Here is a 72,089-nt window from a genome sequence, read left to right as displayed (position 1 = left end):
GACAAGATGATCAGGGCAGACCTCCTCATTGACTTTGGCAGGGTGCCCAAGGAAAGACACTCATTGAATACCTCAGTCAAGAGGGGAACCAAGGCATCCTTATGTTGTTATATGCAACAGTTGTGGACTTCTTTGTTTGTGTGAAGGAGGATTTTATGCTGATCTGACAGTAGATGGCGATGTTGTGTAAAGTTTCCTTGTTTACTGTATTGTAAAAGAAAAAAAAGTCTCTCTTGTATTTTCTGTTTTGTTCTTACTTCCTGGTGCAGTACTGTGTGACTGTGAGTTTTTTCCTTTACCTCATGTTCTGAGAAGTAAAAGCTTGTTGTCCCATGTAATCTGCTCTGTGAAGTTTCTACCGCAACTGTGGGTATCCAGAAGCTGTTCAACACCTCAAAGATCTTATAGAATTCAGATGTTAAGCCATCTGGACCGGGAGATTTCTTTAGGGCAATCCCTTCAATCACCAATTTAACTTCCTCTTCCCTGATCATCTCTGTCAAAAAGCTAAGAGTGGGGTCTACCCCTGGTTCGGGGATGGCAAAGCCGACATCTCATCCAAATCCAGGTCCCTTTTCTCCAAGAGGTGTGAGTAGAAGCATCAGACGACCTCCAGGATCCCTGATCTGGATCTTTTCAGGGACCCGGCAGTGTCAACCAGTTCTGTAACAACTTTACTATTCACTGACATCTTGCCATAAGGGTCAGGCGAGCGGTACATCCCATAATCCCTCTAAAAAACCAAAGATGCGTGTCTATCATACAGACACCTCATTAGCAAAGATTTCACTCTGGAGATCTCCTCGCGGCTACCTCCAGTTGAGACAAGATGCTCGAGTTTCCTCCTCAGGCCCTGATACAGGCGGTACCTGTCCAGACTCCTGAGACTCGAGAGCTGGCAGAAGAATCTCACCACCCTTTTCTTGAACATCTCCCACCACTCTGACTTACTACTACAAAGATCCAGTAAGGGTACTTGGCTCTTAAGAAAATCCTTAAAGGACTGTCTTATCTCCATTTCTCCCAAGAGAGAGGAATTGTCCCTCCAAAAGCCTCTTCCCATCCGGGGGGGTCTCTGTAACATTCAGAGAAAACTAAATCAAACAGTGGTCGGAGAACTCCACCTCAACAACAGACACTGCTGCAGAGACGGCTTCCTCCTTTAAATAAAACCGGTCTATTCTGGACCTACAGTTATCATGATAGGTGAACCCCTCGTGACTTAGGGTGTGCTGGATGTGGACATCCACCAGGCGTGCCTCACTAGTTATACTATTAAAGGCGACGCTATCATAAGTCAGCTTGTCTCTGGAACCTCCTCCCTGGGCAAAGACGTCCTGCCAACTCATAAAAAGGTAGGACTTGATCCTCATAAAGAGACACTTCTGGTCCCACTTAGATTGGAGACCATAGATGTTACTGAGCCAGAGCTCTTGTCCCTTCATGAGGACATCTAATATCAGGCACCTCCATTCTAACTCAATAACCCGTTGGCGGTAAAAAGAACAGCCACTCCGCTATACGGCTCGGTCGCAAGAGACCAATAGGAGGGCCCGAGTCTCCACTCCCTCTTAGCTTTAAACACCACTGCAATGTTTAGCAGCCTCATCTCTTGCAAAAAGAAAATGTCAGCTTCAACCCGGCTGAAAAAATCAAAGGCCGCAAATCTAGCCATATTAATGCTGGCGACATTAATGGACGCCAGAATCAACGGAGTGGGTACCGCCATCATTGGTGATTGAGTTAGATGGCTTTCTTCTTCCCACTCCCCTTCTTTTCTTCCGCTTCAGAGGAGGAATCCTCCCCTTCTTTAATGACACAGAGGTGTCCATTCTCACTTGTTTTTTTCCTTCTTTCATCCTCGTCTACGAACTCTGGGCCAGTCCCTCCCCTGAAGGACCTTGCATCCCTAGAAGAAGGAGACTCGGCACCTTCTGTAAGCCCCGCCTAATCCGGAACCTTACTCTCGGCCTCCTCCTCAAGGAAGAGATGTTCTCAAGGGCTTAGAACCGGTTAGAGAGACCAACCAGAGGGGAATCAGATTTACCTTCCTTAGGTACTTTGGTCAGAGCGGGAGAAGATGTTTTATCTTCCTTCTTTCACTTCTTTTTGGTGCCGAGCTTACGCTTGACCCTTCCTGCACAAGCAACTACAGACCAGTCTCCCCTTCATCTCTAAACTCTTGGAGCGTCTGGTCTACTCCCGCCTTACACATAACCTCTCCATTCACTCTCTTCTAGACCCATCACAGTCCGGCTTCCGCCCCATACATTCTACAGAAACTGCACTCATCAAAGTAACCAATGACCTTCTGACAGTTAAACGTATTGGTGACTACTCTCTGCTCATTCTTCTTGACCTCTCTGCAGCTTTCGACACCGTTGACCACCACCTCCTACTCTCTATTTTCCACTCATTTGGCATAAAGGACACTGCTCTCTCCTGGTTCTCCTCCTACCTATCTGACTGCTCTTTCAGTGTATTGTTCGCTGGCTCCCCTTCTTCCCCCCTTCCTCTCACTATTGGGGTTCCTCAGGGTTCAGTCCTTGGCCCTCTTCTCTTCTCTCTCTACATGGCCCCAATTGTACAGACCATCAGCAAATTTGTCTTTCTATACCATCATTATGCTTATGACACACAACTATACACCTCATCTGTACTACCCCCACTGTACTACAGAACACCAGTGACAGTCTGGCCACAGTTTCCAACATCATGTTCGCTCTCTATCTAAAACTCAACCTTTCCAAAACTGAACTTCATCTGCTCCCGCCGTCTACTCACCTCCCTAAATCTGATATCTCCCTCTCCGTGTGTGGCACCACAATAACGCCAAGCGAGCAGGCACGCTGTTTGGGCGTTGTGTTTGACACCAATCGTTCCTTCACCTTCCATATACAATCTCTTGCCTGCTCTTGTCGCTTGCACCTGAAGAACCTCTCTAGAATCCGCCCCTTTCTCACCTTGGAAACAACAAAAACCCTCACTGTTGCTCTAATCCACTCCGGCCTTGACTACTGTAACTCTCTATTAACTGGCCTCCCCCTCACTCGACTTTCCCCTCTCCAGTCCATCCTTAATGCTGCAGCCAGGGTCATCTATCTGGCTAATCGTTACTCAGACGTGTCTGCTCTATGCCAGTCATTGCACTGACTGCCCATACATTATAGGATCCAATTTATATTGCTTGTTTTCACGCACAAAGCTCTCCACAGTGCGGCACCCCCCTACATCTTCTCCCTCATTTCTGTTTACTGGCCTACCTGTTCTCTACGCTCCGCATTCGACATTCGACTAACATCCGCACTAATCTGTACCTCCCACTCGCGGCTCCAAGACAACTCCCAAGCTGCACCTATTCTTTAGAATGCTCTACCCCAAGAAATTAGGATGAACCACAACTTACACAGTTTTAGGCGCTCCCTAAAAATACACCTGTTTAGGGTGGCCTATCACGTTCCCTAATTGAAGTCCTTTTATATTTTTATAGCCCATTCATTATTTCTCCAAACATACAGTGGGTACGGAAAGTATTCAAACCCCTTTAAATTATTCACTCTTTGTTTCATTGCAGCCATTTGGTACATTCTAAAAAGTTAATTTTTTTCTCATTAAAGTACACTCTGCACCCCATCTTGAGTGAAAAAAAAACAGAAATGTAGAAATTTTTGCAAATTTATTTAAAAAGAAAAACTGAAATATCACATGATCATAAGTATTCTGAGCCTTTGCTCAGACACTCATATTTAAGTCATAGGCTGTCCATTTCCTTGTGATCCTCCTTGAGATGGTTCTACTCCTTCATTGGAGTCCAGTTGTGTTTAATTAAACTGATAGGACTTGATTTGGAAAGGCACACACCTGTCTATATAAGATCTCACAGCTCACGGTGCATGTCAGACCAAATGAGAATCATGAGCTCAAAGGAACTGCCCAAGGAGCTCAGAGATAGAATTGTAGCAAGGCACAGATCTGGCCAAGGTTACAAAAGAATTTCTGCATTACTCAAGGTTCCTAAAAGCACAGTGGCCTCCATAATCCTTAAATGGAAGAAATTTGGGACCAACAGAAGTCTTCCTAGACCTGGCCAAACTGAGCAATCGTGGAAGAACAGCCTTGGTGAGAGAGGTAAAGAAGAACCCCAAGATCATTGTGGCTGAGCTCCAGAGATGCAGTAGGGAGATAGGAGAAAGTTCCACAAAGTCAACTATCCCTGCAGCCCTCCACCAGTCGGGCCTTTATGGCAGAGTGGCCTGACGGAAGCCTCTCCTCAGTGCAAGACATATGAAAGCGTGCATAGAGTTTTTGCTCAAAAACACATGAAGGACTCCCAGACTATGAGAAATAAGATTCTCTGGTCTGATGAGACGAAGATAGAACTTTTTGGTGATAATTCTAAGTGGTATGTGTGGAGAAAACCATTCACTGCTCATCATACAATCCCAACAGTGAAACATGGTGGTGGTAGCATCATGCTATGGGAGTGTTTTTCAGCTGCAGGGACAGGATGACTGGTTGCAATTGAAAGAAACATGAATGCAGCCAAGTACAGAGATCTCCTGGATGAAAACCTCTTCCAGAGTGCTCTGGACCTGAGACTTGGCCGAAGGTTCACCTTCCAACAAGACAATGACCCTAAGCACACAGCTAAAATAACAGAGGAGTGGCCTCAAAACAACTCTGTGACCATTCTTGACTGGCCCAGCCAGAGCCCTGACCTAAACCCAATTGAGCATCTCTGGAGAGACCTGAAAATGGATGTCCACAAACGTTGACCATCCAACCTGGAGAGGATCTGCAAGGAAGAATGGCAGAGGATCCCCAAATCCAGGTGTGAAAAACTTGTATCATTCCCAAGAAGACTCATGGCTGTACTAGCTCAAAAGGGTGCTTCTACTCAATACTGAGCAAAGGGTTTGAATACTTATGACCATGTGATATTTCAGTTTTTCTTTTTGAATAAATTTACAAAAATTTCTACATTTCTGTTTTTTTAGTCAAGATGGGGTGCAGAGTGTACTTTAATGAGAAAAAAATTAAAATTTTAGAATTTACCAAATGGCTGCAATGAAACAAAGAGTTAAAAATTTAACGGGGTCTGAATACTTTCTGTAAGCTAATTTCCCTTGCCCTTCTTACCGCTATCTTCTCTATCCTATTTACCCTTCCCTATATCCCTCTCACCCTCCCTTTTTTCTCTTTCATAATTATTAGTGTTGAGCGAGCATGCTCGACACTGCTCGGTACTTGCCCGAGCATCTCACTACTCGGGATGTTCGGCGAGCACCGAGCATTTTCGGGTTACTCGGGCGGGAGCTCGGGTCTCCGCCCTGCATCTTTGGCGCTCTTTACAGAGCCAATGAACATGCAAGGATTGCCAGCCAGTCACTGTAATGCCGCAGCCATGTTGGTTGTGGGCATTACACTGAATGGCTGGCCACACAGCGTCACCTCGAGTATCTTGGACACAGTCGCTCCGGATCAGACAGTTTAGGGAGAGTGCTGCTGAGCTAGGGAGAGATTTATACTGTGAAATAGGTAGTGTAGGGTCTCTAAAGCCTGCAAAATCAAATAAACAGTCCTTCTGAGGACTAATATCCATCCCAGATATCAGGCAGGCAGGCTGTATAGGAGATGCAGTGGTTATACCAACAAACACTGCATTACAGTCCTGTGTGCTGCTTCTCAAATTGCTAGACTTAGCCCCAGGTCTCAGGGGCCAGGAAAAATCCTTTTTTTCATCTAAATCCGTCTTATTAACCTTTTGGTATTCCCCCCCCCCAAAAAAAAATTGAGTGTGTCTGTGAGTGTTCAGACACAAATATATCTGTTTAAAAGAGTCTGGTTTTGGCCAGATAACTAGAACTGTGGTTTTGCAGTTCCACTGATTAAATTTCTGTATTATCCACTTTTTTGCCTTTTTTCCATAAAAAAAACAGTTTGAGAGTCTCGCTGATTGTTCAGACACAAATATATCTGTTTAAAAGATTCTGGTGTAGGCCAGAGAAATAGAACTGTGGTTTTCCTCTCCCACGGTTCAAATCTGGGTGTAATCCACCCTTTTTGCCTTTTTTACATAAAAAAAAACAGTTTGAGTGTCTCGCTGACTGTTCAGACACAAATATATCTGTTTAAAAGATTCTGGTGTAGGCCAGAGAAATAGAACTGTGGTTTTCCTCTTCCACGGTTCAAATCAGGGTGTAATCCACCTTTTTGCCTTTCTTCCAAAAAAAAAAAAACTGTTTGAGTGTCTCGCTGACTGTTCAGACACAAATATATCTGTTTAAAAGATTCTGGTGTAGGCCAGAGAACTAGGACTGTGGTTTTCCTCTTCCACGGTTCTAATCTCCTTTTTATTACCCTTTTTGCCATTGACAGTGCGAGTGTAAGCTATTTTACTTAATTTACAATGGGCAAAGCGCGTGGCAAAGGAAGTGGAACTGGACGTTCTGGTGAAGGTGCGTGCAGAGGATGGGGCCGTGACCAAGGGGAAAATATGCCACAACCAACAGCCACATCTTCTCGCTCCCAGTTCTTGACCGAATTACTAGGGAAGCACACAACACCACTATTGCGAACTGATCAATGTGAACAGGTTATTAATTGGATAGCAGATAATACTTCCAGTCACTTGGGCACCACCACCTCCGGTCTGTCTTCCACACGGTCAAGTGTTAGTAGCCGTGAGTCTCGACCGCATTCTCCTCCTCACCCTGATGCTCCTTCCTCCCACCATGCCGAGTGTCGTCAGACACCAACTGATCCCACAGTTGGACACTCTGAAGAGCTGTTCACTGGTCCATTTCCATATTTAGGCCCCTCGCCTGCTCCGCTTGAAGTGGTGGAAGAGGAGATCCCATGTAGCGATGGCCAAATATTTGAACAGACACAGCCACAGGAAGGCGACTCTGGCAATTTGCCACAAGAGGTGGATGATGATGAGATACAATTGCCACGAAGTGAGGAGGAGGACCGTGGTGCGGAAGTGGAAGAGGAGGAGGTGGTGGATGATCTAGTAACTGACCCAACGTGGCAGGAGGACACGCAGAGCGAGGCCAGCAGCACACAGGGGGAGGGAGGCAGAGTACCCCAACAGGCAGGAAGAAGCAGTGTGGTGGCCGCACACAGAAGGCGGTCAACTGTTCCCCGTAACACCAACATGAGGGACGTTGCCAGTACAACCGGTAGGTCTTCCAGAGTCTGGAATTTTTTTAAAGACTCTGTGTTATGTTCTGCTACCAGAGCTAAGGAAAGAGAGGAGATCTGTCCCTACGATAGAACTCAGCTGAATCCCTACGATGTAACAGGGGACCTGATCCTGCGATCAGACCTGCTAAAGTCCTAAGCTAGTCTGTACGGAGACCTATAGATGTGGGGAAGGAATCCCTACAAGTACTAAGGACTGGGAGGAAAATGGACACCTCCTAACAGAAATAGTAGCAGACAGACGAACAAACAACATATATAGAACATAGAGGTCCGTAGACCAAGCAAACTAACAGAGTTAGATACAGAGCACAGGCTAGCTAGAAAGTAGATATACAATGAAGTCCAGCAAAGCCAGAAGGGCGGAGCAGGATTAAATAGGCCAACAAGGTCATGTGACCAGCAAAGGAAAAAAAAACCTAAGAGCAAGGTTCTAACAGTACCCCCCCTTCTAAGAGGATCCTCCGGATCCCCTAGGACCAGGCTTATCAGGAAATCTCCTGTGAAACGCTCTGATAAGTCTGGACGCGGAAACATCATCCGACCTCACCCAAGAGTTATCCTCGGGACCGAAACCTTTCCAGGCCACAAGATACTGCAAACTACCTCTATACCGTCTAGAGTTAAGGATGCGAGAAATTTCATATTCCCCGTCCTCCACCACCGGAGGAACAGAGGCAGAGGCGTCACAATCCGATACAACAGCTTTTTTCAACAGAGAGACATGAAATACCGGATTAATTCTCCAGGAGGTAGGAACCTCCAACCTAACAGCAGATTGGTTGACAACCTGAAGCACCTTAAAGGGCCCTACAAACTTGGGACCCAATTTCTTTGAAGGAATCCTCAACCGCAGATTCCTAGAGGACAACCAAACCATGTCACCAACAGCGAACAAAACCTCCTGTCGTTTCCTATCAAAGTAGTCTTTAGATTTTCTGTTGGCCTCCTGAAGATTACCACGCACATCCGTCCAAACTCTCTCCAAATCACCGGAAAAATTCTCCTCCTCAGGCACGGCAGATCCCAACTTGGATAACGACCCAAACGACGGATGTCTCCCAGAACAACAAAAAAAAGGCAAACAACCAGCAGAAGAAGATGTATGATTGTTCAGAGCAAATTCAGCAAGTGGCAGAAACTCAGACCACCCCTCTTGATTGTCTGCCACAAAACAACGCAAGAACTGCTCAACATCCTGGTTTTTCCGGGATCCGGAGGATCATCTTAGAAGGGGGGGTACTGTTAGAACCTTGCTCTTAGGTTTTTTTTTCCTTTGCTGGTCACATGACCTTGTTGGCCTATTTAATCCTGCTCCGCCCTTCTGGCTTTGCTGGACTTCATTGTATATCTACTTTCTAGCTAGCCTGTGCTCTGTATCTAACTCTGTTAGTTTGCTTGGTCTACGGACCTCTATGTTCTATATATGTTGTTTGTTCGTCTGTCTGCTACTATTTCTGTTAGGAGGTGTCCATTTTCCTCCCAGTCCTTAGTACTTGTAGGGATTCCTTCCCCACATCTATAGGTCTCCGTACAGACTAGCTTAGGACTTTAGCAGGTCTGATCGCAGGATCAGGTCCCCTGTTACATCGTAGGGATTCAGCTGAGTTCTATCGTAGGGACAGATCTCCTCTCTTTCCTTAGCTCTGGTAGCAGAACATAACAGTGCCTTACTGTTATGTTCTGCTACCAGAGCTAAGGAAAGAGAGGAGATCTGGCACATGTCAGCAAAGCACCCGACTTTGTGGGGCGAACCCCAGGGTCCACGACCAGTGTCAGCGGGTGTCACCACTGCTTCTTCTGCTGTTGTGCGTGTAAGAGAACCCCCTGTTGTGCGTGCAAGGCAATCCCCTGTCCATACTGCATGCAAAGATGCCCCCTCCACTCAGTCTTCACTTGTTATGGCAGTTTCTGAAGAAACGGCATCAACGTCCACGTCCACGTCCCACCGCAGCGTTCAATTGTCCATATCCCAGACCTTTGAACGAAAGGGCAAATTCGCAGCCAACGCCCAGCAGGCCACAGTCCTAAATTCGCACATTTCACGACTGCTTGCATTGGAAATGCTGCCTTTTAGGCTGGTGGAGATGGAATCCTTCCGCAACCTTATGGCAGTGGCCGTCACTCGGTACTCGGTCCCCAGCCGACACTATTTTACCCAGGGTGCCATCCCCGCACTAGGCAAGCACGTGTCCCAAAACATCTGCTGTGCCCTCAACAACGCAGTTACTGGGAGAGTCCACCAGACAATGGACACGTGGACAAGTGCTTGTGGCCAGGGACGGTACATCTCCCTGACGGCACACTGGGTAAACATAGTGGAAGCCGGGACCCAGTCGGACCTTGGGACAGAACACATCCTCCCCACACCGAGGATTGCGGGCCCTATGTCAGTCAGAGTTGCCCCCACAGTGTACAGCTCCTGCGCATCATCCTCCTCCTCCTCCTCATATTCAGCCTCCATCTCAGATATCACCACATCAGTTACAAGCTGGAAGCACTGCAGTACTGCCTCAGCCAAGCGGCAACAGGCTGTGCTGAAACTCATAAGCTTAGGTGATAAACCTCACACTGCTTGTGAGTTGTGGACAGCTGTGAAAGAGCAGGCAGATCTGTGGCTGAGACCGCTGAACCTACATCCAAGCATGGTCGTGTGTGACAATGACCGTAACCTGGTGGCGGCTCTGAGGCGAGGCGAGATCAAACACGTACCATGCCTGGCTCATGTGCTTAACCTCGTGCTTCAGCGGTTTCTTAAATCGTACCCCGAGTTGCCAGATCTGCTCGTCAAAGTACGCCGCCTGTCAGCTCATTTTCGGAAGTCGGCTACAGCTTCCGACGCCCTTGCTGTGTTGCAGCAGCGTTTTCAGCTTCCGGCACACCGACTGGTGTGTGATGTCCCCACACGTTGGAACTCTACCCTCCACATGTTGCAAAGGATTTGTGAGCAGAAGAGAGCAGTTGTGGAGTACCAGCTGCAAAAAGGCTGTCAATATTCAGGTCAGACTCCACACATAAGACCTCAGGAGTGGACCTGGATGTCTGACATATGTACCATCCTGACAAACTTTGAGGAGTCAACCAAGATGGTGAGTGGCGATGATGCCATCATTAGCGTCAGCATCCCACTTGTCTGTCTTTTGCAACACTCTCTGCAGAGAATTAAAGAGGAGGCATTGCAGCCAGAGTATGATGAGATGGATCAAGAAGCCGTAGCGGGCGATTACACACAGCCCAGCCTCATCTCATCCCAACGTGCATTGGGGAACAATGAGGGAGAGGAGGAGGAGGAGGAAGAACAGGAACTGGTATCATGCGCTGTAGACGGTAGTACCTGTACAACTGTCATACCGTCGGTTCAGCGTGGGTGGCCTGAGGACAGGGAGGAGGAGGAGAGCATGGTCAGTCGTCATCTTGGTGAGGACACGGAAGTCTTGCCCGTTACCAGTCTGGCACGCATGGCTGACATTATGTTACGCTGCCTTAACCGTGACCCTCACGTTGTCAAAATGTTGGGTGACAGTTATTACTGGTTGGTGACACTTTTAGACCCCCGCTACAGGGAGAACTTTCACTCTCTTATTCTTGAGGTGGAGAGGTCTACAAAAATGGGGCAGTACCAGAAGGCCCTTGCTGCAGAACTGTTAAAAAAATTCCCATCTGAAAACACTAGCGGCAGAGGTCACAGTTCGTTGCCCAACCAAGGTGTACATGCAAGAGAGACGCAACTCCAATCCAGCAGAGGCAGGGGAACACTGTCAAAGTTCTGGGACAGTTTTCTGAGACCCGCCCAGCTTACAGGCCCTGAGGCACGGGGTACTCTCTCAAGGAGTGGAAAGTTTCAAAAGATGGTGAGGGAGTACCTTGCCGATGGTACCAGTGTCCTCCGTGATTCCTCTGTGCCTTTTAAATATTGGGTATTCAAGCTGGACACTTGGAATGAACTCGCTCTGTACGCCTTGGAGGTCCTGGCCTGCCCTGCCGCTAGTGTGTTATCGGAGCGTGTTTTTAGTGCCGCTGGGGGAATTATAACTGATAGGCACACTCGCCTGTCAACTGACAATGCTGACAAGCTGACCCTTATCAAAATGAACAAGGGCTGGATTAGGCCAGACTTCTCATCACCACCAAATGACAGCAGAGTAACATAAAGTCAAATCCACTGTGTTATTTTGGGAGGTGTATTCCCATGCACCGCTTCACACCCACACATGGGTATACGCTTCCTCATTTCGGCAGTTTTTTGCTCTTCTCCTTATCCTCAGCCTCCACCACCACTATACCACAAGGGTGACCATGGTCCGTGTTGCCAGCATTGCAAGTTCCTCCGTCCTAATTTTTGGCAGCTTTTGCTTGGAAGGCATAGGCAAAGACTATGGGAGACCCACTCCCCAATAATGGGAATAATGTTTTTAATATGCTGTACTACATGGCTCTTGTAAGGGGCATTGCAAGTTCCTCTGTCCTAATTTTTGACAGCTTTTGCTTGGAAGGCATAGGCAAAGACTATGGGAGACCCACTCCCCAATAATGGGAATAATGTTTTTAATATGCTGTACTGCATGGCTCTTGTAAGGGGCATTAAAATCATCTTGTTAAGCTACTGTGACCTCCACGTCTCTTCCAAGGGTCATTGATATTGTCTTTTTATTCCACTGGGACCTCCACGTCTCTTCCAAGGGGCATTAAAACCATCTTGTTAAGCTACTGTGACCTCCACGTCTCTTCCAAGGGGCATTAAAACCGTCTTGTTAAACCTCTCTGAACTCCACGTCTCTTCCAAAAGGCATTAAAATCGTCTTGTTAAGCTACTGTGACCTCCATGTCTCTTCCAAGGGGCATTGATATTGTCTTTTTATTCCACTGCGACCTCCACCACTCTTCCAAGGGGCATTGATATTGTCTTTTTATTCCACTGCGACCTCCACCACTCTTCCAAGGGGCATTGATATTGTCTTTTTATTCCACTGGGACCGCCGCGTCTCTTCCAAGGGGCATTAAAACCATCTTGTTAAACCACTGTGACCTCCACGTCTCTTCCAAGCGGCATTAAAATCGTCTTGTTAAACCACTCTGAACTCCACAGCTCTTCCAAGGGGCATTGAAATGTTGTTTTTAATTACCTCTAACCTCCACGACTCTTCCAACGGGCATTGCATTTCCTCCTAATTTTAGTCAGCTTTTGCTTTTCAATGCATAGGTGAACACTAAGGAACACCTACTCCCCAGTAATGGGTAGAAGGTTTTTAGCACACTGTAATCCACGTCTGTTTCAAGGGGCATTGCAGTTCCTCATAATTTTTGGAAAGCCTTCCATTCACTGCTTAGGCCAACAGTGTACAGGAGACCCAGTTGCTATAAATGGAAAAAACGGTTTAGTTAAGGCCCTCTGACCTCCATGTCACTTCCAAGGGGCATTGGAGTGCCTCAAAATAACTGTGTAGCCGAACCGCTCCTTTCGGTACAGAAACAGATCCTACAAGACATGTGTGGTTGACTGGCCTGATATTGATGTGAATGGTCCCTGTTACTCCTGCTCTTTTTCCATTGCCACCACCTCATCCATCATTCATCACCTGAAGCTTTGTTTTAACGGGAGTCATAGAACTGGGATAGTAGCAGGAAAACATCCAGCAATCCTCGGAGGAGGTAGGATATGCGCCAAAATGCTGACCACCTCAGGCCTAGCCGCTACTACATACATGCACTTGCATTCCAAGGAACAGAAAGCTAAGGAGATGGATGGCCTCATGATCATGAATAATTTACTCGTTGGGTAGGAGGCCGACCACTGCTGCTGTCTACCTTCTGAACTTTGTGTTGAAGCCTGATTGACCCAGGACCCGCAATCCTCTATGTCTGGAGGACGTGTTGCATCCCAGTGTCCAACTGTGTCCCGGCTTCCACAATATTAACCCAGTGTGAAGGCGTCAGTGAGATGGACCATCCCTGGCCACATTCACTTGTCCACGTGTATGTGGTTAGGCTGTCCTTCCCACTAAATGCACTGGGGAGGGCACAGGTAATGTTTTGGTATGCGCGCTTGTGTATAAGGCGCACCGGGACAAATAGGGGCTGGGGACTGAGTATGGATACCAGGCCGCCGACGTAGCCATGACGTGGTGGCCAGATTCCGCCTCCACATGCCTAAAAGTCCCAATTTCAAGTGCAAGCAAGCAGTATGGTATTGCAGCCTGGGGGTGGGTGGGTACCAGGCTGCATACTTGCGCTTGCATTGCAAGGAATGGGGGAGGTACAATTGAACACTGCCCTGGGACAAGGACTTGTGTGGCGCCCCTGAGGGTTCGGTTGCCACAGAGGTATTGCATCTCACCCAGAGGTGTGGTATCCCACTCTCAGGTAAGGAAGGAGTATGGCTCAGGACCCTAACACTACATCCACTACACCACATTTCCGGGGGACAGGGCGAGATTTCTCCTACGGGAGAGCACAGTCCCTGGTCCCTGGCTGGAGTGGGGAAGAACCATTTAGAGCGGGGGAACTATGTAGTGGATGGGGTGGAGGACATAGATCCTGGGAGCACTGAAGTAGGAGTATAAGTAAGGATCCATCTTAGATCAGAGAGGAGAGTCTTTGGGTTCAGTTAGAGGAGGAAGGTGACAGGAGCAGGGGCTCTGCATGAGCTCTGCTCCACAGGCGGGCCAAGTCAGGAGGACTGAGCCTGAAGGAGAGAAGGGAGAGAGAAGGGGAGCAGGAGAGGCTCCAGGACGAGAAGAGAAGGGACCCCAGGGGTACGGGCCGTGCAGCAAGCCACCTGTACGCCCGCCGCTGCCAGGAGGTAGGGGGGTCAGGCCGGAGAAAGGGAACCAGTCCCTTAACTAGCCAAGAGCTAGAAGGCCTAACTAGAGAACCGGAAGCTGCAGCATTTCAAATACCGCAGACCATAAGTCCATACCAGTGTACTAGGAAGGTAGTCGCATAGGACCCAGGGGACGGAACACACATCACCCACCAAGGCCCGAGGACACCGGACAGCAGTGCTACTAGGTGTGAGGTGCAGGGAGAAGGCCAGAGAGGACACACAGAAGGGGGTCCTCATAGATACTCTGGAGATATCTGAGGGTTGTCTGAGCCCCTCACTGCGTGAACACAGGACGCCATGGGCTCTTACATTGGCCCTGTAACTGGGACTGCTTTAACCGTGAGTAAAGGATCTGGGACTGCATCGTTTGGACTCTGCGATTATTCTTGCACCGCGACACCTTGCACCATCACCACCATCATCCATACGCGCTGCCCTGAAGCTCCGCTCTTCCTGTGGGGAGTTACATCTCCTTGCTGCACATACCACCAGCTTCAGCGGACTGCTCTGCAGCGGCGGTTCCCAATAACCGCATTCCACAGGTGGCGTAGTCGGACATTATATAACAGACACACATAGACTACCCTGGTTTGACCGCCCTGGGCCACGTACCGGGTCACCGCCACGGTGACTACAACCCCCAGCATCTACAGGCCCAGCTCCGGGTACCCCACGGCCCAGGGGGCGCGTCAACTTTAGCGTAGTCGGCAGGATACGTAACCCACCCGTTACCATCGGGTATTGTGTGCCTAAGAGACTGTATTTTCTACTGAATGTGGCGCCCACCCCTGAAGAATGGGCGCCATTATGTGCCAGCCAAACAACAACCAAAGGTCACCTCCCATCGTGGGCCAGGTCCCAGAATGGCGCCAAAAGCGGGGCCCGCCCCAAGCAGCAGTGATTATGTATGTGGATGTGTCCATCAACGTGGGGGGGCTGCCCTTGGAAGTGACCGAAAGGGGAGGGGAGGCAGGAAAACTGGGAGACAGGGTGTGGTCTGGACCAGTCCAGGCAGGCCGCACCCGGGAAAGGACATGGACCGCAGCAGCACCGGAGACCCTGCCAGCGGCATGATGAAAGCCGAAGTGCCTTATACTCTGGAGGAGCTGGTGGTCAAGCTCCCCCGGGAGGATACCGAATTCCTCCGCACCGGTATGGAAGACCTGGGCCAGAGGATGGCAAGGGCCCAGCGGGACGCCATTGAGGAGTGGAAGCGAGAGATGGAGCAGCGGATGGCGGCACGACAGCCAGCAACGCTGCCAGACACCGGCAGCGCCCCAGCCTCCGAGGACCGAGAGCAGAGTCGGGAGGTCACGAGTGATGCAGGAGCAACCGCGGGAGCAGGTATGGGAAGTCTCCCTGTCCCGGGCGCTGCAAGCGTCGACCTGTTCCTGGGTCCCCTGGTGGAGCCGCTAATCCTGGGCGTCACTGAAACCACCCCGCTCCCAATGCCCGAGCCTGGCCCTTTATCCCTGGGTGACGCCGCTGCATGCTCGCTGCACTTTTACAAAAGTGCGCCCGTCCTAAGCGATCTCCAGGCCCCGGAACCATCTTCGGGCGCCAGCGGCGCCGGCCTGCTCCTAGGCCCTCTCCAAGAACCGCCCCCTCCGACACCCGCATGGATGTACTGGCGTCACTAATGGGACTGGTCCGAGGAAGTAGAGGACCAGCAGCCTTTGCTCCTGCCCGCTCCGCAGCCCACCGCCGCCGTCTCCCAGTTGCCGGAAGACGAGGCCCAGTTCGAGTGGGATTGCTCTGGGGAGGACCTGATGGGGTTCTCCCAGGAGACAAGGGCAGCCGCAGCCCGCCGCAAAAAGTTCTCCCGCCAGCAGCTGATCCAGTTTGAAAGGGAGCGCAGCTTACGGCGAGTGCGGTGGGAGCAGCTCGAGGCCAAGAACATGGAGGAGAAGGCCAGGACCCGCAGAAGTCAGCAGACCACCAGCGGTCCCCAAATCACCGGGACCATAGTAAAATTCAACCTTAACAAAGGATGGGGGTTCATCCAGGTCCCGCTGTCAGGCACGGATCTTTTTGTAAACAGAAGAGACGTGGAGTCCCGCCTGCCAGAGGGACACCCAGATCGGGACCTGTATCCCGGGGACACCGTTTCCTACACCCGTCACTGAGGAGTAAGGGGCTGGTATGCCCTCAATGTCCACCGGGTGGAGACAACACCCTACCGTGCTAAAGACCCGGCTGGGTCAGCCTGCGGTGGACCAGAGCCTCCCCGGAGGGAGCACCCTTACTGAGTATAGTAGGTGGAGCAAAACTTTGAAATTGTATATAAGTTACCTGTCAGGGAATGCAGAGACACTGCGAGTTCATGTTTACCCAGTTGCCTGGAAGGGTACAATCAAAAGTTAAAAAGTTTCCCTTGTGTGCACTTAAGTTACCCGGAACGGGTCTAAGAGACTAACCGGCTGAGGACTGGGAGCAGCCACTTTTTGTAAATAGTTGCACTTCTTGAGGTGCCCCTTATTGGTTTTATAAGAACTACAACGAGTGACCTCAGAACAAAAACCAGATTGTTGACAGCAGTGACCTGGGGGTCAGAAATGCTTCCTGGGGCGATCCCCATGCTGTCCCCATGTCATTTGAGCACTGTCACTATCCTTTTGGGCACTTTTTAGGCTTTCTACAGACTGCCGGGGGTGCCGCCGCAAAAATGCTCGGGTCTCCCATAGACTAACATTGGGCTCGCTGCTCGGGTCGAGCACCCGAGTATCATGGTGAGCTTGGCCCGAGCTTCGAGCACCCGAGCATTTTAGTGCTCGATCAACACTAATAATTATAGCTTGGCTTAACTTTGAAGTAAGTTATTATGTTTTTGTTTCAAATAATAAGTCTCATTGTTTGTAACCTTATTATATATGTAAATTCCATATATTTTGGTTTATTTGAGGATTTGGATGGTTGTTTCTCCTCTCCCCAGAATGTTAAAAACCCCTTAATAAAAATTATTGCAATAGAAAGCTAATGCTTATAACATCTGGTTCTTGAAAAATAGTTCCACGTTCAGCAGTACTTTATCTGAGGAGTAAAAAGGTACCTGTAAGTCTGGGTAACCCCCTAGACTTTCACCCACACTTAGGTGTTTCCCAACTCCTTGCTTGCTTGAGGGCATCCTTAAGAAAATGCCCAGCACGACCACAGTAGAGGCCTATATTGCAATAACGTTTCCTCTCAACTAGTGAAGAGCGAGCATGCTCGCCACTATTCGTTACTCACCCGAGCATCACAGTGCGCGGGATGCTCGATGCAAGTAATTTTGAAATGCTCGGGCGGGAGCACGAGTCCCCTCCCTGCATGTTAGGTGCATTTTAGGCAGTCAATTAGTATGCAGGGATTGTGTGGTATCAATTTCACCAGAGTAGAAATAATATAATGGGTAATGACACCTCTTCCACTAAAGCCAACCCAACAGATGGAGACCCAACCAGGAGTGTTCACATTTCCCTAAATTATGGGCTGACACCACCGAAGTGGCATCAATTTCACCAGAGTAGAACTAGTATAATGGGGACAGACACATCTTCTACTGCAGCCAACCCAGCAGATGGAGACCCAATCAGGAGTGTTCACATTTCCCTAAGTTAGAGGCTGACACCACCGAAGTGGCATCAATTTAAGTAGAGTAGAACTAGTATAATGGGGACTGACACTTCCTCCACTACAGCCATCCCAGCTGATGGAGACCCAACCAGGAGTGTTCACATTTCCAAAAATTAGTGGCAGACACCACCAAAGTTGCATCAATTTCAGTTGAGTAGAGCTAGTATAATGGGGACTGACACCTCTTCCACTACAGCCAACCCAGCAGATGGAGACCCAATCAGGAGTCTTCAAATTTTAAAAACTAGGGGCAGACACCACCAAAGGGGCATCAATTTCACCAGAGTAGAAATAATATAATGGGGACCGACACCTCTTCCACTACAGCCAACCCAGCAGATGGAGACCCTACCAGAAGTCTCCACATTACCAAAAATTAAACGCTAACACCACCAAAGTGGCATCAATTTCACTAAAGTAGAAATGGTAAAATTAGGACCGACACCTCTTCCACTACAGCCAACACAGCAGATGGAGACCCAATCAGGAGTCTTCAAATTTAAAAAAATTAGGGACAAACACCACCAAACTGGCATCTATTTCACTAGAGTAGAAATATTATAATAGGGACCGACTCCTCTTCCACTACAGCCAGCCCAGCAGATGGAGACCCAATCAGGAGTCTTCAAATTAAAAAAATTAGGGGCAGACACCACCAAAGGGGCATGAATTTCACCAGAGTAGAAATAGTATAATGTTAACTAACTTCTCTTCTACTGCAGCCAACCCAGCAGATGGAGAACCCAACCAGGAGTATTCACATTTCCCTAAATTAGGAGCTGACACCACCAAAGTGGCATCAATTTCAGCAGAGTAGAACTAGTATAATGGGGACTGACACCTCTTCCACTACAGCCCCCGGACTCCCTATACTGTGTCTGCACCTGTCCTTTCCTACCTCCCCAAACTTGTGTCCTCAAATCTTTCCCTGTTACACTAACTCTCCCCCCTACAGTAAATCTCCCCCTGTCCAGTTACACAAAATTTCCCCCACGCAGTAAATACCACCCCCCACACACATAGAGTATATACCCCCCACAGTAAATACACCCCACCACACAGAGTATATACAACCCACAGTAGATACACCCCCGCCAAACACACAGAGTATATACCCTCCACAGTAAATACACCCCCCATAGTAAATACACCCCCCACACAGACTATATACCCCCCACAGAAAATCCCCCCACACCGAGTATATACTCCTACAGTAAATACACCCCCCACACAGAGTATATACCCGCAAAGTAAATCTCCCCCCACACAGAGTACCCAAACCCGCACACACAGAAAATGTCCCCCCCAAGTAATCTTTGGTGTCTTCAGCTCCAGTATGGAGCCCTTACCACCCATGTTCTTCACGCTTCTGGGCGCCGGCGAGTGACGTCACCAGCGTGATCACATGACCTGATCACGCTGCTGGCGTCACTCTGACCCGGAGGTCAAAGCTTCAATTGTACTCGAGTCTGAGTGTGACACGAGTACAATCACTGGGAGCCGGCGCACTGCAGCTTCTCAGAGCTGGCCGAATCCAAGTCCGGGGGGCGGCAGAATGCAGCCACCAGGGGAGACACTTCGAATCGCCGAAATTGGACTAGTAAAACATTTGTGCAAAAACAGACATTCACAGTTATATGGATGTCTGTTTTTGCAGCTGCAAGCCCAACTACACAGCTGAATCTGTGTTTTATTTTCAGACTACTACACTCATCTTCTTCAGTGATGCATTTATATAACAAATTACTTTCTGGAGTATTTGTCTTACGTTTTGGGGCTTTCTCTATTGATGAGCATGGAGCTCTAGCATCCTGTCGCTATCCTAATGACCGTAAAATGGCAGCAGCATTCCCTGCCTCAGCTTTTACATAGGCTATGACAGTCCCTCCTGAATGTCTGCACAATTAATTGTGATTAGTGATGAGCGAGCATGTTCGTTACTGCTCGGTGCTCGCCCGAGCATCTCACTGCTCGACATGCTCGGCGCTCGCCGAGTATTTCCATGGTTGCTCAGCGGGAGCTCGGGTCTCCTCCCTGCATGTTTGGCGCTCTTTAGAGAGCCAATGAACATGCAGGGATTGTCTGCCACTCACTGTAATGCCATGTTGGTTGTGGCATTACAGTGATTCGCTGGCCGTACAGTGTCATCAGCTCTATATCACCACTGACATCTACAGGAAACCCACAGATCGCAACACACTCCTACATTTTTCAAGTAACCACCCAACCCCCATGAAACATGCCATTCCCAAATCACAATTCCGGAGGGTTGAACGTATTGTGACAGACACGACATTACGTGAAGTCAGAGTAAAAGAAATGACACAGAAATTTGTAGAAAGAGGATACCCTCAGGATCTTCTACACGAATCACAGCACCACCGGACACAACCACGACAAGACGCATCCGATCGCATTCCATTTGTACACACATATCACCCCCTAGCTTACACTATACACCGCACGATACGCAAACATTGGAATATTCTTCAAACAGGCTACCCTACCATCAAATCCTTTCATCAACCTTTCCTACCTTGCTTTAAAAGAGCACCTAACATTAGAGACTCATTAGTCCGAGCTGACATAGGGACAACGTCCCTCGGTCCCCGGCAAAGATTCCTACAAACCCCTAAGAAAGGAACCTTCCCATGTCTACATTGCCATCAGTGCCACAATATCCTTAGAGGGGATACTATCCATCACCCACAAACAGGCAAGAAATACACAATTAAGGATTACTATACCTGCGACACGAATTTTGTTGTATACCTAGTGAAATGCCCCTGTGGCCTGGTCTACGTAGGGGAAACAACTCAACCTATCAAAGACAGAATTTCCAAACACAAATCCACCATCAGATGCAAAAATCTACTTCTACCTATTCCCCAACACTTCATAGCAGCAGGACACAATGTGTCCCAATTACGATTTCAAGTCATAGAGCAGATCAGACCACCCCGCCGTGGGGGTAATCGAATCCAAACCCTCAAACAGAGAGAGGCATTTTGGATTCATGAACTGCAGTCCCTTCATCCCAAAGGGCTCAACAAGGATTATGATCTCCATTCATTCATTTAAATTCACCTGATCCTAAATTGCTCAAATAGGGACCTTAGCTTATATGAGTATATCCCTCCTACTCCATAATGGGTCAATATCTAATCTTGATTTTGTCTTTTATCAGTAGGATCATGATTGACGCATACTCACCTAGTATATGGTAATTTGACCACACTAGGATTATTATCTTCACTCATTGATATAAATTCACCAGATCCTATATTGCTTAAGCAGGGACCTTTAGCTTATGTGTGGATACTCCTCTTACTCTCGAATGGGTTAATATTGAATCTTTATTTGGTATTCATCATGAGGATCATGATTGATACATACCTACCTATTACAGGATATCATAACAATATTGTGATGTGCTTTTGACTGTGTTGTGCCATGTAACTTCAACTGATAATTTATTTCATGTTACAGATCATGGATCCATACCCACCCTCGTCCTCCCATACCTCTCCTGCTCTCTACTACCCCCTCTCCCGATGGTGAAACGCTTCCTGCTTCTTTTTTCCGGCAGTGTATCACATACTCCAATACAGAAACCACTTCCTGGTCCCTGGAACGCACCTGCACGCCGACTGACACGCACGCATGTGCGCAAGCGCGGCACCGGACCAATCAGAAGCCGGCACCTCCCCGTTTCGCGTCACTTCCTGTGACGTCACCGCTAATAGCGCGATTCACCGGCACATCCACTCCTCTCATTGGCTGACAGCTAAACCCTCCTCCCCTTCACCCATACTTATAGACAGTCCCTCTATACGTACACCCTGCAAATATCCAGCGGTGGATACCGCGATCCAGGCAGCACTTAACTCCAGGCTCTTTACAAATACGGTATGTTTAGCTCTCTTATAGCCCTCACCCTATTCCAGCTCCACATAACTTTATAACATGCACTCTCTCCATAGGATCCCCAGTATTGGGTCCCATCTCCTTCCTTTTTCCTGCTCCCATCCCAGTAATTTGGTAGGTTGCTCCGTTCTTCTTGTTTTATTTGCTGGATAAAGGTTACATAGACACATAGACCTCTTCTCTTTATATATGTCTAACATATATTAATTGTAATTTTACAATTATTGTAATGTCTCTATTTCTGTATATTTCTGTTTACATGCAGTACACTGATGAAGGTCGTGTTGACCGAAACGTCTTTACTGTGGACTGCTAATAAAAGTACCTTTTATATCACTTGGTGTGCTGAGGTTATCACTATATCTCAAGGCTTTGGACCCAACTCAAGCACCCAGGTCCAGTAGTGCTGCGTTTTTTCTTATTATCAGCTCTATATCAGACCTGGCGCCGCCGTGCTCGTCACAGTCACTCCGGAATCAGACAGTGTAGGGAGAGCTGCTGCTGAGTTAGGGAGAGATTCGCTTGTTTCTAGTTAGTGTAGGTGTACAGACTATATTAGAGACACATGTCCATCTCAACAAAAAGTCCTTCTGAGGACTAATCCATCTGCAGAGCTATCAGGCAGGCAGGGTGTATAGGCAGGCAGTGTATGTAGCAGACTGCAGTGCACATAGCACAAGAGGCTCCATTCCAGTTCTGCCTTCTGCTGCTGTTAGATATTTCTAGACAAAGGCCCAGGTCTCAGGGGCCAGGAATAATTTCTTTTGGATCTTAATCCTCATTATTTGCTTAAAAAGCAATCCAGAGAACACTGTTTTTCTGCGCCATTTGCTTGTTTGCACTGCAGAATACAGCCAGGTCCTTTCCATATTACAGCGCTAAAAATCCAGCTATTTAAAACTGTGTTTTTTCCGTCACACGGATCACATATACGTTTTCAGAAAATACTGCCATTTCTGGCCTCCATTAAAAAAAATTTTCAGTGTGTCAGCAAAGTTTTTGATACCGGTTTGCTGTTCAAAATAGTTACCTACATGCCAGGTATTTAAAACTGTGTTTTCTTCGTCACACGGATCACATATACGTTTTCAGAAAATACTGCAATTTCTGGCCTCCATTAAAAATTTGTTTCAGTGTGTCAGTGAAGCAATTGACACCAGATTGCTGTTCAAAATAGTTACCTACAGGCCAGGTATTTAAAACTGTGTTTTATTCCGTCACACGGATCACATATACGTTTTCAGAAAATACTGCCACTTCTGGCCTCCATTAAAAAAAATTTCAGTGTGTCAGCAAAGTTTTTGACACCGGTTTGCAGTTCAAAATAGTTACCTACAGGCCAGGTATTTAAAACTGTGTTTTCTGCGTCATACGGATCACATATACGTTTTCAGAAAATACTGCCATTTCTGGCCTCCATTAAAAATTTGTTTCAGTGTGTCAGTGAAGCAATTGACACCAGATTGCTACAAATAGTTACCCAGAGGCCAGGTATTTAAAACTGTGTTTTCTCCGTCACACGGATCACATATAAGTTCGTTCCAAATTCAGTCATTTGTTGTGAGCGTGGAAGATATTGTCCTCCATTTAAAATGAGCAAGGCACGTGGCAAAGGACGGGGAACTGGACGTGATAGTGATGATGGTGCATGCAGAGGCCGAGGCCGTGGGCAAGCTGAAATTGTGGCACAACAAACACCCACATCTTCTCGCTCGACCTTCCTGTCCTAATTAATAGGGGACCGCAGAACATCACTATTGAACACAGAGCAGTGTCAAAAGGTTATTGGTTGGATAGCAGATAATGCTTCCAGTCACTTAGCCACCACCACCACCACCTTGTCTTCCACACGGTCAAGTCTCAGTAGCTGTGAGTCTGGACCGCACATTCCTCACCCTGAACCTCCTTCCTCCCACCATGCCGAGTGCTCAGAGACAACTGATCCCACACTTGGACACTCCGAATAGGTGTTCACTTTCCCATTTATAGATTCGGGCCTCTCGCCCAGTCCACTTGAAGCGGGGCAAGAGGAGATCACATGTAGCGATGCCCAAATATTTGAGCAGCCACGGTTACACGAAGGCGATGGTGGGAAAGTGTCCCAAGAGGTGGATGATGCTAAGACACAATTGCCAGAAAGTCAGGAGGAGGACCAGAGTGCGGAAGTGGAAGACGAGGTGGTGGATGATTTAGTAACTGACCCAACCTGGCAGGAAGACATGCAGAGCGAGGACAGCAGCACACAGGGGGAGGGAGGCAGAGCATCCCAACAGGCAGGGAGAAGAAGTGTGGTGGCCGCAGAAAGAAGGCAGGCAACTGTTCCCTGTAACACCAACAAGAAGGAAGTTGCCAGTACAACTGTTAGGTCTTCCCAAGTCTGGTTGTTTTTTAAAGACTCTGCCGATAACCCCAGAAAGGCCATTTGCACCACCTGCCAGGCTAGCATCAGCAGGGGTGGCAAAACGACCAGCCTGACCACCACCAGCATGATCAGGCACATGGAAGCAAAGCACATGACTTTGTGGGCCGTATCCCAGGGTCCAGGAACAGTGTCTGCAGGTGGCACCATTGCTTCTTCCGCTGTTGTGCATGCAAGCCAATCCCCTGTCCATGGTGCATTTGAAGATGCCTCCTGCCCTGCACCTGTCGTTGCACCCTCTCAAGTAGCAGCATCAGGAAGCACGTCCACGTCCTTGTCCCAGTGCAGCGTTCAGTTGTCCATACCCCAGTCCTTGGAACGCAAGCGCAAATACGCAGCCAATGCCCCACAGGCCACAGTACTAAATTCTCACATTTCACGACTGCTTGCGCTTGAAATATTGCCTTTTAGGCTCGTGGAGACGGAAGCATTCTGCAACCTGATGGTGGCGGCCGTCCCTCGGTACTCGGTCCCAAGCCGCCACTATTTCTCCCCGTGTGTCGCCCCCGCATTATACAAGCACATGTCCCAAAACATTAGCCGTGCCCTCAACAACGCCGTTACCGGGAAAGTCCACCTAACCACGGACACATGGACAAGTGCTTGTGGGCAGGGACGGTACATCTCGCTGACGTCACACTGGGTTAACATAGTGGAAGCCGGGACCCAGTCGGACCTTGGGACGGAACACGTTCTCCCGACGCTGAGGATTGCAGGCCCTAGGTCAATCAGTGTTACCCCCACAGTCTACAGCTCCTGCACCTCATCCTCCTCAGCCTTCTCCTCCTCTTCAGCCTCCATCTCCGAAATGACCAAATCAGTCACAAGCTGGAAGCACTGCAGCACTGCCTCGGCCAATCTGCAACAGGCTGTGCTGAAGCTAATATGCTTAGCTGGAAAAACGCACAATGCTGAAGAGTTGTAGACAGCTCTGAATGAGCAGGCAGATCAGTGGCTCACACCGCTGAACCTACAGCCAGGCATGGTCGTGTGTGACAATGGCCGGAAGCTGGTGGCGGCTCTGAGGCGAGGCGAGCTCACACACGCACCATGCCTGGCACATGTGCTTAACCTCGTGGTTCAGCGGTTTCTCAAATCCTACCCGGAGCTGCCAGATCTGCTAGTTAAAGTACGCCGCCTGTGTGCCCATTTTAGAAAGTCACCTACAGCTTCCGCCGCCCTTGACATGTTTCAGCAGCGTTTGCAGCTTCCGGCTCACAGACTGGTATGTGATGTCTCCACGCGTTGGAACTCTACACTGCAGATGTTGAGAAGGATTTGTTAGCAGAAGAGGGCAGTTGTTGAGTACCGGCATCAACAAGGCCGTTGGTATTCAGTTGAGACTCCACACATAAGACCTCAGGAGGGGCCTGGATGTCAGACATATGTACCATGCTCCAAAACTTTGAGGACTCCACCAAGATGGTGAGCGGCGATGAAGCCATAATTAGCGTCACCATCCCGCTTCTCTGTCTTCTAAAACGCTCTCTGCTCACAATCCATGAGGATGTATTGCAGGCAGAGCATGATGAGAAGGAGCAAGGAACCATACAGGGTGATTACTCACTGCCCAGCCTCATCTCATGCCAAAGTGGATTGGATGACAATGAGGAAGAGGGGGAGGAGGAGGAAGAACAGGAGCTAGTTTCATGCGCTATAGACGGTACTACATGCACAACTGTCATACCGTCTGTTCAGCGTGGATGGCCAGAGGACAGAGAGGAGGAGGAGGAGAGCATGGTCAGTCATCCTCTTGGTGAGGACATGGAAGTCTTGCCTATTAGCAGTCTGGCACGCATGGCTGAGTTTATGTTGCGCTGCCTTTCCCATGACCCTAGCGTTCTCAAAATTTTGGGTGACAGTCATTACTGGTTGGTGACACTTCTAGACCCACGCTACAAGGAGAACTTTATATCTCTTATTCCTGAGGCGGACAGGTGTACAAAAATGGGGCAGTACCAGAAGGCCCTTGTTGCGGAACTATTAAAAAAATTCCCATCTGAAAATGCTGGCAGCAGAGGTCACAGTTCGTTGGACAACCAAGGAGTACAGGCGAGAGAGACACAAATGCAATCCAGCAGAGGCAGGGGAACACTGTAAAAGTTCTGTGACAGTTTTCTCAGACCCTCCCATTGCACAGGCCCTGAAATGCGGGGTACTCTCACAAGGAGTGCAAAGTTTGGGAAGATGCTGAGAGAGTACCTTGCCGACCATACCAACGTCCTCCGTGATTCCGCTGTGCCTTATAATTATTGGGTATCCAAGCTGGATACATGGAATGAATTGGCTCTCTACACCTTGGAGGTCCTGGGCTGCCCTGCCGCTAGCGTTTTATCAGAGCGGGTTTTTAGTGCCGCTGGTGGAATTATAACTGATAAGCGCATCCGCCTGTCAACTGAAAATGCTGTCAGGCTGACTCTTATAAAAATGAACAAGGGCTGGATTGGGCCAGACTTCTCAACACCACCGAATGATAGCAGCGTAACATAAACTCAAATCCAGTGGGTTTTTTTTGGAGGTGTATTCCCATGAACTCTTCACGCCCACACATGGGTATACGCTTCCTGATTTTGGCTATTTGCTCTTGTCCTCCTCCTTCTCCTCATCCTTTGCCACCATATCACCAGGGTGACCGTGGTCCATGATGCAACACCCACATAATTTTTTTAAAGGGTGCTTATGATGCCCGTAAAAAAAAAAAATTATACAGTATGTTAATGTATACCCCCCAGGGGTAAATGTTTGTCAGCCCATACACTTAGTGCATGGTCATTCCAAGTATAGGAGACCCGCTCCTTTCTAATGGGAACATTTTTTTATGAGGCCCTCTACGTCTCTTCCAAGGGGCATTGGAGCGCCCCCCAATTTTTGGCAGCCCTTGCATTCACTGCATAGGCCAACACTATGGGAGACCCTCTCCTTTCAAATGAGAATTTGTCATTACTGTGGCCCTGCTCTATGTGTCTTTAAATTTTTAGTGGGGTTTTTCCTAAAATTGGTCAGCCGTTGGACTCACTGCATACCCTATAACTGTATAGCAGACTCTCTCCTTTCTAATGGGAATTTGTCGTTACTGTGGCCCTGCTCTATGTGTCTTTAAATTATTAGTGGAGTTTTTCCTAAAATTGGTCAGCCGTTGGACTCACAGCATACCCTATAACTGTATAGCAGACCCTCTCCTTTCTAATGGGAACATGTCGTACTTGTTACTGTGGCCCTGCTCTATGTGTCTTTAAATTCTTAGTGGGGTTTTTCCTAAAATTGGTCAGCCGTTGGACTCACTGCATACCCTATAACTGTATAGCAGACTCTCTCCTTTCTAATGGGAATTTGTTGTTACTGTGGCCCTGCTCTATATGTCTTTAAATTCATAGTGGGGTTTTTCCTAAAATTGGTCAGCCGTTGGACTCACTGCATACCCTATAACTGTATAGCAGACTCTCTCCTTTCTAATGGGAATTTGTCGGTACTGTGGCCCTGCTCTATGTGTCTTTAAATTCTTAGTGGGGTTTTTTCAAAATTTTGGCAGCCCTTGCAGTCACAGCATGGGCCTTACCACCATAGGAGACCCGCTCCTTTATAATGGGAAAAATTTTTTTACTGAGACCCTCCTCTATGCCTCTTCAAAGGGGTATTGGGTTGCGTCCAAATTTTTGGCAGCCCTTGCAGTCACTGGATACACAATAACAGTATAGGAGACCCACTTGTTAATAATGGGAACAACAAAGCATAGCCAGCTGATGGCTCTCTAACAATAGCTACGGCCGATTGCTGGCCTTTTAAGAATAGTAAGGGCCCTATAAATATAGGCTTTATGACTTTCAGAGTCCCTCCATCATAAATAAAACAGGGTGTGTCTGATGATGTGTCACAGACCACATTGCCAGATAAGGTTGTAAAATGTTAAAATGACATTTCCCGGTGAATGCATTTGTCTTAAAAAATACCGTAAAAAAAAACCCAAAACAATAGGATCTTTCTTTAGTATAAAAAACAGCATCACCAATTTAACCTCAATATAATCACATTGTTCCGCTCCTGCACCTCCTCCTCCATCTCCGAAATGACCACATCAGTCACAAGCTGACAACACTGCAGTACTGCCTTGGCCAAGCGGCAACAGGCTGTGCTGAAGATAAAATGGTTAATGCTTAGGTGACAAACCGCCCAGCGCTGCAGAGTTGTTGAAAGCTGTAACACAGCAGCCTGATCTGTGGCTCTCACCGCTGAACATACAGCCAGGCATGGTCGTGTGTGACAATGGGCGGAACCTGGTGACGGAGAAATAACAGCATGAGTAGATACGGTTTCCCTCTATGCCAGTCCTTTCACCGAGCTAAAGAATATGGCTGTGGTGAAATACAACTTCCACTGAGAAGCTGTTTCAGATTGAAAAACATTGTGCCCACCAGAGGATTTGATTCTGAGGGCTCACCTTTCTCCCCCGCTCAAGAGCCCCATAGCAGCTGCAAAGTTAGCGCTATCATGAACTTTCCTGAGGTAGAAGCCAAGGCACACCAGAGGATTCCCTGATGGGACCGTCCAACCCTGCCTAGAAGCAGTCCTGGCTAAGAAAAGTGTTGGGGAAGGTTCCCGGACACTCTATGGCTGCTTTTTAATGCCGATCGGACGTGCTTATGCATGTTATTTCTCAAACCACATTGCAGATCAGGCCATTGCCCAACTCTGTAGTCATGAAATTAAATGCGCAAAGAAAGATGTGTGTGTGTGTCAAAGCACCACCGACAAGTGCGAGTTGATGTTGGACGGGCTGCAATTGCTTCTACAACAAGCTGCATTAGAGGACTTCCTGGGAGAAATTACACCCAGAGTAGATACGGTTTCCCTCTATGCCTGTCCTTTCACCAAGCTAAATACAACTCAGCAAAAAAAGCTGTGGACTGGCTCCGTACCGTCCCTGGCCACATTCACCTGTCCACGTGTTTGTGGTTAGGCGGTCCTTCCCAGTAAGTGCACTGGGGATGGCACGGGTAATGTAGTGGGACCCATGCTTGTGGAAGGTGGAGACGATACCGGGAGAAATAGTGGCGGCTGGGGACCGAGTATGGACACCCAGCCGCCGCTGACATGAGGTTATGAAAAGCTTCCGCCTCCACGAGCCTAAAAGGCCACGTTTCAAGTGAAAGCAGCTATAGAGGACTTCCTGGGAGAAATGACAGCTGGGTAGATATGGTTTCCCAAGTCCTTTCAACAAGCTAAAGAATATGGCTGTGGTGAAATACAACTCAGCAAAAAAAGCTGTGGACTGGCTCCTTTTCGTCCCTGACCACATTCAACTGTCCACGTGTTTGTGGCTAGGTGGTTCTTCGCAGTAAGTGCACTGGGGAGGGCATGGGTAATGTTGTGGGACCCATGCTTGTGGAAGGCGGAGACGATACCGGGAGAAATAGTGGCGGCTGGGGACCGAGCATGAGGTTGTGAAAAGCTTCCGCCTCCACGAGCCTAAAAGGCCTAAAAGGCCATATTTCAAGTGCAAGCAGCTGCCAGAAATCTGTCAGTTTAGTATTGTGGCCTGTGGGTGGGTGGGTGGCTGGGTACATACTTGCGCTTTCATTCCAAGTAACAGAAAACTAAGCAGATTGTGGCCTCTATCATCATCATGACCTCACCTCAGCACTATGAACTCTCCTGAAGGAGAAGCCAAGGCCCACCGGAGGAATCTCTGGTTCTCTGGTGGGCCCGTCCAACCCTGCCGAGAAGCAGTCCTGGCTAAGAAAAGTGTGGGGGAAGGTTCCCGGACACTCTATGGCTGCTTCTTTAATGCTGATCGGACGTGCTTATGCATGTTATTTGTCAAACCGCATTGCAGATCAGGCCATTGCCCAACTCTGTAGTCTTGAAATTAAATGCGCAAAGAAAGACGTGTGTGTGTCAAAGAACCACCGACAAGTGCGAGTTGATGTTGGACGGGCTTCCATTGCTTCTGCAACAAGCTGTATTAGAGAACTTCCTGGGAGAAATTACACCCAGAGTAGATACGGTTTCCCGTATCTACTCTGGGTGTAACCAGTATGGATACCATGGTATCTGAGTATGGATACCATAAGATCCCCATACTGGGGACCGAGTATGGATACCATAAGATTGTGGACAGCTTCCGTCTCCACAAGCCTAAAAGGCCACATTTCAAGTGCAAGCAGCAGTCAAAAATTTGGCAGGATAGTATTGCAGCCTGTGGGAGGGTGGGTGGCTGGCTGCATACTTGCGCTTGCATTCCAAGGAATGGGGTAGAGACAACTGAACACTGCACTGGGACAAGGACGTGGACGGTGATTGTTGCAAGTCTGCAACGACAGGTGCATGGCGGGAGGCATCTTCGCATGCACCAAGGATCACTTATGATGGGCACACTTTTAGGCAGTGACCTGGGAGTCAGAAATGCTTCCAGAGGTCTTCCCCATGCTGTTCCCATGTCTTCTCAGCACTGTATGCATGTGTCTGATGATGTGTCACACACCACATGGCCAGATAAGGTTGGAAAATGTTAAAATGACATTTCCCAGTGAATGCATTTGTCTTGGTTGAAAGCAATGCAAAAGTGCAAAAATGCATCAAAAACGCTACGTGTGAACATAGCCCAAGGTGTGGAGGAGTATTTTTGGTTTGGGTTATTTATTTTGCTTTATATACAAGTCATTACCCTGGAAAGGATGTTCCTTAACATATTTCCCAGGAAAATCCATTTTGGTTTAGTTTTTATATGTTTTATTGTGAGTCCGTAAAAGTGGTGTAATACTCTGATAACGTCGTTGACAGCAGTGACCTGGGAGTCAGAAATGCTTCCAGGGGTCTTCCCCATGCTGTTCCCATGTCATTTGAGCACTGTTCCCATCGATTTGGGCAATTTTTAGGCCCTCTGCAGACCGCCTGGGGGAGCCGCCTGAAAAATGCTCGAGTTTCCCATAGACTTACATTGGGCTCGTTGCTCGGGTTGAGCACCCAAGTATTCCAATTTGCTCGACCCGAGCAACGAGCACCCGAGCATTTTAGTGCTCGCTCATCACTACTTGTGATGTGATAGCTGTAAAGCATTATGGAAAAGCCTGCATGGCCATGCCTGAAGTCATGTGAACCTTCTCTGGCTGATGTAGTCTTCTGCAATGTATACACTGTGTGCCGAATTATTAGGCAAGTTAAATTTTAGAGGATTATTTTTATTATTGATCAACAACTATCAATCAACTCAAAAGACTCATAAATATCCAAGCTTAATATTTTTGGAAGTTGAAATGTTTTTTTTTTTAGATTTGGCTATCTTAGGAGGATATCTGTTTGTGCGGGTAACTATTGCTGTGCAGAATTATTAGGCAACTTAATAAAAACCAAATATAATCCCACCTCACTTGTTTATTTTCACCAGGAAAACCAATATCAGTGCACAAAATTTAGAAATAAACATTTCTGACATCCAAAAACAAAAACCAAAAAAATTAGTGATCAATATAGCCACCTTTCTTTATGATGACACTCAACAGCCTTCTATCCATAGATTCTGTCAGTTGCTTGATCTGTTTTCGATCAACATTGCGTGCAGCAGCCACCACAGCCTCCCAGACACTGTTCCGAGAGGTGTACTGTTTTCCCTCCCTGTAGATCTCACATTTTATGATGGACCACAGGTTCTCTATGGGGTTCAGATCAGGTGAACAAGGGGACCATGTCATTATTTTTTCTTCTTTTAGACCTTTACTGGCCAGCCACGCCGTGGTGTAGTTGGATGCATGTGATGGAGCATTGTCCTGCATGAAAATCATGTTTTTCTTGAACGATACCGACTTCTTCCTGTACCACTGCTTGAAGAAGTTGTCTTCCAGAAACTGGCAGTAGGTCTGGGAGTTGAGCTTCACTCCATCCTCAACCCGAAAAGGTCCCACAAGTTCATCTTTGATGATACCAGCCCATACCAGTACCCCACCTACACCTTGCTGGTGTCTGAGTCAGAGTGGAGCTCTCTGCCCTTTACTGATCCAGCCTCTGGCCCATCCATCTGGCCCATCAAGAGTCACTCTCATTTCATCAGTCCATAAAACCTTTGAAAGATCAGTCTTAAGATATTTCTTGGCCCATTCTTGACATTTTATCTTATGTTTCTTGTTCAAAAGTGATCGTTTTTCAGCCTTCCTTACCGTGGCCATGTCCCTGAGTATCGCACACCTTGTGCTTTTTGATACTCCAGTAACATTGCAGCTCTGAAATATGGCAAAACTGGTGGCGAATGGCATCTTGGCCGCTTCACGCTTGATTTTCCTCAATTCATGGGCAGTTATTTTGCGCCTATTTTGGCCAACACGCTTCTTGCGACCCTATTGGCTATTTGCCATGAAACGCTTGATTGTTCGGTGATCACGCTTCAAAAGTTTGGAAATTTCAAGACTGCTGCATCCCTCTGCAAGACATCTCACAATTTTGGACTTTTCAGAGCCCGTCAAATCTCTCTTCTGACCCATTTTGCCAAAGGAAAGGAAGGTGCCTAATAATTAAGCACACCTCATATAGGGTGTTGATGTCATTGGTCAACACCCCTCCTCATTACAGAGATGCACATCACCAGATTTACTTAATTGGCAGTTGGCTCTCAAGCCTATGCAGCTTGGAGTAGGACAACATGTATAAAAAATATCATGTGATCAAAATACTAATTTGCCTAATAATTCGGCACACAGTGTTAAGTGTCGGCAGTCATTTTTTGCTTAGATTTCGAGAAATCGAATCACAAATTGTTAGACATCACCTGGACAAGCCAATTTCTTAAAATACAACATGAATTCAATTTGCATCTAATTGATTCATCTATCTTTAATATACACTTAAGCATATTTAAAAAAATAGTAACTATATACAGTACAGACCAAAAGTTTGGACACACCTTCTCATTTAAAGATTTTTCTGTATTTTCTTGACTATGAAAATTGTACATTCACACTGAAGGCATCAAAACTATGAATTAACACATGTGGAATTATATGCTTAACAAAAAAGTGTGAAACAACTGAAAATATGTCTTATATTCTAGGTTCTTCAAAGTAGCCACCTTTTGCTTTAATGACTGCTTTGCACACTCTTGGTATTCTCTTGATGAGCTTCAAGATGTAGTCACCGGAAATGGTTTTCACTTCACAGGTGTGCCCTGTCAGGTTTAATAAGTGGGATTTCTTGCCTTATAAATGGGGTTGGGACCATCAGTTGTGTTGTGCAGAAGTCAGGTGGATACACAGCTGATAGTCCTACTGAATAGACTGTTAGAATTTGTATTATGGCAAGAAAAAAGCAGCTAAGTAAAGAAAAACGAGTGGCCATCATTACTTTAAGAAATGAAGGTCAGTCAGTCCGAAAAATTGGGGAAACTTTGAAACTGTCCCCAAGTGCACTTGCAAAAACCATCAAGCGCTACAAAGAAGCACATGTTAAGGAGCTGAAACTCCTAAACCCTTCATCCAATTTTAATGTGGATACCCTCAAATGAAAGCTGAAAGTCTGAACTTCAACTGCATCTGATTTGTTTTGTTTAAAATTCATTGTGGTAATGTCTAGAACCAAAATTAGAAAAATGTTGTCTCTGTCCAAATATATATGGACCTAACTGTACCACAGAGTCCACAGTACCTTCTTTGCAGTGAGGTGTGGGGGGGGGGGACAGAAGGATGAATCCGGCCCTTAGTCGCGACCCTCACTCCTTTCCTGTTGCAAAACAGATTGCTCCCAACTAGCTCTCCACTTTGGACACTAGCTTCTCCCAACTAGCTTGCTGTCACAGCACCTCCATTAGCCCGGTGTACAGACTTGCATCTCTCTGCAGGCCCTCCGGCACACCACACACTCTATCTGTCCCAGTATCCCCTGTTCCTGTTGCACACTGGGCCCTATCTAACTTCCTGACAGGTAACGGTCTCTGCCCCTGCACTTTATCCCCATCCACTCTGGGCCAGTCCCAATAATTAACCCTAACTCTCCCTGCTGTCGGTTAAACTACAATGCCGTCACTAATAACGCATGTCACAATACACATTACACATCGTAATAATATGCGTGTCTTCATTGGGGAACATGGGCAGTATATCCATCATGTCATCTCCTTACACATGCCAAGAGACATACTTCCTGAGTAACAGCTGAGCAGAGCTGCACTCACTATTCTGCTAGTGGAGTCATTAATTACATTCATCATTTATCCTGTACTGATCTTGAATTAGAGTATTTGTACAAAAAGTTTTTGTTTTTTTTAGGAGGTCAAACATGACAAGTTTTCTAGTGGAAACCACCTTGGCAAACGCTCCTTCCTTGGGCAGTTTTTTCTAAGACTTTTTCAAGTATTTCTGCAATATTTTATTCCATAGCGTTATTTTCAGTCTTTTGACTGGACAGTGATAGTTTTGAGTGTTTTTCATCATGATACGCTTAAGAAGGACATGCACTTTCTTTTTTACTTCAACCGGGCATTTTTCAAAACCTGATGGGGGGAAAAAAAAACTCAGAAGGTTAAACATATAACCAGTAAAGTGGTTTTACTATAGAAATGAAAACTAAATCTTTCAAGCATTTTTTTAAGCTGTTCCATTCCAAGAGGCACCTCAAAATTCTGTGTGCACACGCCCTTACATGCAGTATTATACTCCAGAGCTGAACTCACTGTTCTGCTGGTGGAGTTACTGTGTACATACTTTACATTACTTATCTTATACTGATCCTGAGTTACATCCTGTATTATACTGCAGAGCTGCACTCACTATTCTGCTGGTGGAGTCACTGTGTTCATAGATTACATTATCAGGAGATTAGTTTGGAGATGGAGGAGGTAGATTATGGATGGCCTTCCAAATCATAGTAGTATAAACTGGATTTGCTGGGAAATTGGAAGACAGTGATGAGATTGGCAGAGGTGAGAGGCTGAGTAATTGGGCAGCGGAGTTAAGGATAGACTAGAGAGGTGCAGGAGTGTTCGTTGGGAGGCCACAGAGGAGGATTTTGCAGTAGTCAAGGCAGGAGATGATGAGAACATGCACTAACATTTTAGTAAATTTGGGCTGAGGAAAGGACAAATTATGGAAATATTTTTGAGTTGGAGGCAGTAGGAGGTGGTAAGGGCTCAGATGTGTTCTTTGAAGACCAGGGCAAATTCAAGGGGTTACATCAAATCAGCAAATTTGTGAGACAGGGGAAAGCGTGATGTCCTTTACTGTAATAGATGGAAGAAAGAGGAGTTTGGTTTTGTCTACATTGAGTTTTAGGAAGCGTGATGAGAACGATAATATGGCTGATAGACACTCTGGGATTCTGGACAGCAGAGAGGTAGATTTGAGTGTCAGTGTCATCAGCATACAGGTGGTACTGGAAGCCGTGGGACTTTTTAGGTTCTCTCAGGCAAAAGGTATAGCTAGAGGAGAGTAGGGGGTCCCAAGACAGATCCTTGAGGGACACAGAGAGAGGGTGGGATGAGGAGATAGTATGGGAATGGGAGGCGCTAAATGTGCAGTTAGCAAAAGTATGAGGGGGATCCAGGAGAGGGAAGGTCTTTTATGACCATGACATCTTTATTTTTAAGATGATAGCACAGTGCCAGGTATACATTTTTCCTCCAGCTAGTAAGTCATTAGTGGAGTGTTTACGAACAAGCTTGCTGTCAGTTTCCCAAAAAAAGAGAAATCTCATTTATAAACAAGACAAACTCTCGGCTTAGAAGTGTTAATGTTCCACGGATGTTTAGGTGTCAGTCTATTATCCTGTACTCCCAGTATTAGTAGGTCATTGTATTGAACCCCAACTATCAGGTGGTTCTCTTATAATTCTCCATGTTGTGTTGGAGTGTAACTCCACTATTATTTTTCACCTGAAATTAACCAGAATATATATTGTAGCAGGTCACATCTCTGGTCTCTCAGTCCTTAGGGTCTCCACATCTTGCAGTTTTCAACCATGGGGCAATACATGTCTGCTCTGAGTGCTGTGGGTACTGGTGTCCCGTTTGGCACCGGCGCAGTAACCACATCCTTTATAATTAGAAGTTTGGGGAAGTACAGATTTGCATTTTCTATTGTACACACTACTTCAAGATGTGGCATTGTTTTGCAGCTTCCTACCACCCATCCGCCTCATCTGGCCTGTGTGTTTGAAAGCTGACACAGTACAAATTAGAGGGGCAATCATCGAGCCTTGATGGGCGGATGATCAAACACTCCGCACTGTGGAGGATTTGGTATAAAAATATACAAGAGCCTCAGCCATGTGTAACTGCAAATCCACAGACTAAAATATTAACATATGGTATCCTGTCATTCCAGGAACAGACTTCAGCAACACACGAGGTCGGGGATGTGCACGGATCGTGTATGAGTAGAAGATATCCTATTGTCTATGTATTGAAAGATTGAATGGGCATTTTCTCAGACTGTCGAGAAACCTGCTGCACTCACTATTCTGCTGGTGGAGTCACTGTGTACATACATTACATTACTTATCCTGTACTGATCCTGAGTTACATACCGTATTATGCTCCAGAGCTGCACTCACTATTCTCCTGGTGGAGTCACTGTGTCCACACATTATATTACTTATCCTGTACTGATCCTGAGTTACATCCTGTATTATACTCCAGAGCTGCACTCACTATTCTGCTGCTAAGGTAAATTACATCCAACCTAATCTGTAAGTAAATAAAAAAAAAATGGCAATGGCAGAGTCATTGCTAGAGAAAAGTTTAATGGGCCCATTGCTCGATGAAGAACTTTGTCTCCAGTAGTTTATTATCAAGTGCTGCCTCGTGTCACAACTACTAGTCATCAACAAGACAGGAGCTGAAAATACAAAAAAATAGCTTTACCCCTCCCCCCCCCCCCCAACCCCCTCAAAAATAAAATATTTTAATACAGCATATCTATTAACCACAGACTAATCCTGGGAGAAGTTTGGGAGTCCTCCGTTTCCCCACCAGCATACAAGAAAAAGAGATGGCAAAAAACTGACAAAGTGTAAATCAGACCTAAATTCCAACAATTTCTTATTAGGCTCCATGGTGTTACCTGTACAATTGGCGCTAGCTACCAGGATACAAAAGCTTGGTGGTCCTTGACAAGATGTGACAAGGAGGAGACACCGTGCCACAGCTTGGTTGGCATTTATTGTGCCTCTTTGGTTTTAAACTAAAGCATTTTTTCTCCCCCTAGTAACAGGAAAGAAAAAAAAAAAATCTTTTTGCCATCTCTTTTGTTCATTTATGTATATCCCTGTAGCACACATCTTCAGTAAATTGTATGCACAATACAAAAATGCACTCCATTAGGTATATTAAATGTGCAATGGTATTATGAGTATATAATCAGTATACTCACTTTTCCATCCCAACTTTACAGTTTCTCTTTTATCTTTTTTTTTTAAAAATTTAACTAGAGAGGGTTACGGTTAAAAAAAAAAAAAGTGTAAACCAAATAAAGTTAAAACCATTGACTACCTTTACGGTAAATAGAACACAACCTAAATCTCAGGATTTTTTTTTTTATTATTATTACAGGCTTATAATATACAACAGTTTAATATTGTAAGATTTACAAATATGTAAAAGCTGTTGAACGCACAAAACGCAACATGGCACATTCACTTCTTATAAAAAAAAGTCACTTCCCTTCCCACACAATTTCACACATATTGCTTTAGAGAGGCACCTTTAGCGCCGCACTTTTTTTTATTTTTTTTTTTTTATTTGTTAAATATTCTAAATTTGACTAGTTTACAAAGACTTAAAAAAAAAAAAAAAATATTGTATCAACCTTCCCTCAACCCAAAGTTGTATAAAGTTTCACCATTATGTACAAAGCCCCTTAAATTACATATAAATAAATATGTACAGTAAGAAAAAAAAAAAATTAATTAACTCAATCATCGAGCTACAATGCCCACCTATGGACAAGTCATTGCCACCCCTAACAGAACCAAATCTTCAGACCTCAATGGTCTATTTAAATTGAAGTTCCTAATTTTATCAGGGTCTCCTTTTGTACCACTATTAAAAGGGTATGATTTTTTTTTACTGATGGGACCAAGGAAAAAAAAAAAAAGGTGGGGGTTCTAATAAGTAGGACAGAAAAGAAAAATTTTAAAAATAGGTCCCTAGTATTAGGAGAATCTGGACCTTATCCTTTAAAACAATGTGGAAAAATTGATAAAGAATAAAATAGAGTGTCAAAAAAATAAAACTAAAAAGTATGCAAAAGAACTCAATTTAAAATTAATGTAAAATAAACATTAAAGTTGAAAAAAAAAAAATCACACATTTAAAATTAGCACATTGGAGCTCAATTAAAATGAAATATGCTACTATGGCTGCAGTCACACCTCTAAAATACATGCAGACAGGCCAGTTCACAAGTCCAAATTTCCGCTGATGTCTACAACCTCTGGTAAACATTTATTTCATATTAAGAAGGGGATGGGGGAGGTGGGTGGTATAAAAAAATAATCCCTGCAAGATCCTTGTGGTCCTAATGAAATGCATGGGAGGTAAAGAGGCTGGAAGTCGAGTGCAAAAGGATTTTCTGGAAGAAAATTCTGGTGCCTGTAAAGTTCCCTCTCAGCCAAGACTTTGGGCAGTGGAGATCAGAAAGTAGCACCGTCCCATAATATTCCATACGGTCTCCAGTCCACCCGCCTGATCACGGATCCTCACAAAATAGAGTTCAAAAGGAAAGTCATAGGTCCCAGCCTCATATGTTCCTCTAGTCAAACATTGATAGTTGTCCATATTACATCCTCATTTTCGGTGTTTGTCCATCTTGTCCAAGCCTTTGTTGCTTTCGCCAGGGCTTTGGTCTCCCGCATTCATGTACATTTTGTCTGCAATTTTTAACGCCTCGTTTAGATAGTTTTGTACAGAGGTCATAGCAGCACAAATTGCAGCACTCCCAAAGCCATGTGTGATGAGGCTGAAGTGAGCTAAACAACTTTGGATTCCAGGTTCCAAGATTGGATTTGGCCTTGCGTTACCCAGTGGCGTCCGGTCCTGCGTGAGGAGGTCTGTGAATTCTTTGCAGATTTGTCTAAAAGCGCAAGAAAAAAAAAATAAAATCATTTTAGGGACCGAGTTATGTAAATGCAAAAAAGTTTAGTAAAAGTTAGAGTATCATTTAATAGATTTTTAATTATTCCTCCCTCTACAAGATTTTGATACTAGCAACTTCATTTATTTCATTACATTTCTAAGTATATTCCTCAAAAAAAAAACATTTAAAATCTTTTTTGGGGTCTATAAAATATGGAAGTTTAATACAGTAAATTCAGCGCTCCTGGGAAGACACATCTCAGTCTGATACATATGTACTGTCAAGACAAGATTTATCTGGCAAGACCTAGACCTTTGGTTCCAGTAAGAAAGTACATTTTCAAAAAAACACTTGTATGAAAATGTAAAAATATTAAAGCCCCCAATAATTACAGAATAGCATGATGTTTGAGATGGAGAATACTATTACCAAATGAATGGGAATGAGAGAACAAAGCCTTCAAATTGAATTTTTTTTTTTTTAAGTGAGCCCGCTTTTAAAATATTACTGCCAAAAATGGAAATTTTAAAAAGTAAATAAAGTGGACCCATATTACAACATTTAGGAGCCCCTTGAATAATTAGAATCCTTAAAAATATATGTGCATGTATGTATATACACACAGTGTTTCATTGCAAAACAAATTGGGACATATGTTACTGCCTCATCTTTCATCAGAGGTCTATATAGTTTCCTGTAAATCATTTCTCTATAAATGAGCAGTCTCTTAGTCAGCACAGAACAGTTTTAGAAACACCTGCAAAGTATTAGCAGGGATCCACAAAACACTTAAAGAGTACTTGTCGAGATTTGTACACATCATGAAACCTCATGTAACATGCCGGACGCAGCAGGCTTCAGTAAAAGAACATTTATAACTCAACACGCAGAAGTGTCCTGTGGGGATAAGGAAGGTTGTCTAGATGGATATTTGCAAAAAAAAAAATAAAAAAAATTCTCCAAAAACTATAGAACAACTACTTTTGAAGATAATAATCCAAGGGATGAAGATTGAATCAAAAAAATAAAATATATTAAACCAAAATTTTTTATATATTTTTTTTTTTTTGGGGGGGGGGGGGTAATTTATTTTGCAAACGTCCACATTGAAACCTTCATCCTCGCAGGACACTTGTGTCGAGTTATAAGTGTTCTCTTGTACCATGAAATCAAAAAGGTTTTAGCTAATGGTACCAACTCCTGGGTAGTTAGGACTTTCTTACAACTGAGCTTTGCAGACCAGAATCATAAATGCCGCCTATAAAAGGTGGCCAAGGTCAGGAGATCTGCGGCTGCTCGGAAACCCAAAAAAGTCATTTTTTGAGGGGAGCACTATGCAATTTACCCGAACCAGAAGACTTAATAATTACCATAGTATATGAAACACCTCGCCCCAAAAAAGGGTAATTTATTGTATTTAATTTAGTTGACCCATTGATGAGCTCTAACTGTGCTACACCCCTTGTGGTCAGCATTGCAATTGGGTTTTGTTGTTTTTTTTTCCCCCAGGGACAAACTGCCCTTATATAAAACTCTGATCCAGCTAATGGGTCAAGTTGGAAAGAACTCTCATAGGTCATATAAAATTCGAAAAAAAATTTTAACTGAACATTTGAACATTTGGGGGTCTACAATTTTTTCCCCCCTTCAGTCCAGGGTTTTTAGGTTTTTAATTCCCCCCCCCCCCAATGAAGATTGATTGAATAAGGTTATAGAATCCCGCTTTTTGATTGGACATTTTGAATTCCACAGTCTAAAATGGCACAAGGTCAGCAATAGGGTGCTAAACTAACAGATATGCAAATAGCCTCTTCAGAGAGCTAGTTGCATATTTATTTTCCCAGGGGAGCATGCATGGCATTTAAGTCTCCTCACTCTGACATGCCAGGCCTGACTTGTCTCTCTCCACAATGAGAAATGTTACTCCTTAGATCCTAAACTAACAGAACGTTACTCAAGTAAACCCTTAACTGGTCACGTACTTTGCTGCAAGCAGCATGTTTTTGCGATTTGCCATCTCATTTCGTTCCATGTGCGGCCGACTTAAGTATTCTGCCACTGCCTTGGAGGGGAATTCGGTTTCGCACACATACCCGAAGTCACGAGCGAGGTGTACGGCTTCACCTACAAAAAAAAAAAAAAAATATGGGTTACCATGACAGTCAAAGAGGACAGTTTTCACTTTCATAACACTTTATTTAATAATGCTACAATTCTGGTAGAAAGAAGTATCATGCACAGTTCCACATGTCATCCTGAGATCCTCTCCCAATGTTTGAGCCAATTAATAATCATTTTTAAATTCCTGAAAAATTTACAATTGGAAAGATGCGCCCAATCTTTCCATTGTGCAGCAGTTTTAGACATTTAGAACATCAGTCACATGTTCCTCTTGGCTACAGCTCAAGTCAACAGGTTTCCACCATTGAGGGCTTTTAACCATAGTTAACATGCTACGACACCAACCTTCCACCAGTGACGTCAGCAGCGTCACATTGGCTGCCTTCCTCCTTCCGGCCGGCAGGTTCAGACCAATTTTTTCAAGTTTTTCTCGCAACGACCTCCCTCCATTTTTAGATTTTGCCCTGATGAAAGAGACAGGATACGCATTTAGTATTTCAATGCAGCCATCAAGGCGTTTAACCAACAGAACAACTCAGACGAGGGCGTCACTCCAGAGAACAAGACTTCACAAGAAACCAGTGATGTCACGGGGCAGGATTCCCTCACAATGAGTCTAAACTGTAACAATGGATTACAGCGATTGAATTTCAGAAGAACGCGGCTCCCTGGAGACATCTGTATGGGAATTCCCATCCATACAGATACTCCAGCAATGCAACGCAAATATATTTCCATCCATCCACCACCCACCAGTTCATCCCATTTTACCTTCTACAAACAATCGGGATTCAGTTATTTCTGTAGCATCAGCCACAGGAACAGATGTTTATGTAGTTTTAAGTTGCTAACCCCATGCGCTCATTAATTCCCGCTATTTATAGATGGAAATTAGCCATATGTTAATGTCACACTCCTAACCCCAGCTTCTTCCTATACATAGGAACACGGTGTTACCAAAAAGATCCAGATTACATGAGTGATGCCAAATGCAGAAGGAACAAAAATGTATTTCTTTTCTTCAGCAAAATATATTGTTTAATTTTTTTAACCCACGTGATCCTTGGGCTACATTCCCACAATGAGCTTTTGATATTGCAAGAACATTTTTGCACCCATTAAGTAAATGAGGTTACTTGCATTTTTTATTACTTTTTTTGTCTCTTAGTACGTCATCTTTTAAACAAAACTCCCTTGTTTTTGACACTTCCTGGTATTCGGCTTTGATAAAACTTAGATACACTCATGTGTTAATTACACACGTTTCCGCCACACTAAAAATGTATGTGCATTTTTTTCTTTTACCTGTGGATTTTCTACATCTAATGCAAGTCTATGGGAAAAATCTAGACCTAAAACTTAGCGTGCCTAGAAAAGAAGTTGACATGTTGCGAATTTGAAACTCACCACAGGTCAGTTTATACTGTGAATAATAATAATATTATTAATAATAATAATAATTAGATATATTTTCAAATTTGCAACATGTCAACTTCTTTTCTGGGTACGCGGAGTTTTAGGTCTAGATTATAATATCATATTATATAATACACACACAGATTTCTATAAATCCCATCCACTTTGCTGGAACCGTAAGACGCTGTTTTTTTTTTGACACAGCGAAAATACGCAGTGTCAAAAACTCACCCAAATGTCATTGTGTTCACATAGGCTTAGGCCTCATTCACACATCAGTGTTTAACCAACATTTATAAGCAAAATTCAGAGGTGGAACCTATTAAAAAAAAAAAAAAAAAAAAAAAAAAAAAAAAACTAAAAAAAGAGAAAAGGGACCAGTTTTGTATTTTTGGAGCCACTCCTTGTTTTGACTTTAAAATACTGATGAGACATTGACCATAAAAACTGATGTCAAATCAAGCCTTAATGTATATTCACATGGAGATATTATTTATATATATATATATATTATATATATATATATATATATATATATATATATATATATATATATATATATATATATATATATATATATATATATATATATATATATATATATATATATATATATATATATATATATATACACACACACACAATTTGTTTAGCTGAAAAATACACATCTAAAAGACAAGCAGATTTTAGTGAGTTTCTGGAGCAAAAATCATGCCGATACTTTGCATGTTTTCTGCCTATAAACCATGGAAAAACATGTTTTTTTGTACTATAGGCATGTTCTCATTTAAATGAAGGAGAAGCCTGCTGGAAGCATTTTTTGTTTTTAAATGAGGACTATAGAGCGAAATCTTCGCCAAAAACTGAAAATACCCTTAAACGTATTAGAAGCCTTGTTAACCACCATCCAAGGACCTGAACAAGTTTCTTTCTTACATTTATTTGTGCAATTGGTTCATATTCAAATTAGCAGAACTGTCAGGCGACGGGGTGGAAGATGTGGTCTAACGATTTCTCGCTCATCTCGTGCAATGGATCCTACATAGCTCCATTTATGAAAGGCTTTAGAACAATGCTTGCCATTGTTCTAGTTGGAGCCACATCGGAAACCGTGGAAGGAAAGTTGTGTTTCACTAAAGTGTTGCCGATTCTGAACACCTCCTGTCCTCTATCATTAAATAAAAAGCAGTTGGGTGAGTTTCAATGGCCGGGGGACATTATACACATTAACTATTTAGAGACCACTTAAGCACCCAGTCGTTTACCATCTGCTGCAAGACTACAAATCCCAACAGGCCCTGAAAACAATTATGAGATAGGTTACTATTGTATCTGGATTGGAAGAAAGATGACACAAGACTCCATTTATTCAGCTGGATATAGATAAGACGACTTACCCCTGATAAAATGTTTTGGGGTGTGGCTGTTAAAAGGGACATTAACTCAAAGCTAGGTGGTGGGGGGGGGGTGGGACAGATTATGAGACAATGCAAGAATGCACACATCTAAGTAAAGCTCACATTATTAACCTTAAAAAGGTTTCTTTTTATGGTTTCTGTGGAAATTTTCCCTCCACAGGTGGGAAATGGTAAATTTTAACTTTTGTTATTAACGGATGTCCACAAGTGGCTCCCAGATACATCATCTGCACCCCATCCCTTTTCAAAGATTTGCTCAATCTCAGAAGCAGTTTCCTTTGCACTGTCCACATTGTCACCCAAAAGTTTTCTAGATGTTTTTCTAAATTTGATCAACTATTCATGACGACGACGAATACACACAATTCTAGTAGCAAATAAGATACAGAGCGAGTCGGAACATTTACCTTCTCAGTACACCTCCAAGTAAGGACGCGTTCAAGCATTCAGGGGGCGAGAGTCGCCGCTGGACCTCAGCTACAGTAACTTTGTACTTTGAAGTGGAACTCAAGAGTGATAGTCTTCCCGGGACAGAGCAGAAGATCTCATTTGGATTGATGACCATTCCCATCAGAGAGTCTTTCTGGTAGGGCATGTTGAGAGTGTTTTTGCCTGTGGAGAAGACAATACTTAATCATTCAAACGGTAAGGTTTCCTACAAGATAATGGAGTTTAGTGGTAAAAGATTTATGTATTATCAAAAAGATGTGTCTAATCATTGGGGGCTTCCGCCAATATAAAACTATATCAACTATCTAGGCCATAAAAAGGCTTTGAACCATATCAAAGCATAATTTCAGACTTTGTACATTCTTGAGAATTTCTTGATGCCCTGTTTACACCATTCTCAAAATATTAGGAAGTCAACTAGGCATTTATAGAATTGGCCCTAGTACATGCCTTCATTAATAAAGTGCTTAAGCCATCTTATCTAGGGACAAGAAGAAACAATCACCACCTGGATCTTAATTTCTTTCCTTTAAACCGAACATAGGGGGCAAAAAACAGTCCTTCAAGAAGATATTTGAGCAAACTGGCCCAGAACCAATTTACACCCCCAACTTAATGAGCGCATATATGTATTGACATGTATACAAGGGTGTGGAGAAACACAGGAACATGCGTTTTTGAAGCTAAGACCATTTAGAATATTTGTGCACTTCTGGGATCCTCTTTTAAAACCTGAAGAGCACGAAGAGGTTTACATGAGCATTAGTAACACAAAAGACTTAAGTAAATATGGAGCACTGTACATGACGTGCATCTCAGAACTGGACAGGAGTCTACAACAAGGATCTCGTGGAGAATTTGTTTGGATAAAGATGGGGAGAGAGTAGCTAAAGAAAAATGGAATACTTATATGAAGTTCTTGGTAAAAAAAAAAACGTTTAATGCACACTCAAAAATATAATCGCTTTTTAAATTTTAACCATTTTCATATTCGTTACGACAGATCGAACTCCATTTTCCAGACAAAATTATGTCTATATACTTTATTATTTTTTGTCTGGAAGAAAAAAAAAATAGAAAGTATCTTTGTTTACAATCTGAGCAACAAGGGAACAAAATAGAAAGATTACACAATGCAGATTCCAGCTCTATACCCAACCTGCAACAATACTCCAGCAATTAACTCCCTCCAAATGCAAGAATGAACAGAGAACAAGCGAGGTATAATGCCAACGCTGTTAAGGGTCGGCTATAATGTTTAGGTTCTCTATGACAGATCAATCTGCACAGCAGTTCAAGCATTCCTAATAGACTCCATTTAATAAAGTGATCCATACGACAGTGCCAAAAAGAATACAAAACATACAGGTAGAACTCACAAAATTATTAAAAAGTTGAACTTTTTAATAAAAGACATAACAGACGGCAGCAGAGCAATGTTTGTGATATCAAAACATCACCACCGCACATAAAAAAAACCTCAACTAAATATTTTTAACATGACACAATCTTTGTAATCAAGATTGTTTATAGAATATAATGTTCTGTTTTCACTCAATTTACAAGGGCTAACGAACATTGGATGCACTACGATTGAGGAAGGAAAGAAAATAAGATTTGTTGTTTAACAAACAAGTACAGAAAACGTTTCATCGAACATTCTTTCTAATTAATTAAAAAATACAAAAATTGGAAATAGTCTTATAAACAGAAGACAGATCATAGGATTAGTTTTGAGAGGATCATGATTCGTACCACATTTACAGAGAGAAAGAAAGTTGAACAAACCTTTTTTAATGACCGTCTGGTCATGCATGATTAAACCCTGTTCTTCTAAACTCTGTATGGAAGGAGGAAAAAAATAAAACAGAGGTATAAATATAATTTTATATAGGTTTGCTTTTTTCAGTTTCAAGTCTAATATTGAATAGAGCTTTTGTAGCTTAAGAACTAAAATTTAATTTATTAGTAATTTTTTTTTATTTAACTTATTTGAAGAATTTTTCAAAACAAAAAACAAGAATCTTGTTGTCAGCATAGTTAACATTTTTACATTTTTCTCAATTTATGGAGTAGATGAAACTAAATTGATGTACACTTGCAAATTTCATTCTTGGAACAATAGGTTTTGGAGTTCAAAAATCAAAGTTGGGCAATCAAGCGATTTAGTTAGACTCGAAAATAACTCGAAACATCAACATGCTACATACTGGCCCCTTTTTACTGATGTGAAAGTTGCAGCCAGGGGCTCTTTGCCAACAAAGCTTGGAAAACTTATTATAAAATTGTGAATCCAGCTCTGACAAGCAAAGTTTTCCCGCACTCTTAAGCCAGGAAGGCTCTCCAAAAGAAACCCTATCCTTGCCATAATTAGAATTTTATAGGGGACATTACCGCAACATCCTCCATCTGCTGGCCAATGTCTGGTAGACCAAGATTTTCTGCAAGGCTTGCGGAATCTAGACTATGTCCGTGTCCATGTCCATGCTGTAGAAGAATATCAGGCCTTCTTTGGAAGTCTCTTCCCAACCTTCCCGAGCTAGGATCCAGAGATGGGATGTGATGAACCAACCCCGGTCTGCTGTGGTGGGAAATTCCACTGTGGTCTTGGCTTTGACGGCTTGGCCATGCCTGCTGTTGACTTGGAGGAGGGTGAGAAGTGTGGATCGAGTTGAGGGAGAATGGGTCTCCAAGGTGGGAATAAGGGTCAGACTGGGAATACGGCAAAGGCTGGTATGGAGGTGGAAAATATGGTGGCTGGAAGTCAGAGGACCCCGAGTGAGAAAGTGGGGGAGCTGGGCTGTACAAGTGCTGGCTGACTGATGACAGATGGGGTAACCTTGGATTACCATTGCTGCCACCATCATGTCTGTCCTGTATAGGAAACAAGTGTAGAAAAAAATTAATACTAAATCAACTTTAATACCACAAAAATCTGAACCCCCCACCCCCCTTCTGACTCTGAATGCATTTTAAATTGCAAGTTCCTGAGGTCAGATAGTGAAAGTCCAATTAGAATCAATTAACAGCACACAGATTTTTGTTTTCAAGCTTCAAGTGTATATATTAAAAAAAAAAAAACTCAACATAATACTTTACAGATCTATATTACAATGTTTTTCTGCATTTTATTTTTGCGGACCTAAAAAAATAAATAAATAAAATCTGACCTGCTTAAATTATACAGTTTTAAGTTAGTGTCCCTTAAAATTTCTGGAGGCAGGAGACGACCGTCCATTAGTATTCTACATGTAAAAAATGTTGATAAGTAGGTTGATCCCTGGCTTTTAGCAGATTACAACTTCACGCTTATTAAAATAACAGGGCGAGCTAATCAGTAGAGAAAGGAGCCCCAACAGACTCCACTGTGACCCATCCTCCCTGCTAAATACCTCCTATTGATTTCAAATGACTGAATCTAATCAACAGGAGCCAAAACAACCGCAGCCTACAGACCGTGACCAATGGAGAAAAATGAATGACTGTGACCAAGGGGAAAGATAGAAAAAAAGGGGGTGAAATGCCAAAGAGAACGAGTCAACTCATGATGACGCCAAGATCAATCACCAAATCGTACGTAAAAGGTCTAGCATGCATTATGGGAATATTACAACAAAAAGGTAAAAAAAAATGTATCAATAATAAAAAAGGTAACGAAGTTCTGGACAGACAAGTAAGACCTTAAGCAATTGGCAAAATTCTCTATAAATCGCTGCTCACATAGAAACTTCTAATCCAAACCTCTGTATACATAAAATGCCCTTGTCTCTGGCGCCCACTACTGTCCAGCACCAATACTGCACTTTACACTTAGAATGGGACTAAAATAGCAAAGTGGTCGCGGTATATGGGGAAAAAAAATAAATGCATAAATCAGAGGTAATTTCTTCACCCATGAAGCACAACATACACAATACACCATATAACGAACATGCAGTTTAGAGATAATTCAATGAGACAGTTCTGCTGAAGACCAAAACAAAAAAAAACCCATACATGATGCACAAAAACCATTTATAGATAGTTCAGAGGCTGCAAATATAATGCCATACTATGCCAAACATGCACATATGTAGCAGAGCTGAGTGCTCACCTCACACTCCTCCTCATACTTGACATTATCTGCTAGTTTCCACAGCATGGTTGGGCTCAGTCAGTATCCACACAGGGTATATAATATCCCAGGCTCAGAACTGTATTCCCAGGTGTCAGCAGTTAGGTAGCAGGCATGGAAGCTCTTTCACAACTGACTATTTCCCTCTATCTCCCTGTCCTCCCTTAATGCTCCTATTATGGGAACTCCTCCCCAGGGAGGGGGCTGAGCCTTAATTCTAGAGGGGGGCAAGCTGCACCAATCCCAGGCTCGGAGCTCTCAGGCCACGCCCACATGGGTACTCCTGCTCTCCCCAACCTCAGACACTGCTCAGTGGCTTGCTAATCACAATATTGTCAGTGATACTTTATCTGCAGAGGAAATGTTACAATCTCCAAGCATCAGCCTCAATGTTTTCCTTCACACTTTCTTATCTAAACATTTACAGGCTGTGATGATTGAGCCCAACAGGAAAAACACACATAAAACATTAACAATTACAAGAATAAAAAAAAAAACACTAATAAGAACATTTTCTGTTAAAAAAAAAGGGGTAGAGCATGAAGAATCCTAGAAGCAAAAAATTACTGAAATTTTAATTTTTTTTTATTATTATTTATTCTTTTTTTTGCAGGCCAATTATTGTAATATTTCTCATGCAAAAAATGTGATTTTTGCATAAGTTGTTTATGGTGTGTAGTATAGCATTGTATCTACCCCACACAATGTAACCAGTGCATTTGCCATATTTTTTTCGTATTAGGTTTCATACAGTGTGTAACCACAATACTACATCTACATTATAAAAACAGAAAAAAGAAATACACATTACAGTGATTTTATATCACTGTATAGACACATATAATAGGTGATAGACACGTTGTAGTAGGTGTAGATAGGATTGCATTTTCTGCGTTTTTATGATTGTGTGTCTACACATTGAAATTTAGTGCATTTGTTATTGCATTTTTCTGTGAATTTATACTGTGCAGGTATAGTGTTGTCCACTCATTATATGTGTATTTGTTACTTTTTTTTTCTGGCTTAATAATGTGTAGGTATAGTATTGTCTACACATTATACAATGGTATTTGTTATATATATTTATAGCTTAATAGTGTGTAAGTATAGTAGCGTGTGAGTGTAGATAATACTATACCTACCCACTAGAAACACAGAAAAAAACAAACATTACAATATATAGACACCTACCCACTATAAAGTCATTATAATATATGTATATATTTTATTTCGTTTTTTTCTCTATAACATTCATTTTATAGTGGGTAGGTGTCTACACATTGTAATACGTATATTTGTCATATATGGTTTGCAATCTGTGCATTTAATTTTTCTGTGTTTTTATAGAAGTGGGTCTAGGATTGTGTCTACACCCATTGTAATTTCAGTGTACTGTGATTTTACAGTGTGTAGTTTCACACTATGGTAGGTGTGTTATATATATATATATATTTGTGCTGGAGATTTAAAAAAAAAAGATAAGTTAAAGAGAGAAATTTAAATAAAAAAGTAAGTAAAAGAAAAAGAATATGAAAATTGAACAACAAATGCACTATATATAGTATTTTGCCATTATAGAATGGTAGATTAATAGTAATTATAGATAATATAACTAAGATCTAAGTATAGATAAGAAGATATTATCCAAGATCATATATATATATATATATATATATATATATATATATATATATATATATATATATATATATATATATATATATATATATATATATATATATATATATATATATATATATATATATATAGTGCACATATTACAATGTGTGTAGACCCCTACCCACTATACAATCATTGTAATAGAAACATGAGTAAATACACATTCTAACATTCTAGACCACAATTCTTTTTTTAGTGGGTAGGGGTCTACACACATTGTAATATGTGTGTGATGATTTCATTTGTCTGTGGGTACAAGATTGTGACTACACACATTGTAATTTAGTATGCATTTGTGATTTCATGTTTCTATGTTTTATAGTGGGTAGTTATAGTATTGTGGACACACTATATAAGAAATAAATAAAAAGACACACACACACACTAAGTGTGAGTGTAGACAATACAATCAGAAACAAATATCAAATACTACAGTATAATGTGTGTAGACAATACTATACCTACAGTAGAAAATCAGAGAAAATTTGAGATAAATACACAATACTTTTTTTTCAGTAATTTCAATGGATCGTAAAGGATGGAACATGCAAAAAAAGAAGAAAGTTTTATACAATTTAGTTATATTTATACATACTATAACTTTATATTTATTTTGTAGAGCGATTAAAAAAAATGGAGAATAATATGTAGTCATTTCATTGACAATAGCTGCCAGCCGGCTGTTTTCTAGTGATTGCAGGGCACAGAGTTGAATCATGTCTGGTTTCTGGATTCTTGTGCCTCCAGCAGTTTTTTTAGTAGAAGGTTTGGGATTGGCACAGATAATAAGCAGGAGAAAGAAAAAAAAATACTTAAGTGTCCATTTAAATAAATACTTGACAAGTTCCCATTATATCTCTTGCCTTAGGGAGAATGTGATAAGCTCTTATTCTCTGCCAGGCTTTTACATGTGGGCAGTGCCAGCCAGGCAGGGGGTGGTGGGCACCAAAAGCCTGAAGGTCTAGAGAGGAGAAAATAAAGGGGGCAAGTATCCTGATTCACTAAACATTACTGTCACTGTGTATTATATATTAATATCATTTGGGAGGGGTGTACATATTTATATTCCTACACCCATAATATTGATGGCACATTAGAAATACGTGTGAAACCAAAGCATTGCACTCATTGAGACAGCGACAGAAGCTACACAGACTCACCAGTGCAGTGCGCCATTCACACAGTGCGCCAAGACAGTGCAAAAGGCGCAGCTAGCCACTCCATACAGGGAGAACTTTCCATTTGCAGAACATTTGGTTTGTTAAGTTACTTATAAAGCATTATTTGTTTGTAGTATTAGGTTTTATTTTTTTCCCCTTAGGAGCAGGAAAATGTGGTGAATAGTTTATTTCCCCACGAAATATAGCATTTTGTATAGGTTTACAATTATAATTCCAAGTTAAATAATGGAGCTATCAACATTATTAATATAGATTTCGTTTATTCAGGAATGGTGATAGCACATTATACACTTATAGTTTTGGAAAGAGTTACTAATCAGATAACAGAAAAATTATACACATGTAAAATATTATATAATATATTATTCAACAATGATATCTCTGGTTACATATATTATTTGGAATATGTCTTATGTCTCCCAGGGTGTAATAAGGCTGACCACAGATCGCACAGAGGAGGCAGCTTGTAATCAGCACTTAATCTTCATTAGCATTTCTGGTGGGGGCCCAGGCTGGAGAGGATGATGAGGGTTAAATTCCCTTGTTGTCCCATAGTAGAAGAAGCCTTTCAAATGCAGGTTTGTACTGCAAGTAACAGCAAGTGCCCGGCGCCATCCAATGTCCAGGGATATCTAGGGGCTCAGAGGCAGCAGGTGGAGGCTGAGGTGCTCTACTGTACCCAAACTAGTGAGAAGTGGACTACTACTCTCATTCCTGTAAACGAATGTCAGGGGAAATTGTGGGATACCTTAAAAGGGGGAACAATATAGTAAATGGGAGGGACTACTACTCCTCTACCTACAGAGTCCAAAGCAATGAGAGGTGTACTACTACCCTCATCTTCTGTTAAAAAAAAAATGTTAGGGGGAAGTTATATGGGATGTTTTAAAGGGGAAACAATATACTAAATGGAAGGGACCATTAATTATCTTTCTGCAAGGGAAGAGAAATTTTATTCATTTTTTTTAAAGAGGTGTTTACTCAAGTTTAAAGAATAATCACTGCCCATGTATGAGATTTTATCAAACGTCTGTTATTTTCAGCTACATTTTCTACCAGTGATTAAAAAAATATATATACACATACACTCTGTATGCATGATAAGTTATTGTAACCTATTTGCAGCTCACAAACCACTGATTTTTGACACAAGACAACCCACCAAACATCCACAGAACTGCATGTGCAACTATACAGCATAATGTCGCACAATTGTAAAACAAAATGTATAGGAGCAGAATATTATATATATATATATATCTCTCTATCTATCTCGCAAGTCTGGTAATTTTACCACTTCACTGCGTCATTCACTTTTTTCTCTATCTGGAATTAATTAGGAGCAGCATGAGCTGGGTGTTGTGTTCCTGGGACTATTTTATTATATTTCGCATTATAGATGTCATTAGTTGTGGGAAGGAAAGTTTAATCTGAGGATCAGAGGAAGAAATAGCAGCTGCGAGGGAAGATTACAGCAGAAATGTCTCTCATTGTGATTCTTATTCCTCATATATCCAGACAGGATTAAAATCATACACCTAACACTTAGTATTGTCATCACCTATTCTGCAAGGGGATTTCTTCCCCCACTGAGGAGGGCAAATAAAGTTCTTCTCTTTTTTTTTTCTACTAATTACAAATAGTAAAAATGCTTAATTGCCTAATAGCAAAATATCAAATCATTGTAAAATATTCCCTAAATTGTCTCTTAATCATTTTGTAACTGGAGGACTTTGTTTAGTGAAGTGATATTAATGCTGATTAGTCCACTGATGCCTCAAACCTCCCCTGCTTTGATTTAGCCCCCCAGCCTCCATAATCAGGACCTCAATATAATCAATGGGGGGTGGGGGTCACGTTAATATTTGGGATGGGGGTGAATACTTAGCTCTATGTTCTGATGCACAGAAGGGATCTTGGAGGAGTGAGAGTCTCCCTTCAGGTAAGGCGCACCAGGTAATAAGGCGTCTTCCCCCCTGGAGACTTGAGATCTTGCTGTGCCAAAATTCCCCAAGGAGATTGCAGTTGCAGCTTCTTGGGTGTCAGGGTGTGAGCTCCATACAGGTGTAGTAAGCAGGTAAAGTACAGTGGATAGAATGGTGCCGCTTACCTGCCATTCTGGCCTCCCCAGCAGAGACATCACTCCAGGGATTTGGGGATATTAAAGCAGTAACAGTTGCAAACTTGAATGTTACCTGTAGTCATCCAGCACCTAGACACTATGTCCCTGCTACGCATGCGCACTGCATGCTGCCACCCAGCCCAAAAAAAAAATTACAACTCACCTTACTGTGCATCTTCCAGCCCCTAACACTGCTCCTCCTCCTCCTCCTTTTATCCACAGGCACCTCTACCCTTCCCCTCATGTGCAGTGCAGGTAATGCGTCTGTGACCCCTTATTACAGAGAGCACTGGCAGCCCAGGAGACTGAGGACGTTTCTATAATTATCTTCAGTAATAATAATATTTTTTAGTCACTAGGTATTACTGATTTTGGAAACGGGATTCAAAATTTTGGGTAAAAAATGACAAGAGGACTTGGAGCCTTCCATATACTGTGTGTGTGTGTGTGTGTGTGTATATATATATATATATATATATATATATATATAAAATAATTTTATTTTTTTTGTAGCTAATATTTTATTTATTATGCTTATACAGCACCATCACACTCTGCAGCGCTTTACACACATTCTCATCACTGTCCTCATTGGGGCTCACACTTTAGATTCCCTATCAGTATGTCTTTGAAGTGTAGGAGGAAACCAACCAAACACAAGGAGAACATACAAACTTTGTCTTTTGGGGGAGATTTGAAACCAGGACCCCAGCACTGTATCTCTTGATTGCTATTGTATCTAAGCCTTTCATCTGTGATACCAAGGCTTAGATACACAGCTCAACACTATCATGGTACTGTCTTCATGTTTTCTGGAGCCTATTCACTGAAGAACCAATTTTTGAGAGCCCCGGTTCACATGTTGCGGTTTTGGTCCGTTTTTTTTCCGTACGGATCAATCAAAGTGGATGAGTTTTAACTTTAGGATACGTTCACACATTCAGTATTTGGTCCGTATTTTACCTCAGTATTTGTAAGCCAAAACCAGGAGTGGAACAATCAGAGGAAAAGTATAATAGAGAAGTGGTGACGTGTTTCAATTTATCACCCACTCCTGGTTTTGGCTTACAAATACTGACCCAATACTGAACGTGTGAACGTGGCCTTCATCTCATCCATATGCTCCATTTTGGGGGGGGGGTTCTTCTTCTTTTTTTTTTTTTTTTTTAGTGAAATTTACATGAATAGGCTTTTGTTATTTAAATCTGTAGGATGTCAATCTCTGTTGCAGAAACACACCTTTTTTGTACCTGGATCTTATCCATTCATTTCAGTAAGCACTCTAAATGTGCAAGCTAAAAGGCTGGACTGGCATTGTTTTTGTGTGGGGTTTTTGGTTACTTTTCAGCAACAAAAGAAAACACAATACACATGAATAAATGCTGAAATTATGCATGGATTTTAGAGACAGAAAAGCTGTGGATTTCAGTTTAGAAATCTCTGTAAAATCTTCACTGTGTGAACACTCCACATTGTAAGGTTAAGTTCCCAGGGAGCAAAAAGCACAGCAGATTTATATAGCACCATTATCATCTCTGTTGCCATTGGGGCTCATATACTATACTATCTACCAGTATATCTTTGGACACGGGGAGAACATATAAACGCCTTGAAGATGTCGTCCTTGGTTGGATTTGAACCCAGGACCCCAGCGCTGCAAAGGAGCAGCACTAACCACTGAGCCGCCATGTTGCCCATTTTCTGTTACATATTCATTTGTGAAAAATTTGCTGCATTTTAAGACTTTAAGAAATCTCATGCAAATGCTGTAAAAAACGCCTGCAATGTAAATGCATGCCAATTTTTACTGAGGATATAGGTGCAAGTTTCACCCTTTGCCATGCAAAAGATGAAATGTGTGGCTTCTTCGCACTTTTTTTTCATAATGCACGTACCGCTGCAGATATCATTCTAGGACCTCTGCTGCCGGTGGTCCGTAGTAAAAATGTTCTATGGGAACGTAACCCAAAGGGTAAAATGTGCAGTGAAAATCCGCACAATACATTGTCATGCTTTGGATTCTAAATATGCAGTGCCAGACAATTTCCGCTACGGATTTTCTTCTCAACATGTGATTTTATTAAAATAGCCACAATTTTTCCCTGGGAGATGCACACTGGTGGGAATATTCATAGTATGTTATCACAGGTTTTTCTAGGAGGAAAATACGTACACTGTGTATTACAGCAGCAGTATTGTGGATGAGATTTTACAAAATCCGCACATTACGGAGAAAATCCACACTGGAAATTGACTTCCGTTGTTGATTTGAAATATGTGAGTGTCAATATATGCTGCAATTTTTCACTGTGGATTCTACCGTCCACCACGCAGAGGATGAAATGTGCTCATTACTGCAATGAAACTTGTACAATGTGATTTTGCTGCAGTTTTTTTTGGAGAGGAATATCCATAGCATGTCTGACCCAACATGGTGTAGCTTTGGGGTATATTCACGCACAAAATGCAAAATTGTTACAAAAACCTTGCGGTTTTGCAGTCACTGAGCTAATAGAGAGTTATATAACTATGTGTTAGTCCAATATATATGTGGGTAATGTGTGTCACTCTGTTGGCAGTTGCATAGCTGTGGGGTTAATCTCTTGTGATTGTCTCGTGATCAGTCGCTGGCACATTTCACCATTAGTTATCCTATGTAAATAAATACAAAGACCGGGAGCCTAATGCTTCACAATGACTACAAATACAATATATAGAAAACCAGAGTGTTCCAATAAGGCCACGTTCAGTATTTGATCAGTATTTGTAAGTCAAAACCAGGAGTGGGTGATAAATACAGAAGTGGTGACGTGTTTCTGTTATACTTTTCCTCTGATTGTTCCACTTCTGATTTTGGCTTACAAATAATGATGTAAAATACTGACCGAATACTGAACATGTGAACATGGCCTAAGACTGAGACTAGACGACACTGGTCACATAACCAAGGATCGCTGTGTGTAGCTGCAAAATCACAGCGTAATACAGGTGACTGGGGTCTCATTGCAAGTCCTATGGTGCAAACAAGTATCAAAAGTCAGACCCAGTTATTTGGGGTTTTTTTGCGCCTTACATGTTATGGTTGTGGTATCCTAGAGGTTGCAATGGGGTAACGATAGATCAGCTATTGAAACTTATCCTGCCTCATCCTGCTCTCCACCAACATCATGTGCCGGAGGGAGAATCAGGAGGTGGTGACAAATTTGGCTCTACTATAGCTGCATCATATGGCAAACAAGTGTCCACCAGAAGTGCATCAGCCATATATGAAGCAGACATAGTGGAGTGGACTGTGTCAGATGGTGCATTGCATTATACATAGGGCACCTCCAACTGCTTTTCAAGGTCTGGCTATTTTCAGTGCACAATGTTGTCTTCCTTGCACAACCTCTGTTTCTTTCGACCTTCCGAGGCTGAGCTTCTGTATTGCAATCATCATTGCCTACTGGCTCCAATGAGGCGTCACCATGTTATATGAAAAGCAATACATATCTGGGAGGAGCTGGGCAATATATGGCCATCTGGCTTTTATTTCCCTCTACTGAAACACCAGAGAGGAACTGATGCAAAAATGGATCCTATAGTTTATGGGATTGTTCACATTTATCCAGAGCATCAGTTGTTGCACCGGACCCTTCAAAGTGCCGGATCAGTAGGTGCTACATGTTTTTGATGCGGCACACCAACTTTGCTGTAAAACTGGTGATAAAGCCTGATTATAACTGATGCTGTTTCAACACTAAAAAAAATATATCCTGGTTTGCTAAATATATGGAAACCCCTCCTAATTCTGCTGTGCATGGATAGATGTGGGTTTATTGCACTGCCATCACTAAAAAAAGACGTGCGCATCCCCTCTGGCCACCATGTATAAAGCTGTTCTTTGCTTGCTGTCATTTTGATAAAATCCCTGTTTTATCTGCTGCAGATCAAGCAGTTCTCTGAATGTTGAGCTTCGTATAACCCCGCCCACACCACTGATTGGCAGCTTTCTGCCTATGCACTGTGTAGACAGAAAGCTGCCAATCAGTGGTGGGGGCGGGGTTATACAGAGCTTGTGGATATGGAGGACTACATTGCAGCAGGTTTACTAGTCCTCTAGAGATAATCTTCTGCTGATAAAACAGTGATTTTATAAAAACTACACTAAGCAGCCCAGTAAGTGACACATCACTGTAATCAGGGTCTCTGTTTCTACATTATGCTACTCTCATATTAGGTGGCGAAAAACAACTCTTGATGAGTTTGGTGTATCGTGTTCCAACACATTATTCATCAAGAAAAGTGAAAAACGCCAGTCTTAATGAATCAAAGCGAAAACATGCAAATTAAAGATACAGCACATGGAAACTTTTTTGCAGGAAATTGTAGGAGTTTCTTGTCAAGCAGGGGAACAAAAACCTTTGTGTGGTATTACAGGTCTATGGAGAGTAGAAATTGCAATTGTTGGAGTATACAACTCATGTGAAAAAACGGTAATCGTGTCCAGTAATTGATCTCCAAATTTCCAGATAAAAAAGAGCATTATTAAAGAAGTTGTACAGTACTTTATAATACACCCCCCCCCCCCCCCAATGTATCCCCCCGGGGCCCCTAAGGATTTTCTTAATTACCTTACGTTGCTGATAATGCCTGTGAGCAGCGCTATCCTTGGCCGCTCACAGGCATCACGTGACCCCGCACTGACATCACGACAAGTGAGGGGTGACTCAGCGCTGGGGTCCCCGCGGTGGCTGCTGGGTTGTGGGCGGGGTTACCCCCCCCACCCCCGTCACACCCGGCATCCACCTCACGCTTTCCCAATGAATGGGGAGAGGCAGAGCGCACGGTGGATGCCGGGTGTGATGCGGGGGGTAACCCTGCCCACAGCCTGGCATCTACCGTGGAACCCAGAAGACAGAGACCCCCGGCTGCTGCCAGTACTTGTCGTTACGTCAGCGGATGTCAGAGCCGGCTGCAGCCGGGGGTCACGTGATAGCGCCGCTCACAGGCAGTAACTGCAACGCAAGGTAATTACAAAAATCCTTAGGGGCCCCGGGGGATACATTGGGTGGGGTAATATAAAGTAATGGACAGCCCCTTTAATCCATTAAAAACATAATGTACAAAAAACACATAAGTTTAAAAATTCAGGATATTTTCTTAGTATGTCCTGTTTTTAAACTTGTGTGTTTTTCATATATTATCTTTTTAATGGATTAATAAAGCTTTTTTTTTCTTGCATGGTAATTTGGAGATCGAGTGCTGGACACGATTACCGTTTTTCCTTATGTATTGTATTATCCTTCCCATAAGGATCTAGTGTTCGTGCACATCTTGAGAATTAAAAGTTTTACCATCACGTGAGTTGAACGTTCCCCTCTTTTTCATTTTTGTGAATGGTAGTATACAACAGCTGCAGGCTTATGTTGGGGGGGCACTGTATTAGGCAATAATGATGGCATGCGTGGTGTTACAGCTTGTTCATATATCTAGTTCCTCTCTGGACTGTATTGTACGACCTCTGTTTTGTATGTCTTTTCTTCCTGTTATATTTTGTGTTGTATACAGAAAGATAATTGCTGCTGTATATCACAAGTAATATAATTTATTCTCCCATAATATCTGAATGCTGATGATTGGGCTAAAAGCTGAAATCTACAACAGCAATCACATCTGCGTCTTATTTACCCAAGTGGGTAAAATACACCATTAGTGGACAGGTTTTGGGAGATGCCGACTCATTGTTTGGGCGGCTTTGGGTTTGGGGACTCCAACTCATTGGGGGACTCCGATAAAGCTTTTGCTTCTTATATTCCTCTATTGGAGCTGTAATGGAGGTCATATTGTTGTTGCCAAACTACTGTTGATTACTGAATGAATCTGCCAGGAATGCCATAATACAAGAGCCGGGATTGGTGCAGCCATTTAGTTAGGCTAGGGGGTCAATAACGCCTGTGTGGTGTCAGAAATCTTCAGGGGGTTGTGGAGGTAATTATTACCTAATGATCCAAAATTCCCTTCTACCACATAAGAGGACAGTTATCATTTTGCATAGGGTTGGGTCATTTTGCATAGACCCAATTTTATGGGAACTGTCATGGCGGCCATATTGGTTGTCACCCAGGTTTTCCAGTAATAGATTTTCCTTGACTTGATAGAAGCGGACGTTGACTATGATTTTTGATTTTAGGGGATGATGCTCTGTTATCTATGTAAACACTTGTTTGTAGGATAATGGGGGGCATTAGCCTGCCTGTGGTTAATTAGCAGCATGTACGATGTGTGAATGTCCTCGCTCAGGAGTGGCAGGCTAAGATAAACCAGATCATCATTAACCCCTAAAGGTGTTCATTTGCAAATGCTAAGTAAATAGGTGCCACCATGCATGACCCCCCAGAGGGGATTCTTACTGTGCCCCCTATTTTCTATGGCTCATAATGAAGCCATGTCAGGGTGTTAATCTCATTTATCCCCTGCAATTCCCAGCATCATTGGGGACAGAGAATTAGCCCTCAGGGACATGGGCTGTCAGTGGTCTCTGTGTCCTGCTGAGTTTAAAGCTTGTGCTTCCCTCAGCCTTTTGTAATATCGGACTTCTCTTATGGGGATGGCACCAGACTTACTGGGTCAGCAGTGGACAGAAAGACACAAACCACATCAGCTCTTACACTGCTTGTGTCATCACATTCATTTTCTGGGAAAGTTAGTAGGCAGTATGGCGGCTATCACATTGGGATTTCACACTGACTAGGGAACAGCAAGGAGACAGTTGTGGTTTAGCCAGATTAACATTGAAAAAAAACAGCAAAAAACCTGTCGAGTGCCCTAGGCCGATATGCCATACAAAAATCTGGGAAAGCTTGGCGACAAGTTTGTGATCGCTATATTGGTTGTCACCCATCTTTCTCGGTAAATCAACCATTTTATGGCCAGTCATGGTCATGGCATGACCATACGTATGGCTGATGTTGGTGACACTGCTCTTGTGACCATTATTCTTGCTTATTTGCTAATCCCGCCCATTGTATAAATATGGGGTGGGGTTAGGCCTTATTCCCTAATTTTTGCTATCCATGTGCGGTTGTTTTTTTCTATGGACAGCACATGGGCATTATACTTATGCTGAATGATAGCCAACATAATGCTGGAGTTACACGGCAACTTTGGCTGGGACAAAGCTTGCGTAGTTAAAAATCACTGTATGTCATCTCTACGTGGTCTCAACATAATGCAAATAAATTGCATTGCATTGTGACCCACAAAGTATCGTGACCGTGACAAGCAAGTTACGAAAAGAACCATGACCACGGCAAGGAAGATGCAAACAGACCCGTGACCGCGGCAAGCTAGTTGCAATAAATTGGGACCAATTGGACATTTTTGCAACTTGCATGTTGCAGTTCCTCACGGGTTGCAATGTGCCCTCATTCACCTGCATTATACTGAGACATAGCACCAGCATACACTGCAAACCAGCCCTCTTGATCTTTTAGTCCGGCCCGACGACCGAGACAGCCAAAAGGCTGAAAACAGTTTCCTCTGGGCCTCACCTTCCTCCCTCCATTCCCCGTCTGGCATCCCGATTTCACCACTATCTGCTTCCTCACGATGCAGATAGCAGGGAATACAATGGTGGAAGAGGTGGAAGATGGAGCTGGCGGCTCCTTCTTCCACCAGTCAGCATGCAGAGACAGCATACACGATGACATCATTATATTGTGTCTGCTCTGCGGAGCATCAGTATACTCTGGTTCTACTAATGAAGAAGTTGGTCCAACTTCGAAATGCATTGCGAATAAACCGCATGGTCAATCCTGTACAGCGTCTTCTGGATTTCTTGATTCTAACATCAGCAGCGCAGACTACCACTCCTATCCGTCTACTACTTGTTTCACACGGCGGATCGCCAGACTTGAGGGTACTGCAGCGGCTGTCAATCCTTAGTTCCTCAGTTGTGGTTTATACAACCCCAAAAAGTGAGCAGTTACCATACCCCTCACCTAGTCAAATTTGGCCAAAGGATAAGACCCTATTGCACTTGGTGTTCCCCTGTCTCTCAGTCAGCATGTATGACAGAGACAGCAGATGTGATGACGTCACAATATCGCGTCTGCTGTGCGGAGCATCCGTGCACACAGCAAAGAGCGGAGCAGGGTTTCAGGGAAACAGGAGCGAGATGAGTATCTGTATTTTTTATATAAATATATTATATATGTGTGTGTGTATATATAATAAATGCATGTGGGATGTGTGTCTGTATGTGGGGGCTCACAATGTATATAGGGGGGGCTATGTGGGGGCTCACACTATATATAGAGAGACTGTGAGGACTCATACTGTATATACAGAGACTGTGTGGGGGTCGTACTGTATATAGGGGCTATATGGGGTCTCGCATTGTATATGTGGAGGATCATACTGTATATAGGGAGGCTGTGTATGAGCACAAACTGTATACAGGGGGGCTGTGTGTGGGTTCATGCTGTCTATAGGGGGATTGTGTGTGGGTTCATACGGTATATAGGGGATGTCAACATACTTAATTCTGCTCAATATGTGTAACTGTATGTGGGGGCTCACACTGTATATAGGGGGCTATGTGGGGACTCATACTTTATATAAGGAGGCTGTGTGTGGGCTTAAACTGTATACAGGGGAGCTGTGTGTGGGTTCATACAAAATATAGGGGGATTGTGTGTGGACTCATATGGTATATAGGAGGATGTCAACATACTTAATTCTGCTCAATATTAAGTAATACAATTAATACACATTAATCATTATAATTAATATGGTAATATAAGTATTGAGCAGAATTAATTTCAGTGTATTACTTCTTCCCTCCACAACAGTTACGGTCTCTCATGTGGCCCCTCGGGAAAATTAATTGCCCATCCCTGACATACAGCGATCTTTAGCAGTGTTGTGGCCAAAGCACAACAAAAGTGCTTTTGGTTGCTGTGGTTTGCACACCAATCCACACGGTATGTTGCCGTAGTCTGGGGCTGTACCTCAGCTGCGACTTGCGAAAGCAGCCTGAGACTTTCCTGATGTTTAGAGTACATTAGTGAAATTTGATTGCATATTTTTACTACACATTTATGAAATAAAATACCGAAGTAGAACTGTCCTTTAAGTTGTTTAAAGGGAGTGACTTTGACAACCTTTTATAAAAAATCTGGGTTTTTTTTTATTCCTAGACTTGAGACCCACCTCTGCAAAATGCAAGTGCACTTTGGAGGGCCATATGTATCTTTCTAGTATATGGATGCATTGATTCCAAAGTGGACAAGCCCTTTAAATCTTGGAAGAAAAGAGACAGAGAAATGGTGCCGGCGCGCAGGGACAACACAGATGGTGCTAATATGATTGCCGGCTTGTTTAATAGATTGCATTAGCTGCTAACTCATATCACAATGGGCTCATACATGTTTAACAAACTCCACACCTGTCAACACGTTATAAAACTAATGGCTCCCGGGGTGCAGGGTTATAAAAACCACCCACAGGAAGGGATGCTCCACGCTGGTCCAGGCCGACATCAACAGGAAAAACGTTATTACAAATCTGTAAATTCGCAATCGAAACAAAAAATCATGACTTATGTTTACAGTATGTCCCCACAAATGAAAAAAAAAAAGATTGTTAAATAGGTTTTCCCGCTGTCATCCTGTTCTGTCAATCTGTAAACTGTTCTTTTCTTAGGAGGTTTGTGCTTTGTTCACAAGGAGGCCCTGAGTCATCATTTGGCGTCACTTTTCTTTTATGCCTTGCGGTATTCATTTTCGTTCTTAGCAAATTCTTCAAAACGGCATACGCTTCTCACAAATTTTGGGCAAAATAAAAATGTCTTTATTTTTGTCGCAAAAAAGGTTTAAGACTTTTTTTTTTTTTGCTGAAAAAGTTACGCATTTTTTCAAAAAATACACCAAAATATTGGGAGTAGATAAGATCACTCCTGGGGCTGAAGTACATGTGACAAATTTTGTGACTTTTTGAAAAGTTGCAAATGATCAATCAGGCGAAAATATCTGAAAACCGTAAACTTAACCCACAATGGCGAATTAAAAAACGAACAAAACAGGCAAACAAATAACACGACGATGTGTTAAAAAAGGCACAAAACAGTAAAAACGTAACAAAAAACAGGCGTAAATGGAAAAATGAATTGGGTCCAGATTTTTTTTATTTTTTTTTGTTAGATATTCAAGTGGAAACTGCTAAAACGTGGATTTCCCAGTGAAATGAAAAGTAAGAGTTTTCCAAGTGTTTTTGAAGATGATTTTGTAATGGATCTACTAAAAAAAAATCGATGTGTGAACACAATCGCGTAACTTGAAGTTTAGACCCCAATACAAAATCTCCAACTGAGCCTCCAACTTAGGCCACGTTCACACATTCAGTATTTGATCAGTATTTCACGCCAGTATTTGTAGCCAAAACCAGGAGTGGGTGATAAATACAGAAGTGGCTACGTGTTTCTATTATACTTTTCCTCTGATTGTTCCACTCCTAGTTTCGGTTTACAAATACTGATGTAAAATACTGACCAAATACTGAACATGTGAACGTAGCCTAACACAAGTCTTTAATAGCGATAGTCTTTTCATATGGTGCATAGAGAACTTTGTGCTCTCCCTAATCTCCAGGGCACAAGTGCAAATGCAACCCCTGCACCTATTATAGTTACACCCCTGTGTGAACAGAACCTTACAGTCCATGTGCCTAGGAAACTGGGTGACATGGGTGTATTTTTTTTTACAAAAATGTCACAGTTGGCTGTAATTAAATAAAGCACCAAAAAAATGCCACCAAATTGATTTATGATTTGCTGTAGCATTTTCACGTTAAAAGGATCTCAAACATTTATGTAGAAATGCCATAAATGTCTGCATGATGCAGGTCACACCTTTTGGGAACTCTACCAATCTTAAGAACAGGGACCGTCACGCACCATCAAGAATGGGGATATGGCCGAGCGTGTGCAGCTCTCCCCAATCACTTTTTGGATGTTCCAACAGTTGACAAGAAAAGAGTGACATTTATGGCATATCCTGTCATTATAAATTCATCTCTGTGTCTCATACAATAAATTTCCAAAATATCTGTAGGTGCAGAATCTGAATCTCTGTCTAGACATAAAAGGATGTTCACACAGTGTTTTTTTAAACATATTTTGGTGCAAATTCTATGCCAAAATTCACATTAGAAGCGCTTTATATTTGCTTGCGACATGCGTCCATTCATTTGGATTGGTAAATATGTCTGTAGTGCAAAATTAAGAATTTTACACATACACATATTTTTCAATGCATGGTAAAAAATGTCGTCATGTAAAATTCTTTAGGCTGTGTGCCTACGATAAGTTTTTGACGCTGCGTATTTTACCTGTGTCAAAAACGCAGCGTCTTAGGCTAGGTTCCCACAATCACCTTTTGATGATTGTTTTTACACTGGATATTTTTGAAAAAATGCAAGTAACCTATTTACTTAATGGGTGCAGAAAATCTGCAACATGAAAAACTCACCAAACACTCATTGTGGGAACGTAGCCTTAGGCCTCGGCCCCACTATCAGTATTCGGTCAGTATTTTTCTCAGGAGTGGGAGCCAAAACCAGGAGTGGATGATAAATGCAGAATTGGTGACTTGTTTCTATTATACATTTTCTCTGATTGTTCCTCACTTGGTTTTGGCTCCCACTCCTGAGAAAAAATACTGACCGAATGCTGATATTGGAAAGTGTTTTCCATATGTTAATCACATTTTTTTATCATGTTTTTTCATCATTTCTGCTGAGGTTTTTGCAGCGGAAAAATACCCTATTGCTTCACCCTTTATTAAAATGTTACCAAAAAATCATCAAAAACAATACGGAAAAACCTCAAAAACTGCATCACAACAGGGTTAATAAAACGGGTGTTCTTAGAAAACTGTGCCAAAACCATATTTTTCGTTTTGTTTTTTTTTTAAAAAGCAGTTTTCTGATGTAGAAGAAAAACCTATGTGTGACCGAACTCAAGGTAACATTTATGTGAGGTGATGTTCAGGGACGCGGTTTTGCAATGAGGTATTGTCCGCGTGGATTTACAGGTGATATAAGTAAATTGTCTGTTTTGCCTGTAAAAGCCGCGTGGCCCATGACCACCTCCAAAGCTGGTACTTCTCACAGCTGCGGGTTTGTTACCGTTGTATCTGGTCTAGATAATCCTCTGTGACCCTGTCACTACTCTTAAATTCCCCAAAGCACATACTTTTTTTCTTTTGGGGGGTAGAATGGAGGAGGGGGGTAATTACATAATACCTGCCCCTTTTTTCAGGCCGGGTCATGGGGTTGTATCAGTAAAATCAGGACTGTTTGCAAGTATCTAATCGGCAGAGGGTACAGATCTGTGCTGCCGGTGGCTTTATCCCACAGGCGATATTCTAGACTGGATACAATTGTTACAAACTCCCAGCTGTGAGAAGTATTAGGTCTGTACAGGTTTTACAGTCGCTGGTAATAAGCAACAATGTTCCAATTCACTGACATAAAGCAGAGACAATGAGCAATGGAAACACATTGGGGCAAATTTGTAATACGGCCTGTGTTGCCCATAGCGACCAATCACAGCCAAGCTTTCATTTTTCAAGAGTAGAATGCAAAATGAAAGCTGCATTGTGATTGGTTGCTATGGGCAATAAAAACAGTTTTTCTTTTCCACCGTATCAGGAGTCTGCTGAAAAACATTTCACTATCCAGGCCTCCCACTTTATGTACATGGTATTGAGAAGACCCTTTAAGTTCGGGGTCTAGCATCTGTGTGAAATCCATGGTCAAATGAGCCCAATGAGTATTAACACTAGCCTTCTACCGCCCACAGATTTAGAGGGTAATTTCCCATCTTCATAAATGGGTATTGTCAGATAGTGCTTGTAAATGGAGATGAGCGAACCCGAACTGTAAAGGAACTGGCCCCTTTATGTTTTTATTTTTCGCCATTGTCAAGAACTCTGCTTGCTATCAATGAATAGGAGCATTACAGGAGGAAAGAGAGAGAGAGTGAGAAGGGAGAGCGTGAAAAAGAGAGCCAGAGAGAGAAAAAGAAAGAGAGAGAGAGAATGAGATGGAGAGAGAGAAAAAGAAAGAGATTGAGCAAGAGTGAGACAGACCGAGAGAGAGAGAAAAAGAAAGAGAGAGAATGAGATGGAGAGAAAAAGAGATTGAGAAAGAGTGATACAGACCGAGAGAGAGAGAAAGAAAGAGAGAGAGAGAATGAGATGGAGAGAGAGAAAAAGAAAGAGATTGAGAGAGAGTGAGACAGACCGAGAGAGAGAGAAAAAGAGAGAGAGAATGAGATGGAGAGAAAAAGAGATTGAGAAAGAGTGATACAGACCGAGAGAGAGAGAAAAAGAAAGAGAGAGAGAATGAGATGGAGAGAGAGAAAAAGAGATTGAGAGAGAGTGAGACAGACCGAGAGAGAGAGAAAAAGAGAGAGAGAATGAGATGGAGAGAGAGAAAAAGAGATTGAGAGAGAGTGAGACAGACCGAGAGAGAGAGAAAAAGAAAGAGAGAGAGAATGAGATGGAGAGAGAGAAAAAGAGATTGAGAGAGAGTGAGACAGACCGAGAGAGAGAGAAAAAGAAAGAGAGAGAGAATGAGATGGAGAGAGAGAAAAAGAGATTGAGAGAGAGAGAAAAAGAAAGAGAGAGAGAATGAGATGGAGAGAGAGAAAAAGAGATTGAGAGAGAGTGAGACAGACCGAGAGAGAGAGAAAAAGAAAGAGAGAGAGAATGAGATGGAGAGAACCCAAACTTCCACGTGTCGACTAATTCCTAAATACAAATAATTTAGCAATTTACAGCTTATTAAAATTTTCAATTGTCCTTGAGATATTTACACTTTTCTTTTGTTTACAGCTTGTTGCTTTGGAGACCGACCACCGCTGCTAGCCAGTAGAACATATGCAGTGCTTACAGGCTGTTTTCTATTGAGCTTGCAAGCACTGTTTTGAAGCTGTCCAGGATTGATAGAACACGCTTTTACATCCTAATCCTGGCCAGTTTAAAAGCTACAAAGCAGAGGTGGTCGGTTTCCTAGACAACGAGCTGAAAATAAAAAGAGAAAAGTATGAATAGCTCAAGAATCGCTGAAAATTTTAATAAGCAGTAAATTGCAAATGTGCTTGCTTTTACAATCACTGCGAAGATTGGAATAACTATTTGGGCTGCGACAATGGATCCTTCCAGACCCTAACTCCTGTCTGACTGTGTCCCCTAAGATAAGTGGAACCACTGCTGTCTGACAGCTGATCTTCTCCAATGCCAATAAGTTCACATGTAATGAACCTTCAACCCCTTCTTGACTTGGCCGATTTTTGGATTTTGCATTTTTGTTTTTTCCTCTTCCCTTCTTCCAAGAGCCATAACTTTTTTTATTTTTTCTGTCCACAGAGACATATGAGGGCTTGTTTTTTGCGGGACGAGGGGGCGAGTTGTACTTTTGAAAAATAACATTCATTTGACCATAGTGTACTGGAAAACTGTAAAAAAAAAGTTCCAAGTACGGTGAAATTGTGAAAAAAGCATTGTTTTTATGGCTTACAGTGTGTGGTAAAAATGACTTGGAAATACGATTTTCCTTATCAGTATGATTACCGCGAAACCAAACTGTTATTATAGTTGTGTCGCCATTTTTCGAAACCCGTAATGTTTTTCATTTTTTCGGTCGATGAAGCTGTGTGACCGATTATTTTTTGCGGGACGAGACAAAGTTTTTATTGCTACCATTTTGGGATAGATGTGACATTTTGATCACTTGTAACAGCATTTTTTATGGTATTGCAATGACTAAAAAAAACTTAATTTTGTTTCTGTTTACAGTGTTTACGAATCAAGTTAAAAAAAATGTATATTTTGATAGGTCGGATTTTTCTGAAAACAGCAATACCACATATGTGTATTTTTTTATTTTTCATTTTCTTTATTTTTAATGGAGAATTTGAACCTTTATATTTTTTTATTTATTTCATGTTTTTCAAAATATATATTTTTTACTTTTCACTGTATTTATTAGTCTCCTATTTTTCCTTATCTTTATTTTTAAATAAAGGAAATGAGGGGTGATTTGAACTCTTATTTTTTTTTATTTCTTTCATATTTTTTTAAATATTTTTTTTTACATTTCATTGTATTTCTTAGTCCCCTTAGGGGACTTGAACCTACGATCGTCTGATCAGTTGTACTACATACAGCAATACCACAGTATTTTTGCATATTGTAAAAATCATGGTCTCTTTTGAAGCCCAGCCACAGGCAGAGCTTCAAGGGAGCTCCATAATGACAGACATGGAGGCATGAAAAACATGAAATAAATAAAATAAAACATAAAAGTTCAAATTCTCCATTAAAAATAAAGATGACAAAAAAAATATATATGGTATTGCTGTTTTAAAAAAAAAAAAAAATCCGACCTATCAAAATATAAATTTGTTTAACTTGATTCGTAAACACTGTAAACAATTTCAATAGACCCCCGGCTGTTCTAGCAGCCCATCAGCAACCCGCAGTCATGTCACAGGTGCCCCAATGAGTGCATAGAATGATGCGCCCCCATTCCAGAACACTGTTAATGCCGTTGTCCGAGATTGACAACAGAGCTGCATTTAGCAGGTTAATAATCACGGGTGGCGCTGTAACACACAGCAATTACCTGCTGTATATGGGGCAACCTCCCCTATTTCATAGAATCATAGAATCATAGAATGGTAGAGTTGGAAGGGACCTCCTGGGTCATCTGGTCCAACCCCCTGCTCAAAGCAGGATCCACTAAATCATCTCAGACAGATGTCTGTCCAGCCTCTGTTTGAAGACGTCCATTGAAGGGGAACTCACCACCTCTCGTGGCAGCCTGTTCCACTCATTAATCACCCTAACTGTCAAAAAGTTTTTTCTAATATCTAATCTGTGTCTCCTCCCATTTAGTTTCATCCCATTGCTTCTAGTCTTTCCTTGTGCAAATGAGAATAAAGATGATCCTTCTACAATGTGACAGCCCTTGACATATTTGTAGACAGCTATTAAGTCTCCTCTCAGTCTTCTTTTTTGCAAGCTAAACATTCCCAAATCCTGCAACCGTTCCTCATAGGACATGGTTTGCAGACCAGTCACCATTCTGGTCGCTCTTCTCTGAACTTGCTCCAGTTTGTCTATGTCTTTTTTAAAATGTGGTGCCCAAAACTGTACACAGTATTCCAGATGAGGTCTGACCAAAGAGGAGTAAAGACCGATAATGACTTCACGTGATCTAGACTGTATGCTTCTGTTAATACATCCCAGAATTGTATTTGCCTTTTTTGCTGCTGCATCACACTGTTGACTCATGTTCAGTCTATGATCTATTAGTATACCTAAGTCTTTTTCACATGTACTGTTGCTTAGCTCTATTCCTCCCATTCTGTATATGCTTTTTTCATTTTTATTGCCCAGATGTAGTACTTTGCATTTTTCCCTGTTAAAAACCATTCTGTTGGTTGCTGCTCCATTACACCGCTACCCTCTTGTGACGTACATGTAAGGGTTAGAGCGCCCCGATAAGTAATGTTTTAACTGCTATAAATGCCGCTGTTCTGAATCTGACGTTTTTCTTTTGTTCCTGGACCTCTCTATTCTTGCAAAATGGGTCCCTATTCCTTGTACATTAATCTAGCATTTTTAGCCAAGTGAGTGTGGTCCTTGAGAAGAGTTGACACCCACTTGTCTAAGACTAGATTTACATACAGGGAAGAATGGGCCATATCTCAGAAACAGAGAGGGGCAGGAACAAAAGAAAAATTACGCCGGATTAAAGAGAACAGCGGCATTTACACCACGTAAAAAAAAATCTATATTTATGGCAAGTGACTGGGCCTCTCTAAATGGGGTAGTTGGTCATGATGTCAGCTTATTGGCCTTTTGGTGAATGTCTCTGGTCCCTTATACGATCTGACCATGTCTTGTACAACCCTCAGCATAGAGCAGTGGTCATCAGCTGCTCATCATTCAGCCTGGGCAGCTCATTATCATAGGGCCCTCGGGGCGATGATGAAGCTGTTTGAATGGATTATGGCAGCTCTGCTATATATTAGATTAGCCCTAAACCAGTCCCATGCCCGAGGCCTGCAAGAACTAATTTATCTCTCAGTGGGCCGATCCTTCACATTAACAAGTAGCCACATCTTACTTCTCTGGCCCTTTCATGCTATTCTATGGCTGATTGATCTTCTTGCCCCCATCACATTGATACAAAATCCACATGTTTTACCGGAAGGATAGTAATACACTCTACTTTCATCAATTATTATTATTTATTATTATAGCGCCATTTATTCCATGGCACTTTACATGTGAAAAAGCGGTATACATACAAGAACAATTACAATAATCTTGAACAAAACATGACGGTGACCGGTACAGGAGGACCGAGGATCCTGCCCGCGAGGGCTCAGTCTACAAGGAATGAGTGAAGATACAGTAGGTGAGGACAGAGCTGGTCATGCAGTGGTATGGTGGAGCGAGGGTTACTGCAGGTTGTACGCTTGTCGGAAGAGATGGGTCTTAAAGTTCCTTTTGAAGGTTTCCACAGTAGGCGAGAGTCTGATATGCTGGGGTAGAGAGTTTCAGAGTAGGGGGGATGCACGGGACAAATCTTGTATGCGATTGTGGGAAGAGGAGATGAGAGGGGAGTAGAGTAGGAGATCTTGTGAGGATCGGAGGTTACGTGCAAGTATGTATCGGGAGATACACAGATGTATGGAGGAGACAGGTTGTGGATGTCTTTGTATGCCATGGTTAGGGTTTTGAACTGTAGTCTCTGGGCAATGGGGAGCCAGTGAAGGCATTGGCAGAGAGGAGAGACCGGGGAATAGTGGGGTGACAGGTGGATTAGTTGGGCAGCAGAGTTTAGGATAGATTGGAGAGGTGCAAGAGTGTTGGAAGGGAGGCTACAAAGCAAGAGGTTGCAGTAGTCGAGGCGGGAGATGAGGGTGAGCACTAGTGTTTTTGCAGATTCGTGGTTGAGGAATGTGCAGATCTAGGAGATATTTTTGAGTTGGAGTTGGCAGGACGTGGAAAGGGCTTGTATATGTGGTTTGAAGGAGAGATCAGAGTCCAAGGTTACCCCAAGGCAGCGAGCTTGCGGGACTGCGGAGAGTGAACAGCCATTGACGTTGATAGATGGGTCGGGTAGGGCGGATGAATGAGATGGTGGAAAGATGATGGATTCTGTTTTGTCCATGTTAAGTTTTAGAAATCTAACAGAGAAGAAGGATGAAATAGCGGACAGACATTATGGGATTTTGGTTAGTAGGGAGGAGATGTTGGGTCCAGAGAGGTAGATCTGTATGTCATCAGCATAAAGGTGATACTGAAAGCCGTGTGACTCTATGAGCTGTCCCAAGCCAAAGGTGTAGATGGAGAAGAGGAGGGGTCCTAGGACTGAACCTTGGGGGACACCGACAGATAGGGGGCGAGATGAGGAGGTGGTGTGTGAGTGGGAGACACTGAATGTCCTGTCTGTTAGGTATGAAGAGATCCATGATAGGGCCAACTCTATG

At 43.1% G+C, this 72,089-nt stretch overlaps 1 protein-coding gene across 2 annotated transcripts; it reads right to left on the bottom strand.

The window, feature by feature from the left end:
• Positions 1-37,674: 37,674 nt before the first annotated feature.
• TFAP2C (transcription factor AP-2 gamma) lies at positions 37,675-53,673 on the bottom strand. 2 transcript variants are annotated; one of them, XM_073682774.1, is made up of 7 exons: positions 53,525-53,673; positions 46,834-47,313; positions 46,228-46,279; positions 44,397-44,601; positions 41,501-41,619; positions 41,017-41,158; positions 37,675-39,031 (listed from the first exon to the last, which is right to left on the bottom strand). In XM_073682774.1, the coding sequence occupies exons 1-7, from the start codon at positions 53,552-53,554 to the stop codon at positions 38,746-38,748; spliced, it is 1,314 nt and encodes a 437-aa protein (XP_073538875.1). In that variant the 5' UTR covers positions 53,555-53,673; the 3' UTR covers positions 37,675-38,745. The 2 variants fall into 2 exon arrangements, with proteins under 2 accessions (XP_073538875.1, XP_073538874.1); XM_073682773.1 differs by lacking the exon at positions 53,525-53,673 and adding an exon at positions 48,533-48,844.
• Positions 53,674-72,089: the final 18,416 nt, after the last annotated feature.

This window comes from Phyllobates terribilis, unplaced genomic scaffold (assembly GCF_046119375.1).
Source record: "Phyllobates terribilis strain yellow unplaced genomic scaffold, ASM4611937v1 Scaffold_5__5_contigs__length_657084704, whole genome shotgun sequence".
NCBI lineage: Eukaryota > Metazoa > Chordata > Amphibia > Anura > Dendrobatidae > Phyllobates > Phyllobates terribilis.
The sequence above is the reverse complement of the archived record's forward strand: the minus strand, read 5'-3'. Positions and strand labels throughout refer to the sequence as shown.

Excerpts from the sequence above, each read along its gene's own strand:
- TFAP2C (XM_073682773.1), bottom strand. The coding sequence starts at position 48,580 with ATGCTGTGGAAACTAGCAGATAATGTCAAGTATGAGGAGGAGTGTGAG. Across the intron at positions 41,620-44,396 it reads CTTGGAGGTGTACTGAGAAG|GGCAAAATCTAAAAATGGAG; the intron begins GTAAATGTTCCG and ends CTCTTTCATCAG. Across the intron at positions 41,159-41,500 it reads GCTGACGTCACTGGTGGAAG|GTGAAGCCGTACACCTCGCT; the intron begins GTTGGTGTCGTA and ends TTTTTTTTGTAG.